Source organism: Rosa chinensis, chromosome 5 (assembly GCF_002994745.2).
Source record: "Rosa chinensis cultivar Old Blush chromosome 5, RchiOBHm-V2, whole genome shotgun sequence".
In the NCBI taxonomy this organism is placed as follows: Eukaryota; Viridiplantae; Streptophyta; class Magnoliopsida; order Rosales; family Rosaceae; genus Rosa; species Rosa chinensis.
The window spans coordinates 14919554-14974973 of NC_037092.1; the positions used below are offsets into that span (position 1 = coordinate 14919554).

A 55420-nucleotide genomic window follows, 5' to 3' on the forward strand; every position below is an offset into this window, starting at 1 on the left:
GGATGCGAGATGATACATTTGTAGAAAATTTTAAATTGTTATTGTTTTCTATTAAAGTCCCATGTTTTGAAGTTTTTTTTTTTTTTTTTTTTGAATAAGGGATTAGGCGATATTAGCTCCTCGGAGGCAAACGATGTAGGGAACAAATCCCACCCTCAATCCCGAAGGAGAGGGGTTTGCCACACTCTGGGAACCCACCGCCCGTCCCCTATTATTATTTTATTAATAACATAAAAAGAAAATACAACCTAAAGAAGGGGGGGTCATAAACCTTACCCCAAAAGCTAGAAAGAAAGTCAAAAGGAAGTGAAAAAATTGAAGCAGAACCTCAAATTTACCCAACTTCCAATTGTTAAAAGAAGCCCAACACCAACCCATGCAAGAAAGAGAGTTAAACATGGCGAAGGTAAGGGAATCCCAGATCATCCATACGAAGATAAGGAGATATATTAGGCGGAGGAGAAACATGCCATACCAGGGATGGAGAAAGTAAGCCCATGTTTGTCATTCTATCAGCCACAGTATTTCCTTCCCGAAGATGGAATTAGATAAGTTTGGCCTTTATACTTGTAAACAAAACTACTACTCCTTTGTTTCAGCTTTAGGAAGGGATAGATGAATGCAACAGTAACAAAAAATACTTGTAATTTCTCAGTTTGTTCTACTACTTCCCTTAACTTTTTCTTCAAAACTTATATCTTCAATTCTCCATGGCTTACGACACTCCAAAATGTTGGATTGATTTATAGAACCAAGGGAACCAACATCAAAGAATCTCGCTTTTAGGAAAGGCTCTTCTTCGAGTTCGAGGGTTAATACCATGAAGACTCAAGAGCAGCATTAATACCTGAAACTTGACTTATTTGACCAGTCCAAATCTGCAATTTGGTCAATTCATTATGCTTCTTCTTCTCTTAGTTGAATTAATAGAGATAATAAAATAAAAAATAGAACAAAAGATTGTTGAAGAATAAATTTAATTGTTTAAGGATATTTTGGTAAAATTAAGGAGGTGCACTTATTTAAGTATTTAAAAAAGTGAATTAGAGGTCTAATAAGTAGGACATGTCCAAATAGTAAATTTGGAGGTCCAACTAGAACCCCTCCCAATTGAGATCTATGAATACAAAAAAAATAATAAAAATAAAATAAAATTTGAGATTCATGATCTCTCCTATTAAATAATTTCATAATTCAAATTTGATCAATCCGTAAAATCACTAATGTTAGGAAATAGTCCCCCGCCGCACAAGTGCTAGTACAAGGGATGGAAAGAAGAAACAAATAAGCCATGTAGGTAACAAGATTTAACGATATTTGGCCAAAATCTATGTTTACGTCCTCAGAGAGTTTTCATATTTATTGTATGAGAATTACATAAGTACAATATTACATTGCTCAACTTTATGCCCAACCCAATCCCTTTGCATCCAATCAGATACCTTTTCTATCCAATCAGATACTCTTTCTATCAAATTGAAACCTTATCCAGTCGAATATTCTTTGTACATACACCCTCTCTCGATCTTAGAATATCACTCTACTGCAAGAGCTCTATCTACAAATGGTTGATAGACAATTAGACACATCCTTTTGTAGTCAAAGATGGAAGACTCTAGAGTCCTTGATGGGAGAACTAAGAAGTCACATGCGCTAGAATCTCAATATATACCACCCAATGCATCAACTCGACCATGCATGTGTTAAATCTTTATGTCAACTTGACCATGTGTTGGAAATAAATGTATGGTCAAGTTGATGCATTGGGTTGACCATGCATGTATTAGACCTTTCTGTCAACTTGAAGGTCTAAGTTGACAGAAAGGTCTAACACGCTTCCTTCATGAATCTTCCACATTCATGAGTCTTTTAAGAAACCTTTTGTCTAGGAATGTGTAGAGACATTTCTCTTTTAACATGAAGCGAAAAGCAAAAGTCATACGGGCTAGAATCTTAACATCACCCAATGTATCAAATTGACCATGTACTTATTCCTAAGGCATAGTCAAGTTGACAAAAATATCTAAAATACATTTATTCCACATCAACTGGACCATGCAAGAATAAATGCATGGTCAAGTTAACAAAAAGATCTAACATATTTTTACTCGGCATCAACTTGACCATGCAATTTTCCTTGCATAAACAAATACATAAATTTGATACATACAAATAATATCATGCATTCACTCTATGGCTCTATGCAAATTATCTCCATCATAGAGTGGAGAGGATTGTATGCACCGACGGTTATTTTAATCTCTAAAAAAATAACAGTCATTCATCTAATCCACTCATTTATATATTTTAATATCAAAAAAATTACATCCATTCATATTGCAAGTACCCATACACTGACAGTGCATGTAATACACTCCCATCATAGAGGGATAAGTTTCAAACCTAACAACTAATTCATTACATCTAAGCTCACTAATTGCATTATACACTAGTACGTGGATTAAAGATTACTACCATTCCCAATACTACTTAGTCTAGTGACAACAGTGATCTAAAAGCACCCGAGTTCAATTCACGGATCAGTTGTTAGAGCAAGTCCACCGGAGGTCATAGTCATAGTCATAGTCAAGAAAAATCTGATGTGGTGACCTTGCTCTCAATTTCCCTACTTGCACCGTTGGTTTTTTGACTGGGCAAAACCCACCCCTTCTTGACTACAGCCAAGAAAATAGTCATACCCATGACATTTTCCTTGCCCAGCCAAGGCTTGTGCCAGCTCGACCCACACCCAAACGTGGGTGACAGGAGGAGGAGAGAGAAGAGGTCAGGCAACCTCGGGGGCAGCAGCAGCAGACACTGAAGCAGCAACAGCAAGCATGCCCGCCTGGGGTTGCTTCGATCTCCACCTGGAGGCAGCGTCTGGGCGGGCTGAGGCGACGAAGCGGCCGGACGAGGTGAGGCGACCTCGGGGGGGGCCGGGTCCTTGGCCGGAGAACGCCGGAGGACGGAGAAAAATCCGGGTCGGGTCGGACCTTCGTCTGGTGCAGCTGCGAGAGAGAGAACTGGAGGGGGGAAATGAAAAACTGAAAATTTAAGATCCTTTTAAACAAAATAGAATATTTTTTTTTTTTTGCTATTTATGGAAAATTTTCAGATTTCAAAAATTCATAATAAATTCATACGAACTCCGAATATTGCGTTCCACGTATGCACGAGATCGTATCAACGATCTCTATAACTTTCATGAAGGAAGTTTTCCAAATTATGTATGTGTAAAAAGTCGATTTTCGAGACCCCTTAAAATTATATAATAATGAACAGTGTTGACCGGGCAAGAAAAACAACGGGTGTAAACCCATGTCCAGTGGCAGTGAATAGTAACTTGACTGGTCGAATTCTTGACTTCTCGAATTTGTCTTTTCTTAACTACGGGTGCACTTGCTCTCATACATTCTTAATCTTTCACTCTCTCGGCTATTCAAGTATTCAACCAAATGCTTGAATGGCTGAAAACTACTTTTAATGAAAAATGAAAATGAAATTTACAATTACTGTTGGAGTGGGGTCCATGGAACCCACTACCCATCTGCTCTTCTGGGAAAGGAGCTACTCTGTCGTCTGTGCTTCCTCAACCACCATGGTTTCTTAGATTAAGAGCTAGCTACTGCTTCCTCTGCCATGCTGCCTAAGCTATCATCATACCTTTACAAACATTTTGGTTGGTCAAAACCGTTGCCGAGAACGAAATCTAGTTTAGAAAATTATGAAACTTCTTTCTTCCTTTGGCTTTGCTGCTTCCCAAGTTCCCAACGAATTTCTCTGGGTCGATCATTATGAATTTTTCCATTGACTCATCTCTTTGACGAAATACCACACCAACCAACTTACCAACATAATCTTGTGATTATAAGAGCAAGTCCATCCGTTGGGTCACCGGGTCACTTATTATTAATTATTTTTTATGTTTATTTCCATCCTCTAGGTCACGGGCACAGTTTTTAAACTGACCTGAGTCATTTTCTGAGTCAATTTCGTGACCTGCAAACTGACTCAGTGACCCAGGTCAGTTTGAAAACTGTACCCATGACCCAAATGGTGAAAATAAACACTAAAAAATAGTGAATAGTAATTGATCCGGTAACCCAATGGTTGAATTTGCTCTAAGCATTTGTTTCATACAATAGTACAATACAACACCACAAATGTACGATAAATGCTGATTTTAACTTTCTTTCTACTAAATTTCTAGAGAGTGTTTAAACTATAACCTCTTAAGAGGGACTAAAATCAAACTATAATCTCTTGAGGGGGATTATAATCAAGTTGGTCAACTTAACTACTAATTCTAGTTGGGAGACACTTAAACTATAATCTTGAGAAACATCCAAAGATTTGAAATCTTGAAATCTATACTAATATTAATAGAACAGACTTTGTTAGCCAAAACTAAAAAAATATACTAAAATACCCTTAAAATATTAAAAAACAAAGCACAATTTTCATTATACAGGACATAATCGTCAAAACACTAAAACAATAAAAATATATATTAACTACCCATTTTTAAACTGATAACCACCCACTTTTCCACACCCAGAGGGTGTGAGCAGTTTCTAGTTAACTGCAAATGCATGATGAATGTTGATCTTAAATTCCGAACTTATTTTAGCCAAAAAAAAAAAAACAAACTATTTTTAGTCTCACTCTTCTTATTTAGTGGATGATATTCTTTTTTGTTCATTTACCGTTTTGTCTCATTGTGTTTTGTTTTAATGATGCTCCAATATATTGTAATCCTTTGACAGGTGATGGTTGTAGTTTTAGACTTTTAGTTTACGTTTCTTTTGAAAAATAGTTGAGTTATCTTTTCATGTATTCTAACTTGATTATGAATGTATTAAATAAAATTAATTTGATATACGGAGACAGGTTAGTTCAATACATAAGTAAAATAATGTCAAACTAATCTACTTGATATACCGTAGACTAACCCGATGTTTCATATATCTTCATGACTTCGATAGACAACAAACCCAACTGGTAAAAAAAGTGAAATCGTTTTGGCATTCGACATAGGTTTTGGACGAAAGTACTCAAGTTCTTGCACTTATCCATGAGCTTAATAAAGGTTCTATACATTTTGGCTGAAGCCAAAAAAAAAAAAAAGTTGCAGAGTTGCATCCAAACTCGCTGCAAACAAAAACAAAAATGAATGGGGATCAATTTGACCGGTCCAGCACAAACAGTAGAAGAATGTTGATAGCTTAATTACTCCAAGCAAATAAACTTATAGTATATACCAGCAAGGTCCATTGCGTCAGCTTACATACAAAATTGGTAGGGCTGAGAGCCTGAAAACCCTTCAGATAATCAGACAATATCTAGCTCTCTGCAGCCACCTAAAGCCAAGCAATGGAAATGCTCCCATGCACATTACTCCGTAATTAACACTCACTAATACAAACAATAACATTACAGAAATTAAAGCTATATTAACCCCGGACCAACCTTAGAATTAGTACCTAGTTAATAACATATTTCATAGGATGGTGCCAATAATTAAAAGCCCTAAAACCATTTATTATTATTACTGCTTCCGTAGTCTGTTCACTTAAGAAAGAGGAGCCCTCTGAGGAGCACCCTTTCTCCTGCTGCTGAGGGAGAGCATAATCCCTGGGAGGATCCCTTTCTTCTTCTTCTTCTTGTCGACGACCTCCGGTTCACGTGACATTACCGAATCGCTGTTGTTGGAGCATGATGAGCCTCTGTACTGCATTTCAGGGTCCTCTAGGATAGAGCTAGACATCATTTGGCCATCGTCATCGATCACCTCCGAGCCATCCATCCGTAGTCCTTCGAATTGAGAAATTGTGAAGTCGGATTCATCAAAACGGTAGAGTATACCGCATAAATCTTCCTCTTGGAGCACCAAGTGATCAACCTGTTCATAGGATTCCATTTTCAATCCATACTAGTGAACCACATTATGTGACAGTTGATATGTCAATTATCAAACCAAATCTTACAAGGATCGCAAATTAATCATAAAAATACTACACTAGCGAACCACATTATGTGCAGAGATGTGTCAATTATCTACTAGCAAAGAATCTTCTGAGCATTTAGCTATGATTGTAGAACACGTGTGTCAGAAAATGTGAAAAATCCTTGATATAGGCAATTGGACAATGAGAATTGAAATGGACCTTGCATGAGAGAGAACAAAAGCGGAATGGCTCTTGGAGAATCCTGTCACAGGTGAAACAGATATTGGCAGCAAAGCCTTTGTTACAATTAGTCCTCGCCAGTGGCCTTGACTGTGGCCTCTGATTCAGGAATATCACTTTGGCACCGTTATTGGAATAGGGCTGCATCCAAACAATGAATACAATAACATAATGGTTAACAGAATTGAGAAACAAAAAAAAAAGCAACTTGTGACTTGGCGAGCGACCCAATTCATACTTCTTTCACCATCATGAACACAAAACAAGAAGACAAGCCACAGCTGACATAAACTAATGTTTTTTCTTTTCAATTTTTAGAATTTTTGCCATGCTCCAAAATATGTGATATTCTAGATTTTTTAACCGTTAGATCTACTTATACCAAGTTTTAACACTTCGAAACCTTAAAAACATGTGATGAAAGGGAACATGATAGAATTTTTGCTTTTCTTCTGAGTTTGTTTGATTGTTCGATATTGAACCAAAACCTCATTATACCTGAATATAAGAACAGTCGATGAGCTTTTCAAGATCACCCAATCTAACCACATCATGGTACACATATCTTCTAACCTGTCATATGGAGTCAAAAGTAAAAAGGTCAATTGGACTTGTTTGGCCAGAAAAATAGTGATTTGAGGACAACCGATTTGGGATTTACTAGAGTTAAGTCAGTTAACTGAATTGCACATATATGTACATGAAAGAAAATCTTGAGGTAATTTTCTAACCCAAATGGGATTTATCCCACACAATTGAATTAAGCATATGACATCAAATTAAGATGATTAACAAAGTAGAATTAGGTAACTTCGAAGTTCAAAATCTTCCTTTCCAAACATATAGCAACTCATCAGAGAAAACTGAAGTCTTCACTCCAGGAAACTAGTTTGAAATTTAGGTGAAATTGGTAGAGGCAACCAACCTTTCATGAAAGAAAAAATAAATGTAATGGGGTGAATTCAATTATGAAATTGGGGAAATCTAGTCAAAGTTTCACTTTCATTGAAAGCAACAGCTGAGAGGAACTTTTGCAGGGTGCCAATGGATAAAAAGGAAATCTTCAATTAATATGGGGGAAAAAAAAACAAATCAGAAAAGTGGGATACAGAGAAGTCATAATGAAACCTTTTTGGAACATCACTATATCAAAATTAAAAGAAATTGCATGGAAGCAGAGCAGTAAATGAGACATAATTGAAGGATTCAAAAGTTCAACAAGAATTTCTTCTTCTTCTTTTTGTTTCTTTGGCAAAAATCAAGATCATCAGAAAGCAAAGAAAGTTTCTGAAAAAGTAGAGAGGAGAAGATTCAACAAAAGTTGGGAAAAATGGTATAATTTCAGTGTGGAGTGTGAATTACAACATTTCAGGAAAAAATTGCCAAAAGGTTTCATAGAGAACTACACAAAGTACTAATCAAGACTGAAGTTAGGAGGATCAGAACTAATCCAATTCCTAGAGATTAAGAAAGAAAATGAGAGAAAGATCCCTAACAATGAAGTTCATGGGTAGAATTAACAAGCAAATGAACTCTTCGTGAAAAATTCACCCTGATTGTGCAAGTACTCAAAGAAACAAAGAAAAAACAAAAATCCAGAACTTTTTCTTCCCAAACAAAGAAGTGCAACAAAATTTGAAAGCCAAAGTTGCAGAGCTGCACATGAATTTACCAAGTAGCAGAGGGACAGAGAATTCTACAGTGGAATTGCAAAAGAATTTTCGACTACACCCAGAAAAAGTACACACCAGAAAAATCCAAAAGCAAATTATCCAGACACTCACCAAGAATCAAGTTGAAACCAGCAAGAACCGTATAGAAGAAAGATGGAATCTTTGGATATAAAATCGTGTGAATTGAAAAGGGTAGCAAGAATTGAACAATCATCGATGAAAACAAGCTTCAATTGTTGATAAGAGTGATGATGATAATATTTACTGTACCTGAAGTAGAGGATGAGAACGGTGAGAATGAAGGCAGTGTGGGCAAATAGAGAGGCAACAGTGCAAACAGAAGACGTTCTTCTCGTTCTTCCTGCGGTTCTCGTGGACCCCACAACCACCAAAGAATGTCTCCCCCATCAAACCTTGTAGCCATGCAGGCTTCATGTGATTCATTTCATCCTCCATACATGCTGTGGATGATGAAGAGACCTCTCTCTGATGATGATGATGTCTCACCATAATTCAATTGAGATTCTCTCACTGTCTTCAAAGAAAGACTCAAAGAGTAAGTGGTGTTGGTGTGTGAGCTCAAAAGGGGTATTTAAGCTATGGCCACCCAATAACAAATTTGATTTCTGTTTTTTTGTTTTCCCAAGTGGTTTTGAAAAACCCTAATCAAAACTTGGTCTTTTATAGCAGGGGAGGTTCCAGAACTGTTGTCTTTTAGAGAGCTGAGAGAGAGTTCTATTTGAGAAATAATGAAAATCCAGAGAGAGAAAACATTTTTTCCTTAGAGAGAGAGAGAGAGAGAGAGGTGCTGTAGTGTAGTGTAGTGTAGTTTAGTGTAGGGTGGGGATAGTGGAGTAAATGGCGGGAAGACAGTCCACCAATACGTGCTTCTTCTACAGTACTACAAACACAGTCACTGCATTTGCATACTACAAAATTCAATTCCTGCTCTTTGATGCGTAATTCCTGCTTATTGCTACTAACTGCAATACACCCTTTGGTTTGCTTTGTTTGATCGGTGAACTGTGTTTTCTTTTTCGCCAATGAAATGTGTTAAATAAGCTTTCAGACAAAAAAAAATGGTGTTAAACGAGCTTCATTAGATCATTAGTCATTACTCGTTATGCATGTGTCAAACACTGGCTGTCTATCAAGTCAAGTCAGGGTTATGTCCAAGCTTAAGCAGTAAGGTTCATTTTCCAACAGTAAAAGCACACTGTTATTGCCACTCTTCACTTGGTTATCCACTTACCTGCAGGTCTCCTTATCTGCATTCCCTAGCTAGAGTGAGTTATGTCAAGTTTATGCAGCAAATTATTTTTATTTTTTTGTTTTGCCTGAATTTTTCAGACCAAACAAATTGAAAATAAGTAGATCTTGTGCGGTGAGTTTTATCATGCAGTAAGCACCTAATAGCAATAGTTCTCAAGTCACCCATCAAATGTGAATAGACTTCTGGTGTAGAGTAATAACAATCATAGAAGCAAAGCTATAATTACATTTTTTTTCTTTTTCTTTTTGTCTGACAGATGCATTACGTTGGAACCATGAAGTTTGTTCTATTAGGTTTAATTAGGTTGCATTATTTATTGCTGGGGTTCCCTTTTTTCTTCAACAGAAACCAGAAAAACACACAAATCTTTCTTTGACCATAAAAAAGATGCATGCAATTTCTGTAAGTGTTTGTGTAGTTTCAGTTTACTAACACTATCATTGAGAAAGAGCATATAACCTTAATCCCCTGTTAATGAAACTAATATAGGAGATTAACAAATAACAAGAAGAAAAAGAAAAAAAAACTTCAAAATTTAGGAGTGCCCGTAATCCCGTATATTATATGCATAGTCTAATGAAGAGGCCAGAGAAAAAAGAAAAGGAAAAAAAAACCGTACTCTTTTTTATTATTAATAATAAGATGGCCCTGGGTTGTTTGTCTCTTTTAGCTGTAGGTACAATCGCACTACCTCGGTTAAAAAGCTTTGGCATATGACCTACAGGTCCTTTACTTGTATTTATGCGCACTTGGTGTGTCCTTTTTTCTCATTTTTATTTTCATGCAATAATTTTATGAATTATATGTTGAAGGAAAATCAAGTTTAGTGTGCCTTATCAAACTAGGAATAGGAATAGGAGAGAAGGTTCTAGATTTCCCAATCCTACACGGATTGGTATTCCTTGTAACATTAGATTATGCACTTTGTAATCCCTATATATAGGGCTCCTATTCTCTATAATGAAATACACTTCTCTCATCAATCTCTCTCAATACCAATATACTTAAACACGTTATCAGCACGAGCCCTAAACCACAAAAGCTAAAACCCAAAAACCCGAAAAGAATTTCTTCTCCTCAAAAATCTGCGCAAGCTCCTAGCCCTCGATAGCCTCGCTGCGCACCTGCCCCTGCAGCGCACCTCCGCAGCCCCTGCTGCCCCGCAGCCCCCGCTGCGCACCTGCCCCTGCAGCGCACCTCCGCAGCCCCTGCTGCCCCGCAGCCCCTGCAGCGCATCTGCTCCTACCGCGCACACCTGCGCACGCTGCTGCGCTACTGCCTCTGCAGCTCCTCTTTTCTTCTGCTGCAACTCGCTGCCACTGCAGCATCTCTGCAGCCCCTGCTACCCCACGTCGCTGCAAACTTCTACACAACTTGCTTCGCTCCATCACGCCTGCATCGACACGCGCGTGATCCAAATACAAGTAGGTATTCAAAAGAGTAAGTTTTAAAGTTCCTATAATTCGAAGTTAAATATTTCTTCTTTTTCTCGGGGACTTAAAAACCTCCCTTCTTCTTCATCCCACCTTTCATAGAACGTGGGTTCGATTCAATGCGGAATCGTGGGGATTCACGCAATTAACGAACTAAGAGCGTTCGTAAGACTTCGGACTAAGAGCGTCCGCAAGCATCGATTTATGACCTTATAAACATCATTGTTTCGGTCTAATCCAATTTTCTTGGAAATCGATTTCTTGGTAGCATAGCTCGGAAATCTTAAATATTTAGTTGTCGTGGAAGTTTTAACTCCGAAACTAATATATTTCTTCTTCTTATTTCAGGATGTCGAAACTTGACTTCCCTGCACTTACCTCAACTGGCTCGGAATATCATAGTTGGGCCACGGATGTTGAGCACCATCTCACTTCAAAAGGGATCCTACCCTTAATTCAAGCTCCTAATCCTACTCTCATATTTGAGCGTACGGCTACGAACAATGCCACCGCCCTCATCTTGATGAGGCGCCACATGGATAAATCACTCCGACTGGAGTACATGGCAATCAAGGATGCTAGAGAATTATGGGTCGCGCTAGAAGAGCGATTTGGTAATATCAAGGATACCCTCCTCCCTGACTTGAAAGTTCAATGGGGCAATCTACGATTCGCCGACTTCAAGTCTGTAGCTGAATATAATTCAGAAGTTCTACGCCTCAAAACCATGTTGGGGTTCTGTGGACAACCTGTCACAGAGCAAGAACTAATTGAGAAAACTCTCTCCACCTTCCCCGTCTCAGCAATTTTGCTCTCAAAGCAATATCGAACGGAATTCGATACTAGACGGATCACGAGATTTCATCAGCTCATTACTATTATGTCTGTAGCTGAAAAGCATGATAATATCCTCGTGAAGAATTATAATTCAAGGCCTATCGGAACTAAGAGCGTTCAGGAGGCGAATTATAATCATGCACCCAAAGGAGGGCGCAAGGAGCGGAACCCTAACAATAAGGGACATAACGGACGTTTTGGTCCATATAACCGCCCTACAAAGGAAGGAAACCGCCACAATGGAGCGGGAACACGTGGCAACAAAAGCCAACGTGGGAGAGGGGGACACAAGGCCGCCGGCCATAGGGGTGGCGCCAATGTCCAACACGGACGCCAATCTCGTCCTCATGCACAAGATGCATCTCAATTCAAGGGAGGAAATCGTAATGATGCATGCCATAGATGTGGATCTATTGAACATTGGTTCAAGCAATGCAATGCAAGCAAACAATTAGCTGCACATTACAAGGCATATAGGGAATTTCGAGAACATGAGACCTATCTTGCCGAAGATGTAGAAGAAGAAGGTGATGATGCACACGCCAATCTCACCATAGCGGACTTTAAATCTGACAAAGAATTGCACAAGGATGCTGCAGATTTTGATTAGTATAGTCCTTTATTTTTTCCAAGAATCATGTAATGGCAATTATGCCTTAAATCAATAACATGACTTATTGTATTAACTTTTTCCCTCTAGGCGTACTCAAGAGTACTTGTGATGTCTAGGCAAGGTTTGATCTGAGAGAACGGTTTTAAAAGTGAGCAACGCTCCACCAAAATCTCACCTTACCTTACCTGGTCACAACAAAATTGAAATTACCGAACGGATTAAGTGACTACGATTTGTCTACTATTTGATTTTATATTGGATTAGATTTTAGTCAAGAAACTTTGATGTAATCATTGGCTATCATTAATAAAGTATCGACTTATTTTATTCAAATGTCTTGGACATATTCTAAATTCGAACTTTATTATTTTTCAGTATGTTTCCCGGAGAGCTCGAATGCCTCGTGGATAGTGCCACTACACATACCATCCTTCGAAACAGGCAGCTATTCCTATGGATGGCGCCTACTCGATCTTCTGTGACTACGATGGCTGGACCATCTCAATTGATTCATGGTCGAGGACCAGCTCAATTTATGTTGCCTAATGGCACTACTTTGAATGTCACCGAAGCTCTTTATGCTCCTAGGGCAGGAAGAACCCTATTGAGCTTCAAAGATATAAGAGCCAATGGTTTTCATGTGGAAACACATTGTGAGAATGGACAAGAGTTCCTTTGCATCACCTCTAATGACTACGGACATAAACGAGTCTTAGAGAAACTTATGTGTCGCTCTAGTGGGTTGTATGCAACCACTATTCGAGTCATTGAATCCAACCATGTCATGAGAGATGATTTATGGGATTCCGACACATATAGGCTTTGGCACGACCGTTTGGGACACCCAGGTCGTGACATGATGATCCGTATATTAAAGACTTCACACGGACATCCCTTTTTCAGAACGAAAGGAAGTAAAACTCGAAATTTGGATCAAGGAGGAGCACCTACGCCTCACGGCGCCTTCCCCCTTCAAGTCCGGCCACCACTAGCCGGCGCCGCCATCCCCCTGCGGCTCCAGGGTGGCTTTGACGCCACCCCTGCTCCCCTGACTCCAATTTCTGCTTCTAAAGTCAAAAGTGACTTCATGGCTCAACCAAAATCCTCATTGGTTATTTCTAAAGCCCATTATTCGTTCTGCAAAGCCTGCTCTTTAGCAAAGTTAGGATCGAGACCATCCTATGCAAAGGACACCAAAGAAAATATACCATTCTTGCAAAGAATCCAAGGTGATATTTGTGGACCTATTCAACCACCATGCGGACCATTTAGATATTTTATGGTGTTGGTTGATGCATCGACACGCTGGTCACATGTCATGCTATTGTCCACAAGGAACGCTGCATTTGCTAAACTCCTAGCACAAATAATTAAGTTACGGGCTCACCACCCTGATCATCCCATTAAGTCTATAAGATTAGACAATGCTGGGGAGTTTACATCAAAGACTTTTGATGATTATTGCATGTCCATTGGGATTGATGTTGAACATCCTGTTCCTCATGTTCATACCCAAAATGGTCTCGCAGAAGCCACCATTAAACGACTACAAATGGTTGCTCGAGCATTGGTGATGCGCACCAATCTCCCTATTTCTGCTTGGGGCTATGCAATATTGCATGCAGCTGTGCTTATTCGTCTGAGGCCCACTGCCACCCAACCCTTCTCTGCGTCCCAGATGGTTACTGGGTATGAGCCTGATGTCTCACACTTACGCATATTTGGGTGTGCAGTCTATGTGCCTATTGCGCCGCCACAGCGCACCAAAATGGGTCCTCAAAGACGATTAGGCCTTTATGTTGGATATGATTCTCCAACGATTATCCGCTACATAGAACCCTTGACAGGCGATCTCTTTACCGCTAGATTTGCGGATTGTCACTTCGATGAGACAGTCTTCCCATCGTTAGGGGGAGATAAGAACATCAATGTTCAACAGGAACGACCGGAATTGTCGTGGTCTGTCCCCACTCTGTCTCATCTTGATCCCCGAACCGCACAGTCTGAAATTGAAGTGCGGAGAATTCTCGATCTTCAGAACGTAGCAGAATCGATGCCTGATGCGTTTTCTGATATCGCTAAAGTGACGAGATCACACATACCTGCTGCAAACGTGCCTGCAAGGATTGATGTCCCTAAAACTAGAGGACATGACGCTAACTCAAGAGGATTTGAGCATGGCGCCAACGTCCCCTCTCACAGTGATGGTGACGTTGTGGCTAGGCCCATGGCTCCTGCCAGGAAGCGCGGGAGGCCTATAGGTTCGATGGATTCTCGCCCAAGAAAGAAAGCGAGTTTGGCACAGAATAATCCATTAATCATCGATATAAATAATCCATCTCATGAGAATATTCCGGATTATGGTTATGTCCAAGAGACATCATTGGGGGACGCTCCAATGTCAGAACCAACTCCAGAGAATAGAGAGATCTCCATAAATTACACTAGTGTACATGAGATGATGGATAGAAATTCTATGGCGATTGATGATGCATTTGCATATCATATTGCAAAAGGAATTATAGAATATGATGATATCGAACCTCGCTCTGTTGAAGAATGTCAACGAAGAGCAGATTGGCCTAAATGGAAAGATGCGATCCAGGTTGAATTGGATTCACTAACAAAGAGACAGGTATTTGGGCCTGTAACGCAGACACCCCCAAGTGTAAAGCCTGTTGGCCATAAATGGGTCTTTGTTAGAAAGCGTAATGAGAAAAATGAGGTGGTAAGATATAAAGCCCGCCTTGTGGCGCAAGGTTTCTCACAACGCCCTGGAATCGACTACGAGGAGACATATTCTCCCGTAATGGACGTTATAACGTTCCGCTACCTTGTCAGTTTGGTAGTTTCCGAAAAACTTGACATGCAGCTTATGGATGTGGTTACAGCATATCTCTATGGGGATCTAGATTCAGAGATATATATGAAGGTTCCAGATGGACTTCAATTACCCAAATCAAGTGGCTCTAAACCACGGAGCGCGTTTTCAATAAGATTAAAACGCTCACTATATGGATTAAAACAATCCGGACGGATGTGGTATAATCGTCTAAGTGACTACTTGATTGGGAAGGGATATATTAACAATGAAATATGCCCATGCGTGTTCATTAAAAGGACAAGTTCCGGATTTGCAATCGTAGCAGTTTATGTCGATGACATGAACCTAATTGGAACTCTAGATGAGTTGAAGGAAACTGCTAAATACTTGAAATCCGAATTTGAGATGAAAGATCTTGGGAAAACACGGTTTTGTCTCGGTTTAGAACTCGAGCACCGTAGTGATGGAATCTTGATCCATCAGTCTGCATATACTCAGAAAATCCTAAGGCGCTTTAATGAAGATAAAGCAAAGCCTGCAAGTACTCCCATGATCGGCCGTAGTCTTGAGCCCGGAAAAGATCCGTTTCGTCCAAGGGATGAGGACGAAGAACCCCTAGAGGCCGAAGTGCCCTATTTAAGTGCAATAGGCGCATTATTGTACTTAGCTCAATGCACAAGACCGGATATCTCATTCGCAGTGAACTTGTTAGCTCGACACAGCTCTGCGCCAACACGCCGCCATTGGATTGGTGTAAAGACCATCTTTCGATACCTAAGAGGTACGATTGATATGGGCCTATTCTATCCCTACAGAGAGAAAAAGAATGACGGAAAATTGGGATCGGACCCAAAAAGGCAAAACGCCCCCGTCCATGGAATGGCCGCCGGCCATGTTGCCGGCGCCGGCGCCGCCGCCGCTCATGGTGGCCGGCGTCCTCCTATCTCCCTCCATCAAAACGACAATGATGTCTTGATGGGCTTTGCTGATGCAGGGTACCTCTCTGACCCTCACAAAGGTCGCTCCCAAACAGGTTATGTCTTTACCATGGGAAGCACTGCGATATCTTGGAGGTCTACGAAACAGACCCTTGTTGCTACTTCCTCAAATCATGCAGAGATTATTGCTCTACATGAAGCTGTACGTGAATGTGTATGGTTAAGGTCTGTAATTCGACACATTCAAGGAAGTTGTGGTTTGAAGTCTACCACAGATGACCCTACATGCATTTATGAGGATAATGCAGCTTGTATTGAACAAATGAAGTTAGGTTTCATCAAGGGCGACAACACCAAGCATATATCGCCTAAGTTCTTTTATAATCAGCAACAACAATCACTTCTAAAGATTGAAGTGAATCAAATCCGATCAGAGGATAATGTAGCGGACTTATTCACTAAGTCGTTACCTAAATCCACCTTCGAGAAACATGTGAAGAGCATCGGATTGAGAAAGTTATCCGAACTCCCACGATTGTAGCAATCAGGGGGAGATATCGACATCAGGGGGAGTTATGATGTCTACATGTTCGATCTCGAAGAGTGAAGGACGTGTTGTGCTCTTTTTGTCCTTCGACCAGGATTATTTTTTGTCCCACAGGGTTTTTGTTACCTGGCAAGGTTTTTAACGAGGCAACGGATGAAGCGTCACTACCAAGTTTGAGCGGCACAAGGGGGAGTGTTGAAGGAAAATCAAGTTTAGTGTGCCTTATCAAACTAGGAATAGGAATAGGAGAGAAGGTTCTAGATTTCCCAATCCTACACGGATTGGTATTCCTTGTAACATTAGATTATGCACTTTGTAATCCCTATATATAGGGCTCCTATTCTCTATAATGAAATACACTTCTCTCATCAATCTCTCTCAATACCAATATACTTAAACATTATACTATTTTTCATGCATAAGGAGATATACTTCAATACTTCATACTTGGTCTGTCTATTTTCTGGTTTTAAAAAATTCATCGAATTACTCAAAGAAATATTTTGTATGGTATTGGATGACTCAAAAACACCTAATTGTAGTCATGTTTGTCTACTAATTTGGGGAGGGGCGTCCTATTTTGGAACTTACCCAAATGCTCTTAATCATGCTGTGTTCGATTGTTACTAACTACGCCTGCTAGCAGTGATTCAGGTGGGAAGGTCTCATTGAGGGAGAAGTGGAGAACAGTCAGTTAATTGGAAGCTAACCACTATAAACTCTGATTCAATTAAGAAACTATGATAATTTGATTAGTTTCAAAAATCCATTCAAGATCAAAGTTCGAATCTTTTCATCCTGTTTAATGTTTTTATACCCAAAAAATGTTAAAATCGGTTTGATTTAGTTATCAACTTATCATGAGAAGAAATCGGAGCATTTTATAGTTGATAGGGAATGTGCCCTCATTCTGTAATTCATTTGGTGTAAAATTAAGCAGAGATGCACGTGGAAATGCAACGGACAATTAGCTTTCCAAAATATTCCCTAAAATAGTTAGGTTAGAGATTTGAGAACAACACTGTTTAGGTAAGTATAAAATAATTTGGAATAACTAGGTTCATTCTCCTTCAACAATATTATTTCATGGTAACTTAGGGATGTCGTGGTGGCTTAGGATTCCAATTGTTGTCATTTAATATCGAAACCTAGATCACTACGTGTCTCTATGTGTTTCCAAAGTTATTGTTTTATACATCTTGAATTCTTTAATATGAAATTTTCATTAGATACGTAACTCATTATTTTATAGACTAAATTTAGTTTAGTCCCTCGAACTTTAGAGCTAAAATCACTTTAATCTCTGACTTTTTTTTTTAATCACGATGATCCCTACACTTCCAAGTTACATCAACTTAGTCCAAAATTTGACTTTGACTAGAAACATGACGTCATACGCTGATGTGGAACCGACATGGAGTCCCACTTTGCAAATTTTAAACTCCAACGAAGGGTAAAATAGACATTTCTAATTTAATATAATTTTTTTTCTTTTTTCCAAAATTTATTCTAATTTCTAATTTTCTTTCTTTTTCTCCCTTCTAACTTTACCTCTCTCTCAGATCTCCCAAGCCTAAAAGCCAAATCGATCCAACACACGCCCTCCTCCACCGCATCCGAACTCCAACGCCGATACCATCATCTTTCATGATCAAACCATGCACCTGCCTGCCAAATTAGAGATACAAAACACTAGCACAAGCAGAAAGAACCGAAACCAATGTCACTGAATTCGGATTTTCACCTCTACATGCTCTCATTTTCTTAAGCACATCCAACACCACACTTGGAACCCCATTCTGCAAAAACCCTGTTATAAAAGCATCATAGCTCACCACATTCTTGACAAGCATATGTTCAAACAACTTTGCAGCAGAAACCAACTCCCCATAGCTGAGGTAGCAACATAAACATCACTCTCAACCCCGAGCTTCATCGCCACGCAATCCATTCCCATCCCCTGCTTCACATTGTCACACGCCGAAAACACACTAGCTATAGTAACCAAATTCAATCTGAGCCCTCCAAAACCAACGCTCTTGCACACCTTTAAAGCCTCTCTGCGATGTCCATTATGCAACAACCCTGAAATCACAGTGTTTACGGGAGCCAAGTTTCGGTGAGGCATTTCGTCGAACACCTTGAGTGCATTGTCCATGAGGTTGAGCTTCATGGAAGCGTCCATGAGAATGGTGGCTGCGTAGACGTCGGAGAAGAACCCAGTTTTGAGGAGATGCGTGTGGACCATTTGGACATGAGCGGCTGATCAGAGCTTGGCATATGAGGAAATGTGAATTTGTGAGGGGGGAAAGAAGTGAAGTGGTCTTGGCATAAGGTCTCAATTCCTACAACGCCTCCTATGAATGCCCACTAAGAATCAAGCTTCACATCAAACACCGTCTTCTATTTCAAGCAGTCCATTGCCACCACCAACAAAGTTAAAATTGAGAAGAAAGTCTGAGCTCTGACGCAAAAATCACAACCCAAACTAAGTACACATGAACTCAACTCATTCAATTCAAAAGATCACACCTTTGATTGAGCTAGGGCCCGAAGTCAAACCTGGGTTCCGGGTTGCATGTAGGGCTGGTCAAAGTCCGACCCCGGCAGTTGTGGGTCATGTGCCTCCGGGTAAAACTGAGCCTCGGAGCTGGTGGGCAGGGAAGAAGGCAACTCCTTTAAGTCCTGATTATTCAACACAACAAAAACGACGCCGTTCTCCTCCGCCTTCCCAATGCCACATCGCTGCCCTTATTAGCGCCCCAGATCCCGTCGATTCCCATCCCCGGCATGATCATCATTATTGTCGGCTTCATCCCTAATTCCACTCTCAAGACCTCTGTTAGGTTTGAGACCTCGAGCAGAGTAAGCCCTGATCTCGTCCGTGATCGCTAAGACCTTCTACTTGGGGCTGGTCTTTTCTCCAACGCAGCGACGGTGTGACTAGCAGTGAAATAGGAGGAAACATAGTATCTTGATTGGAGATTAGGTTCTGGAGGAGAATTTTGAATTGAGAAGAAGAAGAAATCGGAGTAGGAAGAGGGTTGGAAGAAAGGAAGAAGACCGAAAGGGAATAGAATCGGGGAAAGGAAGAAAGAAAAAAAAATCTAAAGAAGTAGGGGCAGTTTGGACTTTTCGTTCAAACTAAGGGCCAGAGTCTGAAAAATGGGACCCCATGTTGATTCTACATCAGCGTATGACGTCATGTTTGGAGTCAAAGTCAAATTTTGGACTAGGTTGATGTAATTTGGAAGTGCAGGGACCATCGTGATTAAAAAAAAAAGTCAGGGACTAAAGTGATTTTAGCCCTAAAGTTTGAGGGACTAAACTGAATTTAGTCCTTATTTTATTTATTTTTAAAGTAGGTAACTCATTAATTTTTATTTTAAAAAAATATTGAACTTCTTATTTGTCCACTTGCTAACTCACTTCCTCACTGATAACTCTACACTTATGCTACTCCAAATTCAAATTACAGTTTGTAAATCAGCTAGATACATTTTGAGTTTGAAGTGTGTTCATAAGAGAAATGAGCTACTTAATTAGCTTGAACTCATTATTAAGCTCAACAAGAATGACGCGCCGAGCTTGAATTTTAGCATGTTTAACTCGTAAAACTTATGAACATCTCATATACTTTAAGAACCAACTAAAGCTCCTAAAATATTAAAATAAATAATATATTTTTCCTTAAAAATAGTTAAGTGTTATTGCTTATTTCGAGTATGTAATATTAAATATTGGTTTGATTTGGCGTCTGTGGGGAGAAAGGTTATGATCGACTTGAGGTCGAGCGAGTCGGGGCATATCGGTGTTCAAGTCGGAGCAAGGTTTGATTAGCCGAGGTTTGACATGTTTGTGCGTGTTGTGGTAATGGACAGCCTCGGTGCACCATAGGCAGATGAGCCTCCAGCGGCAATCGTAGGCTAGCAGCCAGGGTGCTCTTGCCATCCTCTTAGCTTGAGCTTGGGCCATGTGGGTTCAGTCTCTTATGGGCCCGTTTTAGTGGATTTGGTTTTCTTCATAATTGAGTCAGGCTAAAGGGTGCCTTGCCACCCTAATTCATTACTTAGTATTTTTGGGCTAGCATGGCCTGAGAGTTTGACCTCCTTGAGCGATGTTGGGTCTTACGGTCTCTAAAGTGCCGGTTGTAATTTGGATCATGATTATATGGAATTGGTAATTATCTTGAATTGAACTGGAGAAAACGGTTTATGGATAAGCACTTGGCTCTTATTTGTTTGCAAGGAAGTAGCATTTTGTTTTATATCACAATTGCATGTAGGCGAATAGAGGGCTAGTTGATGATTATGCCCTAGATGACACGAAGTTTTTACAGGTTCGCTTTAAAAAACCAGCTCAATTTGTCTTGTAATGAGTTGCGGTGTTTAGATAGGAACAACCGGTTGCCCCACCTTTTCTCTATCTTTTAAGTGCTTGTAGTCTTTAGCATTTTGTTTAGTCTAACACTCTAAGAGCAACTCCAACAGATTCTCTATATTTTTATTTTTCTCTACTTTAGGGAAAAATAAGTCTCTTTTGCTCCAACAGATTCCCTATAACTATCCTTATTTTAGGAAAAGTGAGGAAAGAGAAAACTAAATTCCTTATATTTACAGCAAACTCTAAAATTTAAGGAAGAATATGAAGATTTTAGAGATTGTTGTAAAATACGGAATCTGTTGGAGTTGGAGAAGAAAAAGAGGCTAAAGTTTTGACTTTTGCTTCCCTATAATACAGAAATTATAAGGAAACTGTTGGAGTTGCTCCATGCAATCAACTTCTATTTTTTTTTTTAAATAAATAAAAAATTATTAACATCTCTTATGTGGTTTCTCATAATTTTGCAATATCTTTCTTACATTGAGCCAAGTTAAACTTCATTAAAGTTTGAGTTTGTTCCATAATTGAGCTCAGCCGAGCCAAATTCAAGCTTGAGCTCGCAAAATATAGTTCTAGCTTGATAATCTTGACATTCACCTCCACTCGACTCGTTTACACCCCTATTTTAAATGCATGTTTTGTCAACCATTCAGCATCAAATTTAATTTATTTTTTCTTATTTTGAAATAAAAGAAGTGAAACAATGAAAAAGCATTAAAATAAAATATTTGCGAGTAACATTGGCAAGAGCACATATTAGTGACATATAAGATTCCATTATGCTTGCTGCTTGCAGGCTCTGAGTTCTGATTGCCTACAACAAATCATCAATAATGAGAAAGGGCCCAAGCAGACAATTGTATTTTGAACTAAACATTTTATTTAAAACTTCATCCATTGTACAGGTTCAGAATTCATATGGTTTTAAGATTTAACACGCTAAGACCTAGTGGGTCAACAAAAGACAAGCCAGTGTGGAGAAGAGAAAGCTTATAATCAGCTTCTTGTACAATGGTTTCATATTACATCTTTTGCTGGCAGCTCCACTTAGACTCGCCTTGTTTTGCTTCTCTCTTTGTTCACAAGTCCGGCCTGCAACATAACAGCCATAATCAAATGATACAACTGAAGGTAAAAACTATACGGTCATGTCTTAGATTATGTGTCTAGCAGGAGGGAGAGCGGAAAACAGCATGAATGCCTCTATTACCACACTTCAGTAATTCAAGTGAAAATGACCTGCAGATTCACAAACATGTCCCAAGTATCCAAATGTTTGGCATTTCAATGGAAACTAGTTAAACAAGTTAAGCAATAAAACATGAGTCACCTGATTTAATGCCATTAAGATTCCTAACAGTATATACACCACATCAAATGTTTTCCTTTCTATTATTTCTTTTGCATAATATTTCTTCAAGTATGCAGTAAATTAAAAGGAGAAACAAAATGCACCAAGAAATGAAGTTACGACCGCATTGAAAATATGTAAAATGCAGACATTTAAAGTAGCCTTTTTGTTGGTCCAAATGTAAAGGCACGAAAATGTAAAATATCTGGGTAAAGATTTACTTGTAGAGTTTTCCAAAAATATCTTTCAAGCGTGCAGCATCGGCACCAACAACTTCAGCTGCCATTTTCCCATTTTGAAAGAACTGGAATGTTGGCTGCAGCAAAATGCACATATCAGCAAAGTAATCTTCTCTTTTCTTGACAAAAAAAAAAGAAAAAAGGATTAAATATTATATATACTTGCTTGAACAAGTGTTTAGCATCTTCTCTAAACATTAACTGATAAGTAACTGCTCTAAATTCACAATGGCATGTCATATATGGCACAGCTAAACTCTACTTGCAGGGAAATCGAGAAGAAACGATACAATTAAAGTAGTACATACAATGATACAATATTCAACAGAGCGTCCCTATTATCGGAATAAGGAATCGGAGCATTGGAGTACTGGTGAAGAATTTATTCAACAGCCCAGCGCAAAAAGAGCTGTCTTTGCAGTACATATTAAACATTTGATCACGGAACAAAATATAGACATTTCATTCAAACACATAAGAGGATCAAGCCATTTACCACAGAGGAAATATTCAACTTGCCCAATGCACTTCCAAGGCCCTCCTATAGAGAGAAGAAACAATGTTAGTTTTACAGAATTTGACGCATACGAAGAAATAATATCATAATTCTTCTATAAGAATCTGCACGTCGGACAATAATTTTCTTAAAAAAAGTAACTACATGAGCAGGACATCAATGCATAGCCAATGAAATTCAATAAGAAGTTATCATTTACCAAGATATAGCTCAGATAAGCAGACAAGCATAGAAGAAACCTCCATGCCTTCCAAATAAATGAAATTAAGTGTAAATGAAATTAAATGTAGATGCAAATGCAAACATAGGTCACATATTATGTCAACAAGTTTATGGGGTTTATTTTTAAGCTAAACCTACATTGTATTAAGAAGTTAGAGGTTTAAAATTAATCATTCAAAAGTCTGCAGTAAGATTTTTATGGGATCTATGGGATAGAACGATGCCCTGGTTGCGCTAAATATACTAATGTCTTTACAACTCTCCTAGATAACTTTCTCAGGCTCATAAGCTGTTAGGTCTGTCTATTCAGAAATATTTTGCTTTATCATTACTGAAGTAAAGGCAATTTGCTTTTGTGCTGTCACTTCTAAAAGAACTTCAAAGCATCCAATCGATACAGTCTCCTCTTCACATTCTTATCAGCTTATGTATATGATCTCAAGTACATGATTGCACCCAGCCAAGATAGTCTCCTCTTCAGTATATGACCCCATATCAGTATATATATTAAACCACCATGGCCTATTAAATTAATGATTCATATATTCTCCATTTTCTTATGTAACTTGTGCACTATTTTGTAAAACCACAAAACCCAAACTTCAAGTTCCTCCATACGCTAACCTATAAACCCAAAGCATTCTGAACTCAGTTTTGTTATTTCTAAGAGGCAATAAATGTTTGACATGAGTACTATCACATGAAATTAAATACTGTTTTTCCTCCTTCACACCTACACATCACAATCCTATAATCAAAATTGTTCTTGCAACCAGAAAAAAAGAAACAAGAGTGCAAGCTAGTTAGCCATGGCCGCAAGCCCTAAACTTCAAAACGAACTAAACACAGTAAACTTATCATTCTTAAGAACCATAACAAGATACTACCTTTCATAATCTACCAACAAATTCAGTTCTTTCGACCTTAAATCATAATTCAAACAATACACAACTACACACACCTCGTCAATGTCAATCTTAAATGTCGTCACATGTGGGTACTTCTCACTCAATTCTCCAATAACTGGAGCTATGAACCTGCCTGCAAAGTACATCAAAGTTGCAAACACATCAATAACCCAAGTTTCGTCCTCATTTGGTAAAAAAGTAAAACTCTTTAACAACTTACACGGCCCGCACCACACTGCAGTGAAGTAAAAAATCGCCGGCAGAGACCCATCTATCACAGAACAAAGAAAAGATCAAAACTTTGGATCAAAGTTACATGCTTTCCTCAAAACCCAATTCAAAAAAAGCAATATATATATATATACCTTTAGCTTTGCTCAGGGCGCTCTTCAACTCATCCTCAGACTTAACGAGTACAATGTTGGAGGGAGCACCTGAGGATGAAGAGAGGGATCGAAAGGTTGAGAAATTGGAGAAGGGTTTTGGATTGGGAGGAGGTGAAGATTGGGTCTTTGAGAATGAAGTTAGGGTTGGGATTGAATAAGAAGGGAGGTTGTGGTGAGGAAGAAGAGCAGCGCAGAGGTTGCGGCGATTGGAAAGCAATTGGCGCACCAGGAGAAGCCCTGAGTTTCTTGTCGCCATTTTTGTGTCGAGCTCTGCTGCTTCCATGTGTAGGGAGGGTTTAAGGCGAAGAAGAAAGCGGGCCTTTAAAACCAAGAAGAAGAGCCCACAAGTAATATGGGCCATCAATAAATTTGGGCTTAATTGCGAATTTGCTCCCCTAACTTTGTCAATTTGCTGTTTTAGAATTTATTTCTGCCAATTTGCTATCCTTGAATTCCCAAATTAACCAATTTGCTACCCAACCATCAATTAGCTAGTTTCTGTTAATTTTTTCGTCCAGACATCAACACATGCATTGAGGGTTCTTTTGTATTTTTTTAATTAGGTTTTCTCTGAACCCTTACTTCAAACACGACTCCTCCATTCATTCTAAAAAAATACTCCTTCAATTTCATTTGACGCTCCTTCAACAAAAATGGGTTCTTCTTACCGGAGCATATCGATGAGAGATTCAAATAGAAGTTGAAAACCTAGCAAGACATAAATAGTTAGGAAATGTCTTGGGTACTACATCATGTAAGATCAAATTCTGAAAAGATTTTGGAAGTCTAGGTTTCAATTTCGGAAAACCACAGGTATAGACAATGCTTCTTTCATGTTTGATTGGTGCTTTTAGTTTGTTTTTTGTATGAACAATGTGACAAATGCGTTGTTTCGTTTTCATTGCTATTTATATGGATTATTGAACTTCTAGGTAAATCAAGGAGCCCATGTGAGGCAAATGCCAAGGCAATCTACAGTTCCAGTAAGCACACAAACAACTGAAAATTGGCGAGGCAAGTGTCAAGACAATTTGCTTCTGCAACAACCACACACTCTTCGGTTATTACGAAGAGGGCAAGTCCTTGGAGGCCATAGAATAGATAAAGCATCAGGCTTTAGGAATAGGGTGTCAACTTTTTATGATATCCAAGTTAGGATTAAGTCATCAGACCATATTTTGTTTGGGTTAAGTCATCTAATAAAATGTCATTCTCATACATTTGAGAAAAAACCATGTGATGTTTTGATGATCAGATCACCTTTTATGGTTTGTGAAAAATTGAACTTGTTTTTATTCATTTATTATTATTATTATTATTATTATTATGGTATAATTCATTTGATTTGTGTCTAATGCTAATGCTTTGTGTGTTTTTTTTTTCTTCTTTCAGATGCATTGGTTGGTTTTGAAAAACTAATGAATTGTCATATTTTTTTTTTAAATTATGAATATAACCTCACGTGTTGACGTCTGGACGAAAAAATTAATAGAAGAGAGTTTCTATTGAGACCTTTAAATTTGCTCATTTGACCTCTCATACTCTTTACACCTCCTTTGTGCTTTTAAGTACAAATATTTGCTCACTAAACCTCCTTTTGAATACCTCAAATAACCTTAGTTATATTATTCACATACAAAAAAATAAAATATACTCATTATATCTCTAATTCACTAACTACACCTCCATTCATTTTTTTTTTTTTTGTTCTTTTTTGCATGCAAACCTAAAAAATGCCCAAAATAAATTTCTATAACTTTAAATCATGAATCAAACGGTCATAACACATAAATTGATCAAGCAGTCATAAATCAAATGGTTAGACATGATTCCTATGTTTCTAACCCTTATAGAAAAAATGAAAGGTTACAAAAATTGATATAAATAAAAAAACCCGGAACAAACACAAAAAAAAAAAAAAAACTAAAAACCACCTTCTCCCACCCAAAGCTCATCCTCCAACCAAACCTTGAACGAAGTCTAGTTGATTATAATTCATTGTCTATAATTGTCATTTTACAAGAGGATATATATGTAATTCATTCATTCAAAAAATATAGAGGTCAAATGAGCAAATTTGGAGGTCCCAATAGAAATATTCTTAATAGAAACTAGCTAATTTGATGGTTGGGTAGCAAATTGACACCATAGTGAAAGCTAAGGGAGCAAACTGGCAATTAAGCCATAAATTTGTTTTTCTTTTGGTTTGGTGAGCTAGTTATTGTAAACTGATAATCGAAAAAAACCTAAATCGAAAAATGAATTTACACTTATCATTTGTCAAAAAATGGCTATGGTGTGTTGTTTTGCAGGTTACTGTATTCTCACTCGATATCTCAATCTACAGTTGTTGATCACTTCTTGCTTTATACCAGTTTGGGTTACTCACCAGACCTTATAAAATATTGCAGTAACATATGGTTTGCTCAACACTTACAAATATCATAGTGAAAGCACACTTCTCTTTTTTAGTTTTATGTGAAAATGATATATATATATATATATATATATATTTTTTTTTTTTTGAATAAAAGAATTATCTTCATAAATTGGAACTCAAAAGGAGTTGGTTACAATCTTGTTATAGCACATCCAGAAAACATTCTTGGAGTGTTTTCAAATTACAAATAATTTTTGCTAGCCTCAAGCCAGAATGACCGTTACATAACCTTCCGCTGTCATCTGATGACAGAACAAGAAGATGTGGTAGTATCCATGGTGGTATATAGAGATAGGTCCACTCATTAGACATCCAATGCTCACTTATTTCACAATAACTTGAATCCTTCTTTGGTATTACTCCAGAAGATTCACTAGTACTGCAGGTTTCACACAAGAACAAAGCTTGTTGGATTAAACCACCAGGATCTCAAATACGAAACCCCAATGGACTCGATCCCATAGATTTGGTCCATTGTTGGGCCCAAATCCAAACCTCATAAGTTGATTTGGGTATCCAAAGTGATTTGGGCACCCAAAGTGGTCGGGGCCTCCTTACTGACTTGGCCACCCCTCTATCATCGGTGGCGCCGCTTGTTGACAAACCACACACCGTCGTCTCACCTGCAAACTGTTCAATCAAGCCTTTCGCCGCCGCGCCATGGAGATTGCCACCCCTCGACATCGCTTCAACAGAACATAGAACAAAGCTCCTCCCCACTTTTTGATGGGTTCTGAACATGTGGTGTTACCTTGATCGATGGACTAGTTTTTCCATTAGCCACAGACAGCCAGATTTAAGCCTCAACTGCAAATCAAGGTTGTCTCTCCAATCACCCAAAAACTTCAATCGTCATCTGCTTGGTCGGACTCGACCGGGATCTACAAAACATGCCTTCCTTGCTAGTGTATTTTGGAGGGCTACATTGCCCACTAACACCTTCCAACGCTGGATGCTGGCCTGAGCATTTAACGTTCCCAACTTAGAGAGCAAATTTGTTGTGAACCAATCACAGCGAACATGTTCGATGGGTGTGATCGCGGGCAAAGGTCAACATTGGCAAGCTGGTATCAGGCAGCATAGGATGGAGAGGGGAACTCCACTTAGAAGGGAACATGGCTCTGGTTGTCGTGATTGAAAAAACCAGCCATGGCGGCTATGTTTCAGGAGGAGCCTAAGAGACGTCCTCATCAATAATAGAATCGTGCGGAAATGATATTAGTTGTTAATAACATTAACAACCTTAAGCGGCTGCCTCATGCCACCAAATTCTGGGAGTCTCAGAGGATTCATTTTTCGTATATAACTTTTATTAGTTTATAACATGTATATATAGAGGGTCCTTCCACTAAGAGTTTTTTTTTTTTTTGCCATTTTAAGAATCCCTTGTGGGACCTACTTTTCGATTACATTTCGGCATCTCAACCGTTCAGGTTTTAGGTCTTAATGTATAGATCACTTCTGCAAATTTTCAGCCAAATTGATGACTGTTAAGATATTGAACTAGATTAAATCAATGGACGAACCGAATCTGTCCAACCTAAACCGTTAGTGTTCATAATTGTAAATCGCATTTATAATGCAGGGTTAGCCTTGAGGGGTGCCAACCTTAAATGGCTGCCTCATGCCACCAAATTCTGGGAGTCTTGGAAGATTCATTTTCCGTATATAACTTTTATTAGTTTATAGCATATATATATATATAGAGGCCCGTTCTGAAGCGGACGGCGATGCAGCGGAGGCGTTCCAGGCGGCGACGGTGGCGCGCGGCTTGCAGGAGGGAGGCCGGAGGCATCTTGGACTGTTCTGGGCAGTGTTCACGGTCGGAGGAGGTCGGGGTTGCAGGTTCTGGGCAGCAACCCGACCTGCAACTGCAGGTTTTCTGGGCAGCCCTCCAACAACATCGCCGGCGACTCCACCTACTGCAGACGGCTCCGCCCGACCCCTGGCGTCCTTCCGGCAACCCTCGCAGCTCCGTCGCGCCCCGAGCCGAGCTGCAGCAGCGCCGTCCGCACTTTAACGAAAGTGCGGACGTCCTCTTTGGAACGCCTCCGTGTGTGTGTGTGTGTGTATATATATATATATATATATCAAGGACCAAAATTTCGAGTTTCGAGGAAATTTCGATGGTCCCGGAAACGGAAATTTCGACGGAAATATCGAGGATATATCGATTTCGGTAAATAATCAAGAAAAATGATGGAAATTTGAAGAAAAACATGGAAATTTTAAGTGAAACTTTAAGAAATGTTTATTCAACTATATTATCTACTCTATTTGAAAAGAATATATTGAACAAGCTTCATTTCATAGTGATTTGTAGTGATTAAGGGTTGAATTGGTATATATAGAATCACTGACAAACAACAATTATAGAATTTGACTTAATACAACCTATATATTTATTATTAATTATGAAAATAAATTATAAAAAGCAAATACTTAGTAACCTTGAGTAACTAATTTTTTATTCGAAAACAAAAAAATGTGAGTGATGAAGTAGAAATAGAAAGAGTGACATGAATATGTTGAAAATTTTTATATTTATAGAGTTAGAATTTCAAAAGGTAAGTTGAAAAATATTGGAGTGAAGTAAAGTGAATTTTGATGGTTGAATTAAAAATTTGCAACTCTTGATATTGTGTTTTATAACAAAAAAAGAAGAAGGATAATTCATCAATTTTATATGTCCAGAACAGACTATATTAATAAAAAGATGTTAAGATTGAGGACATGCAAGAGCATCCCAGCAGAGTTGGTTTTGGTGCTGGGTCTCTTCCAAGAAGACAGAGGTTCGAAACCATCATCCGCACAACTGTTGAGAATTTTTTGTTTGAGAGCAACTCATGAAAATTTCAAAATGTCGCGATATTTTCTATAATATCGAATATATCGCAAAATATCGAGATATTTCGAAATTTTCGGACGAAATAATCACGGTATGTGGAGAAAATATCTCGCAGGTTCAAAAAAACGATAATTTCAGTATCACTGATTTTATCGAATTTTTAGTCTTTGATATATATAGAGGGCCCTTCCATTAAGAGAACCTTTTTTTTTTTTAAGGGATCCCTTGTGGGACCTAATTTTCAATTGCATTTCTGCAACTCAAACGTTCAGGTTTTATGTTCTAATGTATAAATCACTTCTACAAATTTTCAGCCAAATTGATGATCGTTAAGATATTAAACTAGATTAAATCAATGGACAAACAGAATCTATCCAACCGTTAGTGTTCATAATTGTAAATCGCATTAATGATTATCAATTTGGTTGAAAATTTGCGAAGATGATATACTCATACGCATCTAAAAACTGAACGGTTGAAATGTGGATATGTGAGGGCCTATGATAAGAGCATATTTATGCGATGTTAATAGCGTTAATCTCCATACTTTCTTTGTTAGTTTAGTGTATTTTCTAGTTATTTACTTTGTTTATTTGTTTTATAGGTATCTTGGAGTAAAGAATAAGAAAAGAAGTAAAAGAGGGATTGAAAAGCAAAATCGGGAAATCTGCCTGTGCAGATCAGTTAACTTCGACAGAGCACTGAGACCAACTCAGAACGATCCAGACGATGATCTTTATATTGATGGATAGCCTCGGATGTCTAGTTTCCGAATCTTTTTACGGCTCATCAATATCATTTTTCTAGAGGAAGTTATGGCCGATTTAGTACAAGAGGTCAGGCTGAGCGTGAATCTGAGGTTGGACGGGAATTTATGTTTCGAGGCCCAAATCACACCAAGAAGCCCAAGGACGAGTTTGTGCTTCATATTCCGACTTATGATGGACAAATGGCATGATGTGAATGGTTAGAATAAGTCATCAAGTTCAAGAGCCAATAGGAAAACTCCACCTAAGCACGTGAACCCTAATTCTTTTAAGTTTTGGATTTCCTAACCTCCAAGCATATACAAAGGGGATCAATCTGCAGTAGCTCTCTCTCTCTTCTTCTTCCTCCCTTTTTCATTATTTTGTGTTTTTGATTCCATTATGTGTAACTAAATTTCCAGTAGTTAGGGGGCAGTTGAAACCCCTAGACATGATCCATAACATGCTTTGACATTCAATTTGTTTTCCAATTAATAAAGTTGAGGTTTTGTTTACCGATTTCTCATTGATGAATTCTATGTTTGTGTGCTTTGGAGGCCTACTTAGTATGCATGCTAGGGTTCTAATACTTTGATTGTTTGATGCCTGGATCAATAGCTGGATTCCTCAAATTGTCTGGAGAAGTAATTGGTAGTTTTCACTAGCAAGTAAACAAAACCCTAGGTTTAGCAAGGCTCTAAGTTAATTGCGATGCCTAGTGATTGCTCAAACTCTTTTCAAACTTAATGATCTCTGCATGTTTAATCTAATAAGCGTACCTTTAGGTTGCATTGCTTGGGAATAGTCTAGGTGTAGAGCACTTCCTGCCTAGCGTACAAAGTAAGAAAGAGTAATAGGTTGTGTTCAAGCGTACCGAGCCAATCTGAGTGTCTTCAACTAAGTTAATTGGTAGTAAATTGGACAAAGTGTATTGTGTGTGATTGTTGGGGGTGGATACTTCCTTCCTAGCTAGTTTCATTATATTGATATCAACCAGTCTCAAATCTGTTCCAGTTTCGTTTTTCTTTCTGTTCTCTGTTTTGACGTATTTTATTCTCATAGTAAACGAACTCCAAAAATTCCCAAATTTTGTGTGATGGACGCCTTGTGTGTCTAGTACGTCTCTGTAAATTTTCATATTTTTCTGGGTTGTTTTGGTTAGGATTTTAGTTTGTTTTTCGACTGCTGTTCAGTAGGAACTGCAGTCACGTTTTGTGACTTTTGTTGAAGCTTTTAGTTTAACTTAATCCTCTGCGGGAGACCCTTATTTCCCTATATTACAATTGACATATTTGCAGGAGAATAAGGAAAATCAATAGCTTATAAATTTAGCTATCAGCTTAATAAGCGATCCCTTAAATAGCAAAAAAAAAAAAAAGATCTCTCACTAGAAAGGGTGTGTATTTGCATTGTACTCCAGTACAGCTACGACTTGCCGTCATGTCACCAAGGTTGACAAGCATGACAAGACGCAGTTGTACTGCTGGAGTACAATTACAAACATGTTGTTGAAAGCATTTGAAACGCGTGATTACCAAACTTAACCTATAATTACAGCCGGATAAGTAACATTACATTTGGAACGTCTTTGATGTAGCATTGTTCGAACAAGAGTAAAATCTAATTTTGGTCTATCTGTTGTAAAAAATATGGGACGGAATTCCTGTAAAATCAAAACACAGAATAATATAATAATATCTTGGGAAATAAGAATAATGATATAGATGAGAAAATAAAATAAAGTAAGAAAATAATATAATATATAGATTTTATATAGGAAAACTTATCGAGTAGAGGTGTGCAAGCGTACTGTCCTAAGAGAAGATTCGTCCCCTACTGCACAGGGTTGAATGACAAACTTCCCCCAAGATACAACAACTCTTCGAGCTCCGTCGTGCAGTTAAGAAGCCCCATTGAACCTTAATCACCCGTGCACTCAAAACGGTGTATAAGTAAAGTATGTATATGTATAGTTTGTAAGAATATCTTTGGTAGAGGTATTTGGCTAGAGTGGTTGCATTATGATGGATTATACCGTCATGTATACCCTCATTATCCGACAATCTAAACTCCCACACATGTGCATGTTTCATGTCTCACCATATGTCTTCCAACCATAGCCACGTACCCTTATATGGGCCACATTACCATACCATCAATAACCTCATTAACCATATAACGGTTAAATAATAATCATATATTTAAAACATAAAACTGTTAAACCATAAATAGAGTAATAAACACAAAAAGAAAATAACCCCCAAAATAAATAAAGAAATAAATAAAATATATTTTAATTTTAAATCATAAAATTTCCAACACTATCTTTGACGGAAGCTAATCTACCATTACAGTTTGATGCACTGTAAAGTTGCAGTACTCTCAAGATACGTTAATATGTAGTAGGCTTGTAATGGAAACAGTGGAAACATAGCCTAAACAGAATAGAAATATAAGTTTTTACATGAGCCAAAAGCATTTTTCGTAGGACCGAATTCTCTTCCATGTCAAATCCCAGTCTCCTAGCAAAACGGTTCTGACAATAGCCATGGAAACAGAGCTCAACCTATGCCGGACCACAAAGAAGCAACTGCATGCCTCACCCATTTATACAAAGAAAGTAACTGAACAAAGTCTTGGTTCTTCTTCTCCAATAGATGATAATGGTTTTTTGTTTAGTCATGCAACCGAGCATATTAAAGTTGTATTATCTAAATTCAATCACATAAAGAGAATTGCGTAAATACTTATGCAGTACATGTAATCCGTAAATATTGCTAGTTTAACAAGATAATTACGAGTAAGATAGGAAGACATGCGTTCGACTCTTCCTCTTTATTAGCATAGTTGTCTACGTTCATCTGCAAGTAGCAAATTAAAGCAGCATGCCATATAGTCCGTAGATTTTAAATCTGCGAATGACCTAATTAAGTTTAGTCTTGCAACAACTCGTAACTAATATTGGTCATAGCTAGACGTTGCACCAACCAGTAAGTTTTAGCTCACCTGCTTCGCCTATTCCCCAAGAAATATCAATATCAAGACCTTACTTAACCCCTTATCTCAGATAAGGACATCCCCAGTTTATGCGTCTCAATCTCATCCAGTTATGGACTTAACTTGAAGCAATTGGGGTGGATGGGTTTGATAGTATTTAATCAAACTTGGGATTGATCACCTAATACATTGCCTAAATGACTATATCACCCTAGTACCACAAAGTACAAGATGATATCATAATTCTCAAATCATGTTTGCCATATTGGGTTGGACTGTTGGAGGACACGGATGCCTCTTGGTGGAGGATGAAGGGACTCCCATTGTCTTTGCATGGGTTGTTTTTATTGTCTTGGTTAGTGCTTTTAGTGGAATATCATTCAATAAACTTTGTTTCTCCAATATAGTTAGTGCCTTGGTGGAAACAATGTCATCTTTCCAACCAAAATCGGTACTCTAGCTCATGGAAAAAAAAAAGTAAAATTGAATTCAATCAAACATTCTAACAAATTGAATTCAATCACTCTTAAATCTCAATTATTAGTGAAAATTTATACAACTCACACACGTAAACCACCTGTTTGTGACTTTGATTTAACATTTCTCATTCACTTGTTTGGCAAACTTCACATCAAGAGAGCCCATTTCACTAAAAGAAAAAGGTTAATTATTTAGAGGACACGTGTCACCAAGTTCGTTAGTTTATTTTCAGCAAGAAGATATTTAAAAAGAAAGCAGGGGGAGAAGAAGCAATAGCATGTAGCGATGGGAAAGTCATCTGCGTAAGCACTTCAGTCACCGTAGAATTAGAAGCCTGGTCAAACCCATTCGACGGCTGCCGTCTCCTCTGTTACGTTCAGAACAAGACGTTGACGATTTTCCGTTACACCCAACACAAGTCACCTGTAATTCCGAAACTACCCTCGTACAAGTCCCTCATTTCTTTTGCTTTGAATTTTTGGTAGGTTTTGGACCCAAGTGGACACTTTTTTGATTAATTCTTTTCTTGCCAGAAAAAACACGGTTTTTTTTTATACGACAAATTCAACTTTAATTTCACGTTTTCTCACTCTTTCCCAGATAAAATATAAAAATATGACTGCAAGTAAAAAACTGACAAGAAATAATTTATAAAAGGACGAAAAGGCACATGGCCGGGTTAGACCAAACTTAACAGTGATGTGCCCGCTAATATAATCCAATAATCTTTATCAACTGGATTCTTTTAAGGATCTTCGACTCAAAGCATCAAAATAAGTAAAAATTATCCTACTTACCTCAGTAACAGATTTTTATTCCTACATACACAATTTAATGTCAAATGACTATTTTACCCTCGACCCAATTAAAAAATGACAACCATTGCCACTTAACATCAATCTCTCTTATCCCACACTGACTCACTCAGCTCGTCGAAAATCTCCGGTAAGCTTATCCTCTCTCTCTCTCTCTCTCTCTCCCCCCCCCGGTGAAGGATCTCGGCAATTGGAGTCGTTTGCTGCTTCACCGGATTTGATGTACCGGGTAAAGTTCGACCCGGCCACATTGGAGCTGGTTCCGTAGCTGGATGTCGTCGTACCAGAGGTAGAAGACCTTTTGGCAAGTCAGAGCGGTATCCAGGAATCATAATTGAGGACGTCAGGGTCAAAGGGTTCAATTCCGGCAACCGGCACGGGTTAGTTCACTTGGTTCCCTTCTACATCGTTGTCGTGGAGGTTCAATTGGTTGTGAGTTTTCGTTACCTTAGTTGTGGGTCTTGAACTGGAGGTTCACTTGGTTCTCTTCTCTCCATAATGAAGTCCTCATTCAAAATTAAATCAAAGATTAGCTATGCTTTGTAGCTCTGAAGAGGTTAATTAGCTGAACAAAGCATCCATGGAAATAGAGACGAAGCAAGCCAGCAGCCTGGCCAATGTGAGTTTACTATTTGGTGAGATAAACCCTTTTGCACTTGTTGATATATAAAATAGAAAGGAAGGCCATCACGTGCTCTTGTTGATATATAACACAGAAGAAGGCTATCACATTGATATGTGTGAACTAGAAGTTGGAAAATGCAAAATTCTATTCCTATAATATTCTGAATGTTTCTTATTTTGGAGCATTAGTGATTTAATTGCTACTAGCCTTTTCTACTCTTTTGTGAATTTGTTCCGTAGACTTCAAAAGTTTATTGGAGGTTTGTCAAAGGTCTATTGGGGGGGCAATAAGCGTCTATTGGGGGACAATAGATTTTTTGAATTGATATAATTTCTTTCGTATTTTTTTCTTTAATCAAAGTTTTATTTGTCTAACTTTAAGAAGATTAGTTCTCATTCCGGTGACCGAAAGTTCTATTAGGGGGCAATAGACGTCTATTGGGAGGCAATACATGGCTGATAGTCATCTATTGGGGTGCAATAGACGTCTATTGGGGTGCAATAGATGTCTATTGGGGTGCAATAGACGTCTATTGGGGGGCAATAAACGTCTATTGCCCCTCTATTAGGGGGCAATAGATGTCTATTGGGGGCAAAAAAACATTTCCAGTGAGATTTTCAGCAAATTCAGATGGGCGACGGCCAGTGACCGGAATTCGGCGAAAGTTGGCCGGAATCCGGCTACCGATGACGGGAATCCGGGCAAAATTGGCAAGATTCCGGCGACCGGTGACCGGACTCCGGCGAAGTCTCCTATAGTTTCTCTCTCTTCCATTTTCTCTCTCTCTCTAAATAATAAAGGGGTGAGAGTAAAATGGTATTAAAAAAAATCTTAATGGGGTATTAGGGAAGACCTCCTTAGAGTGTTTTAGGTAAGAGAGAATTAAAAAAACTTAATGGGGTAAGTGGGAAAAAAAATCTCTAAAAATGGGGTAAATGGACAAAAACCCTTCTTTTAAAATTCTTTCCTCTATTTTATAGCGGGAAGATTCTGAAAATAGAAATTGAAAATAGAAATACAATGGATAATTTTTTATTTCTCAACACAAAACAAATCTAATTTTAAATTTACAGTATTTATTTTTGAAAGACAGTCAAGGACAAAGGGGGTTAAAACTGTTTTCCGTCCTCCCTATGCAATAGTTATTAGTAAACTTTTTCTTCGATGTTGATCGTTAGTTGTTGGTGAGAAGATAATTTATAAAACGTTTAAAACTATGTGCCTGTTAAAGGAAAAACACGTTATGTGTTTTCATCAAAGTAACTGATGAAGAGGGTAAGGAATTATCGGTTACAGCTCAATCATCCATTATTGTCATTATTGTTTACCATTGTAATCCTCACCCTATATAAAGAGACTATCTAATGAAATGAGTAGATGAATTTCTCCATTTTACTTTTATACGTTATCAGCAGATGAATTTCTCCATTTTACTTTTACACGTTATCAGCACGCTCAGAACCAATAGCCAAGAAAAAAAAGAGAAAAAAAAAAAAAACCCTAGATTTTTTTCTTCTTCTCGTCGAAACAAGAAGAAAAAAAGAAAAAAAAAACCCAAATCTATCAAGTTGAGCCGCGCTGCGTCTTTCCTCGTCAAGCCAAGCCGCACGGTCTAGCTCAGAGCACAGAACCCACCAGATCTATATCGGCTCCTCGGATCGTTACGCATGCTTGCATCAACACCTGCGTGCGCTAGGATCGTTTTGTTTTCTCAAAACCAAGTATGTTCTCTTTTATTTATTTAATTTCATACTCCGGTAAATTTAATTATTTACAATTAGAACTTTTGAGCATGTATGGTTAGATAATATTGATCATTTTAGCATGCCTTGTTATTTTATCTATGTTTTATTATTCGTAGAAATTTGAACATGCTATATTATTGCTGTTATTATGTGTAGCATATATTTTGTTATATATTATTTGTGAAATTTTGAGCATGTCTTGTAATTTATATTACTACCTTCTATAATTGTTTTTAATGTGAAATTCTAAAGCATGTTTTTTTTTAAATAATTGTTTTATTTAGCATGTTATATATAAATTGAGTTTCGCCCTGATAATGAAAAGTCATGCACATTATAAATACATAATTACCGTGATAAAGTATTTTTCACATAGTATCATAAAAATGTGACCATTACGAATCTTAGTCTTGAAATCTAATTCATATCCTTGGAAAATAATTCACGTGGATGTCTTTATGACTGCGTAATTTATATATCTTATATCTTGTCTATGTAGATGGCTAATCCAACTGGACCTGAATTTGACATTTTGGACTCAAAAGTACTTGAGTACCATCGTTGGGTTTCTGATGTGGAAACCGCCTTTGTGCCAAAAGACTACACTGCCACCATCCAAACTCCCACCGACCCTAAAGACGATGAACTGTCTAACAAGGTGAAAGCAAGTGCCATAATGTTTCTAAGACTACATATTGATCCTAGCCTACGCTGGGAGTACCTTCAGTTGAAGGCACCCAAAGAACTGTGGGATGCCCTTAAGGAACGTTTTGGGAACATTCATGACACTTTGCTCTCAGAACTGACCGTTCAGTGGAATGAAAGCCGCTTGCTTGACTACAAAAGGATCAATGACTTCAACAAGGACATGTTGCGCCTAAAGGCACGTCTCAATTTCTGTGAAAAGGAACTTACAGAAGATGATATGATCCAGAAGATTCTTTCCACTTTTCCCACTTCAGCACTTATACTAGTGAACCAGTATAGGCTGGAGTATGACAGCAAAAGAATCACAACCTTCAATAAGCTAGTCAACCTACTGTAAGTGGCTGAGAGGCATAATAAAGTTCTTTTGAACAACAATGTCAGGCCCGTTGGGACAAAGAAAATTCGCGAGGCTAATTATGGTAAAGTGAAAGGTGGAAAGAACCCCAATACAAAGGGGGTTGGACGTGCTGATCCCTACCCACGTGGAAATAATGCACCACGTGGAAAGGGACATGAGGGTCATGGTATAGGCCGTGGAGGCCCTCCTAATGTATGGCGCAGAGATGGTGGTGCTGGCTCTAGTAGTCATGGAAACAAGGTGCAAAAGGCACCTAAGAACCCTTCAGTCAAAAAGGAAAGAGTTGGGAATGAAACATGTTGTAAGTGTGGAATTATTGGGCATTGGTACAAGAACTGCCAAGGAAGCAACAGAGTAGCAACCACTTACAAGAGGTATATGAAGTCTAAAGAATAAGAAGCTCACTATATGGAAGAAGGAGGCCATGACCCAGACGTCAACCTCACAATTGCAGACTTCAATAGCAACAAGGAACTTGCTCAGTCAATGGATCCTCCAGATTATGACTGATCTGCTTTATTTATTTATTTTATTTTCCAAAGACAGTTGTGAATGCCTAATGCCTCTTTTTTTTTTAATTAGACTATTGCTTGGTCTTAAAGTTTATTTAAATAATGGTTTGATGAATTAGGTTTCTGAACATGACCTTGATTTGATTATCGTTGGCTTATTAATAAATTTCAGATTTTATTCTGAAGCATTGAATTTATTCGATTTTATTTACTACTGTGGGACCCAAGCCACAACTACACACATATACTTGGTTCGAAATAGCACTATAAAGACGTAAAGCAATACATCTAGAAAAATCAAGAAAATTATTAGAATGAAAAGATTATCATTATACCTAAATTGAAATACTCTAAAGAATATGAGATGCACAATGTTTAAAGTCACAGACACTCTGTATGCACCAAAAGCTAATCGAACCTTGTTAAGTCTCAAAGATATTTGTGCATACGATTATCATATAGAAATCCACTGTGAGAATGGAACCGAATACCTTTATATTACCTCTAATGAATGTGGAAGGAAACAAATTTTAGAGAAACTAATGAGTCAATCTAGTGGACTGTACCTCACTATTATTCGGATAATTGAATCATATGCTGTCACCAACAATGAAATGTGGGACACAGACTCATACAGGGTTTGGCATGACCACCTAGGGCACCCTGGTCGTGACATGATGATATGTATTTTAAAATACTTACACGGACATCCCTTCTCTCGAGTGAAAAATATAATGAGACAAAAATCCGCCACACTGCAAGGTGTAGGTCCTAGTACTGCTCAAATGCAACCATTGCCTTCTGAAGTACTAGAAGCACTACCTCCCTCCTATTATGCCTCATTGACTATTTCAAATGCACATCACTCATTTTGCAAAGCCTGCTCTTTACTTCTTTAGTAAAAACAGGATCGAGACCTTTCTATGCTAAAGATACAAAACAAAACATTCCATTCTTACAAAGGATACAAAAAGATATCTGTGGACCTATCCATCCAAAATGTGGACCATTCAAGTACTTTATGGTTTTGGTGGATGCTTCAACACACTGGTCAAATATCGCATTATTGTCCATAAGAAATGCTGCATTTGCAAAACTCCTAGCACATATTATATGTTTAAGGGCTCACCACTTTGATCACCCTTTCAAGTCTATAAGGCTTGATAACGCTGGAGAGTTTACATCAAAAGCATTTGATGATTATTGCATGTTTATTGGGATCGATGTAGAGCATCATGTACCCTATGTGTATACACAAAATGGTCTCGCAGAAGCCACCATCAAAAGGCTACAAATGGTGGCTAGGGCACTGATTATGCGCATCAACCTGCCTATATCTGCTCGGGGTTATGCAATATTATACACAGTTTTACTTATTCGTTTCAGACCCACTGCTAGCCAACCATTTTCTGCATACTAGTTGGTAACTGGATATGAGCCTGACATTTCACACTTACTCATATTTGGTTGCGCAGTATATGTGCCTATTGCGCCCTCACAGCACACCAAAATGGGTCCTCAAAGACGATTAGGTATTTATGTTGGATACGAATTTTCAATCATTATCTGCTATTTGGAACCCTTGATAGGCGATCTCTTTACCGCTAAATTTGCGGATTGTTACTTTGATGAGATAGTCTTTCCGTCGTTAGGGAAAGATAGGAAAAAAATTTTCCAAGGGAACGACAGGAATTGTCATGGTTTGTCCCCACTCTGTCTCATTTTGATCCCGCACTTCACAATGTGAAAGTGAAGTGAAAAGAATAATCGATCTTCAGAATATAGCATATTAGATGCTTGATATATTTATTAATATCGCAAAAGTGATGAGATCACATATACCATCTGCAAATATGCCTACAAGGTTAGAAGTCCTCAACAAGGAGCACGGCGTCGTAGATAGAGGCGTTGCAACCACACTTAGTGGAGGTGTGGTTGACGTCGTGGCTCCCTTAAGGAAGAGGGGGAGGCCACTTGGTTTGACTAACACTCACCTCCAAGGTAGAAGAGGGCGAGTAAGGCACAAACCAATCCATTAATCATCAATGTAGAGAATCCCTTTCGTGAGATTATCTCTAATTATAGTTATATCCATGAATCAATACTGGAGGACGCTCTGATGTTTGAAATGATTCCAGAGAACAAAGAAATCTCAATGGATTATGAGAGTGTGTTTGAGTTGATGGAGAGATCTTCCACATACATTGATGATGTATTTGCATACACTGTTGCTCAAGAAATCATAGAGCACGATGATATCGAACTACGCTCTGTTGCAGAATGTCAACAAATAGCATATTGGCCTAAATGGAAAAAAGCAATCTAGGCAGAACTAGATTCTCTGGCAAAGAGACAAGTATTTGGTCCCGTAGTGCTAACCCCACCAAGTGTAAAGCCTGTAGGACATAAATGGGTCTTTGTCAGAAAGCGTAATGAGAAAAATGAAGTCTTGAGGTCCAAGGCTCGTCTTGTGGCACAAGGTTTCTCATAACGCCCTGGAATTGACTACGAGGAGACATATTCTCCCATAATGGACGTTATAACGTTCCGCTACTTAGTTAGCTTGGTAGTTTTCGAAGGTCTGGAAAGGCAGCTCATGGATGTGGTTATTGCATATCTCTATGAGGACTTTGATTCAGATATATATATATATATATATATATATATATATATATATATGAAAATGTCTGATGGCCTTACATTACCCAAGTCAAGTGACTCTAAACCACGGAGTGCGTTTGCAATTAGGTTGAAATACACACTTTACAAATTGAAACAATCCCGGAGGATGTGGTATACCCGTCTAAGTGAGTACTTGATTAGGAAGGGATAAAAGAATGATAAATTATGCCCATGCGTATTCATAAAGAAAACAAGTTCCAGATTTGCAATTGTAGTTGTATATGTCGATGATATGAACATAATAGGTACTCTTGATGAAATAAGAGAAACCGTGAGCTACTTGAAATCCGAATTTGAGATGAAGGATTTTGGAAAAACTCAATTCTGTCTAGGCCTTGAACTAGAACACCGAGTTTGTGGAATACTAATCCACCAGTTTGCGTATGTCCAAAAGATACTCAGGCGATTTAACATGGACAAAGCGCATCCTGCTAGCACTCCCATGATCGGTTGAAGTTTGGATGCAAGGAAAGATCCATTTCGTCCAAAGGAAGATGACGAAAAGGTGTTGGGAGTTGAAATTCCCTATCTAAGTGTAATAGACGCATTATTGTACTTAGTCCAGTGCACTTGACCATATATTACATTCTTAGTGAACTTGTTAACTAAATTTAGCTCAGCGCCAACGCAGCTTAGAATGGTATCAAGAACATTTTTTGATACCTAAAAGAAACTATTGACTCGGGCCTGTTCTTTCCCTACAGAGAGACAAGAGGGACTGCAGATGGAACTGCAATCCCTGAAGGAAATGTTGATAGCAAAAGCGCCACTCACTACACCGAAACCCCAAAAAATTTTTTGGTTGGTTTTGTAGATGCTGGGCACCTCTCTGACCCACATAAAGGTCATTCCCAAACTGGTTATATATTTACCATTGGCAACACGGCGATATCTTAGAGATCAACTAAGCAAACCCTTGTGGCTACCTCCCTGAACCACTCTGAGATCATTGCTCTACATGAGGCGGCTAGTGAGTGTATATGGTTAAGGGCTATCATAACATATGTTCGAGGGACTAGTGATTTGAGTTTTACCACTGAAGAGCCTACTTGCATTTATGAAGATAATGCAGCTTGCATCGAACAGATGAAGCTAGGATATATCAAGGGTGATAATACAAAACACATATCTCCAAAGTTTTCTACAATAAGCAACAACAGACTCTCCTCAAGATTCAAGTGAATCAAGTAAGATATGAGGAGAATGTAGCAGATTTGTTTACCAAATCATTGCCAAAAGCTAGGATATATCAAGAGTGATAATACAAAACACATATCGCCAAAATTTTCTACAATCAACAACAACAGACTCTTCTCAAGATTCAAGTGAATCAAGTAAGGTTTGAGGAGAATGTAGCAGATTTGTTTACCAAATCATTGCCTAAGGCCATATTTGAGAAACATATGAAAAACATAAGAAAGCGCAGACTTTCCAAGCTCCCTTGACTGATGTAAGGATCAGTGGGAGGTGTAAACTTCAAGGGGGTCTAACACACATGTCATCATCAAATGTAATAAGTGTGTTGTGCTCTTTTCTTTCAACCAAGGTGTATTTTTCCCACAGGGTTTTTATTGTTACTTGGCAAGGTTTTTAGTGAGGCAACAATTCATGCACTATTTCGCCTTTAACTTGGCACAAGGGGGAGTGTTAAAGGAAAAACACGTCATGTGCCTTCGTTAAAGTAAGTGACAAAGAGGAAATTAGGGAATTAGTGGTTACAACTCAATCATCTATTATTGTAATTGCTATTACCGTTGTAATCCTCACACTATATAAATGGACTATCTAATAAAATGAGTAGACAAATTTCCTCATTTTACTTTTACAGTGTCAAGCAACAGGTATCTTAAAAAGTAAGTAGATGATGTTTTTGAGTAAATAAATTTCGGTTTGCGGTTTAGGTTATTAGGAAAGTCAAGTCATTTTTTAACATCTATCTGACTCTATGTTCAATTCAAGAAAATTAATATTTTGTGAAAAACTTTTGCATGTGCAAATGATGATTAAGTGAACCTTCCTAAATTGTCTTCTCTGTATTTTGTTATGTTATCACAATCTAAAATTTCCAAGGACACGTAGAGACTCTAAAATTTCTTCTTTTTGATAGGGTATGATGGATTCCAAGTATAGTACAAGAAATAAGAAAGTTGCACAATTGTCACGCAAAGGTGGTATTTTTAGATAACCCTTGATTAGGTCTATATATTCTCCCTTCAAGAGTCACAAAAGTCAAATCGTTAGTGTTTCCTTACTAAGAAAAGTTAAGCAATCAATATTAAAAAAGTACTAAAACATGCCTTAGCAAAGGAAACTTTTCCATTTCAAAAAAAATAAAAAATAAAACTTTTCAGATTCATGCATTATCATTACCCAAAAAAAGACACCACATTATTAGCAAACAAAACACAAGTAATGATGAAAATATAAGGCCTTCCAAAACAAAAAAATGATGAAAATATAAGGTACTAAAATTCTTTCTAATTCACCACACTATTAAAATCTTATAATTTAATGATATTTTATTACAGCACAGTCTGACATATTATATCGTTAAACTATTAACTTACAAAGTAACTACCAGAGATAATTAGTTATCACCAACTTTCATCTTATAATTTAACGATATTTTATTACAGCACAGTCTAATATAACGATATGTTATATAGTTAAACTATTAACTGGTAAAGTAACTACCAGAGATAACTAATTATCACCGACTTCCCGGCACGTTCAGGACTTCCAGACCGCCAATGTGGTCAAATCGGTAATTTCGGTCACACACGCCAAATTGACAAATCGACCTGCTTTGTGTAGTACAATATCCCCACCCAGTACAAGTACAACTCCAGTAGGGGCCAGTACCTAACCCATCGGTCATTACCGAAAACATACAAGGCTAAAACCGTAAATTCCCCAACCCCCGTTCCTACCAGCTCAGGAACTTCAGTTAAAAAATTGCTGTCTCACCATCTCCCTCGGAAAAGTCTCCGCCTTTCTTAAAATCCTCCCCCCCTCTCTTCTTCTTCCTCTCCAAAAATCAAATTTCCCTTCACAAAATTCGCTCCATTTATAAATCTCTCTTCTTTTCTCCATCGAGAACTCGGTACCTTTCGCAATGGCGCCGAGTCTCAGGGACCTCCAGCTCACGCAGGTCTCCAACTCCGGCCGCGGCGGCGGCGGAGACGGCGGCGGCGCTGAAGACCTCGAGGACGTGAGGCTTTTGGATTCGTATGAGAATTCGGAGGGAGTTGAAGAAGGGATGAGGACGGTTCAGGTCAGAGTTACCGGGATGACGTGTGCTGCTTGCTCTAATTCGGTTGAGGGAGCTCTTCAGAGCGTCAATGGCGTGCTCAGGGCCTCCGTGGCGTTGCTTCAGAATCGGGCTGAAGTGGTTTTTGATCCCAGATTGGTCAAGGTTAGTCAGTTTTTAGCTTTTGGGGTTTTTGCTGAGTGTTTTTTTTTTTTATGGTTTTTGTTTTGGTGAACAAATTTAGTATGGTTATGGTAGAAAGTAGGTTTATTTGAGTGTTGATCTTGAAGTGGATTGGCTCATGGATCAGTGCTGAGCTTCATAAGCGGTTAGTCTTAGTTGCTAAGGGATCATGCTTACTTTTGGATTATGGTGAACTGGATCATGATTAAAGGTTAATTATTCGGAAATTGAGGTTTTGTGTGATGTTTAGAATCTTGAAGCTGAACTGTAGTGGGTTGTAATCATGTTAAAATCCCTGCATTACATTTTCGCTTTATGTATTTGGGTCGGCAATCATGATAGGGATTAGGCTGTAGTGACATATTAGTCCTCCACCACCCTTCTTTAATGATGATGAGGTATCCAACTTGGATCTCTTCCTCTCTCTCTCCCCCCAATTTAATTTTGGTTTGACTGAAAATTACATATCTTCGGTGCGTTATGATCACAAGTCCAGATTTTTTCGTAGGTGGGTGCATTTTCCGTTTACTTTTTTTTCTTCTCCCCTAGGGATGATACAGATCTAACATACTCCCAATTTGTGAGGCTGCTATGCACAACTGGATCAGAGAGCTAGAATTAGACATAGGTAGTAATTGTGTCAATATTAAAAGTAATGTAAGCCTGTTATCATCAAGATAATGTTAGAAAGCTGCCTTGCAATCAGTATTTACAGCAGGAAGCTTGCTTGAAGTTTTCTTATGTGTACTGTATAATGTGCAAACTTACTCTGAAAAGTTCTTGATCCAGTGTAATTTATATTTATATAATTTAGGCTCCCTTCACATGCATAGTCAAAGTTATTGAGTATTCAGACCATATGCCTCTCAAAGGTCCCATTTTGGACTTTCTTAGTTGATGGAAATACTTATCAGGCTCTGTAGCCAAAGGAATACTTCGCTGCTCAAAAAAATTGGATGCTTTGCTTTACATTTTTTTGGCATTACTGTTTTGGTTTAATTGGTTTGCTTTGCTGTATATTTTTGTTGTTGTTGATTGTTTGAGGCTATAACTTTGATTTTGTATCCTTATAAGCTTCTCTCCAATGATTACCCTTATCATTGTATGCTAAAGTAGTTTTTTTTCTTTTTTTCTTGACTGAGATATTGTTAGCTTTCTTCTTTTAGGACGAAGACATCAAAAATGCAATTGAAGATGCTGGGTTTGAGGCAGAGGTTATACCTGAGCCCAGTGCAAACGGAGTAAAGCAGCATGGCAACCTGTCCGGTCAGTTTTCGATAGGAGGTATGACATGTGCAGCTTGCGTGAACTCTGTTGAAGGTATTCTGAAAGGGCTTCCTGGGGTCAAAAGAGCTGTAGTAGCTTTAGCTACTTCACTAGGGGAAGTGGAGTATGATCCTACTGTAATTAGTAAAGATGACATAGTCAATGCCATTGAAGATGCTGGTTTTGAAGCATCTTTTGTACAGAGTAGTGAGCAGGATAAAATTATACTGGGAGTTGCTGGCATATTCAGTGAGATAGATGCACAGGTTTTAGAAGGCATAATCAGCAACTTGAAAGGGGTGAGACATTTTCGTCTTGACAGGATTTCAAGAGAACTTGAAATCCTCTTTGATCCTGAAGTTGTCACTTCTAGATCCTTGGTTGATGGGATTGAGGGGGCTAGCATTGGGAAGTTCAAACTTCAAGTAGCAAACCCTTATACAAGAATGACTTGCAAAGATGTTGATGAAGCCTCAAATATGTTTCGGCTTTTCATTTCCAGCCTGGTTCTCAGTGTGAGTTCTTCGTGGTATCCACTTGGTTATGTGCATCATATTGTTAACCTTGTCTCATCTTTTTGCCTTTGCTTTCACCCATTTTTTCCTGATATTAGTACCGCTTTGATCAAACATGGTAATTGAGCAGTCTTATCATCAAAGACAATGGAGATATTTGTATACTGAGAATATTAAGTTTGAAGTTTGTAATAAGAAAGATTGTTTCTTATATAGTTCATTCAGAATGGATCTAGACTGTTGTAATTTGGACCTTTTTAAATACACTTATTAGTCATAAGTTATAATAGTTTTCATGTTTATATACATGTGTATTACTTCTTGTATTTGTTACTGACATTCAATAATTTTTTTAGGTTCCTGTCTTTCTCATTCGAGTAGTCTGCCCTCACATTCCACTTCTGTATTCATTATTGCTCTGGAGATGTGGGCCTTTCGAAATGGGTGATTGGTTGAAGTGGGCATTGGTGAGTGTTGTTCAATTTGTGATTGGAAAGCGCTTCTACATTGCAGCTGCAAGAGCCCTACGAAATGGTTCAACTAACATGGATGTTCTGGTCGCCTTGGGAACTTCGGCCTCTTACTTCTACTCTGTTTGTGCACTTCTATATGGTGCAGTCACTGGGTTTTGGTCTCCTACATACTTTGAAACAAGTGCCATGCTAATAACATTTGTACTATTGGGGAAGTATCTGGAATGTCTTGCAAAAGGAAAGACATCAGATGCCATCAAAAAGTTGATAGAACTCACTCCAGCTACAGCTTTGTTGCTTGTTAAAGATAAGGGTATTGTTCTCATCTATTTGTTTTCTCCCCAACCTTACCGATCAAAGTTTTCATTTCCTATTTCATATAAGTTAATGATGCAATCTAAAGTAAAGCTGTAATGATAACTGGCTATTCTTGGTTATATTTGCTATTAGGTGGGAGATGTGTTGGAGAGAGGGAAATTGATGCTTTGCTCATTCAGCCTGGAGATACGTTAAAAGTTCTTCCTGGTACAAAAGTTCCTGCTGATGGTATGGTTGTGTGGGGTTCAAGTTATGTAAATGAGAGTATGGTAACTGGGGAAGCTATACCTGTTTCAAAAGAAGTCAACACGTTGGTGATTGGAGGAACAATAAATTTACATGGTGCCCTTCACGTACAAGTTACAAAAGTTGGATCTGATACAGTTTTACATCAAATAATTAATTTGGTCGAGACCGCTCAAATGTCCAAAGCTCCTATTCAGAAATTTGCTGATTTTGTAAGTAAATATAGCTTTTCAATTAATTTGGTTCTGTGCTATATGATTTGAAAACTGTTTTGGAATTTCATAGTAACTTGTTTTCTTCCCTTTAGAAAACATTTGCACATAAGATTGCTTTTTTAGTTCTTATCATTGTTAACTTCGGAAACATCATTAGGTTAGAGGAATGTTTCCACTGCTATATTCAATGTCTTTCATTTCTTGAAATTCATAAATTGTAAACCTATCTTGTTGCTTATTTTATGGTAGACTATCGAAACTCAAGTTATAGTTGATAAGTATCATGAGTGCACAGTTTAAGCCTTTTAGTTTCCACAGAAGTTGATTGTGTATATAGTCTGAAATGGCTATATTGGCCTTGTATAATTTGTTGCTTGTACTTTGTCCTATTTTTCTTTGTGGCTGTTATGTGTTGACTTGGGCAAAAGTCATACTGATCATCACCGTGTCGAGTTGCCTTTTTTCAGCGACTATTTCTCAAGCTCTCTTGTTCGTTTTTTGCCTTTTGATTGTGCTTATGCCAAACTAGAACTAAATCTTAAAGGTGGTCTTAAATTTTGATGAGGATATTTTTCTTTTCAACTACTTATTTATATGTTTGTTTTTTTAACATATTAAGAAACCTGAATCTAATTGATGGGCAAGAAATCCAGTGCCCATGAAAACTTGTGAAGTCCTGTTATATATTTTTGACCCTCCTTAGGATTCAGTGTCTGTTCAAATTTATGATATATGCAGTAAATGTCTTTACTTTTTTAAAAACTGTAGTCTAACTAGTTTTTTGAACATGTCTTTGTGAATGCAGGTTGCAAGCATTTTTGTTCCTACTGTAGTTGTATTGTCATTGTTGACATTTTTGGGTTGGTAAGTTCACAGTTTTTGTTACATTCTTTTCACTTTGTTAGTTCATAAGTAAGGTCTTAGAATTTATTCCTGCCATTGACTTGTATTCATTGATTGTTGTAGGTATGTTGCTGGAGCCTTTGGAGCTTACCCAGAACAGTGGCTCCCTGAAAATGGAAATCACTTTGTTTTTGCCCTTATGTTTTCCATATCAGTTGTGGTCATTGCATGCCCCTGTGCACTTGGCTTGGCAACACCAACAGCTGTCATGGTCGCAACAGGGGTTGGCGCTAATAATGGTGTGCTGATAAAAGGAGGAGATGCTCTGGAAAGAGCTCAAAAGGTTAAGTACGTGATATTTGATAAAACAGGCACCCTAACCCAAGGAAAGGCTACAGTTACTGCTGTAAAAGTTTTCACAGGAATGGATCGTGGAGATTTTCTTAAGTTGGTGGCATCTGCAGAGGTAATTTTCTATTCCTGACTAGTTTCCACAGGCATGATTAATCATGCTCTGATCTTTTGCTATGCTTAAAAAATTGGAGGTGAAATATTAAGCTGCAAAAGATGACAACTGTTGCATGTCTATATATAATTATATATTTATATGTATTGAATTTCCTTCTGCCTTTTCATTATCTCAGGCTAGCAGTGAACACCCACTAGGAAAAGCAATAGTTGAATATGCACGCCATTTCCACTTCTTTGATGAGCCTTCTGCAACCAATGATGCAACAAACCAAAGCAAGGAGCCCCTGATATCTGGATGGCTTTTTGATGTCTCAGATTTCTCTGCTTTGCCAGGTAGAGGCATCCAGTGCTCAATAAATGGAAAACTTATTCTGGTAAGTTCTAAACATATGCCTTATTCTATATGCTTGCTTCACCGACCTAAGGTTGCTGACCAGATGTATTGTGTCCTGAACAGGTTGGTAATAGGAAATTGATGACTGAAAGCGGAATCGACATTCCAACCCATGTTGAGGACTTTGTAGTAGAGCTGGAAGAAAGTGCAAAGACAGGCATACTTGTTGCATATGAAGGCAATTTAGTTGGTGTATTGGGGGTTGCAGACCCACTAAAAAGAGAAGCTGCAATAGTCATAGAGGGACTTGGTAAGATGGGTGTCATACCAGTCATGGTTACAGGAGATAATTGGAGGACAGCACAGGCTGTTGCAAAGGAGGTTTGTATTTATCTGTCTATACCTTCAGTTTTTCACTACGCTGTCGCTGAACTTTAAGACTATGCTCTCTCTTGCAACCATTAGTAGCTTCTTATGGATTTAAGTACAGATGTTTAAACGGTTTTGGTTGCATATTGCTGGGCAGGTTGGCATTAAAGATGTGCGAGCGGAGGTAATGCCGGCTGGAAAAGCTGATGTTGTACGTTCATTCCAAAAAGATGGAAGCATAGTTGCAATGGTTGGTGATGGAATCAACGACTCTCCTGCCCTAGCTGCTTCTGATGTTGGTATGGCAATAGGGGCAGGGACAGATATTGCAATTGAAGCAGCTGACTATGTATTGATGAGAAATAACTTGGAAGATGTGATCACAGCCGTTGATCTCTCGAGAAAGACTTTCACTCGTATCCGATTGAATTATGTGTTTGCCATGGCCTACAATGTGATTGCAATACCTATTGCCGCAGGGGTTTTCTTTCCTTCACTGGGGATCATGCTGCCGCCATGGGTAGCCGGTGCATGCATGGCTATGTCATCTGTTAGTGTTGTATGCTCCTCTTTGCTCCTTAGGAGATACAGAAAACCCCGACTTACCGCCATACTGGAAATAGTTGTAGAGTAGAACTAAAAAATGAAAAAGTAAAAATTGTAGGGTTTGTAGGAACTAAAATGGGATAAAAGAAAGATCCTTAGGTGGAACTTATCCCAGTTTTGTGAAAAATTGTTCTCATCTTTTTATTTTATTCTCTGTATGTGAGCTGATGGGGTGTAATTCGATCTCGTCATTTGTAAATTGCACTTGTATAATAACTACCTCATCATTGTTGTTCCCTGTTCTCTTTTGTTTTGATTGATGTTTTCACTGGATTTGAACTTGCAATCACATTTTCACATTAGCGGCGAACAAATCAGGCATGGGGTTGGGTTCACCGATTGATAAATTTTCAGTGTTTAATTGTGTCAATGATTACTGGATGGAGTAAATTATTGAAAATTTGAGATGGATATATTATACATTCTGATAGATACAATCCGGGGGTTCTGGTTTGTGATATTCCAGATGTTTGTGTTTTAATGTCATGGTTCAGGTGGAAAAGAGGGCTTTTTGTCACTGTTGGTGATTCGGGCATTCTGTGACTTCTAGGTTCAATTGGATATCTTAAGTTGAAGTTGAAGGATGAAAAAATGTTTTGTTTTAATGCATAATCAACAAAATAGGAACAGGATGTTATCCCTGCTAATGACAACTTGACTGTACAAGACGAGAGTATTTTGAGATGTGATGAGGAAGAGAATGTTATACTTCAATGGTGGCTTTTTACAGAGATCTCAAGTGGGACTTGTGCCAATAACAAAAAGTTTAGACAAGTGAGTCCAAATTGATGTAGAGCGTTTCAGCCAGATTGAAGAGCAGATTGATCGAGTAAAGGATAAAATAAGAACATTGTAAATTTGGCTTTCGGTGTCAAAATGTTAATTATTATACATTTTCGAGAAGGGAACGACGCTTGAAACCAATTTGTCACTTTGTCATGACATATGCACTTTTTCGGGTCTCTGAGGTCGTTTCGGGCCTCAAAACTGCATTTTACTATCTTTACAACATTGTAATTAGAAAACTTAATGGGAGCTTCTATTCATACATTCAAAATTGGTATTTAGACCTCCTCACTTAATAGACCTCCAACTTACTTTTACAAATAACCAATTTGCTATGTACACCTCCTTAATTTTCCCACAATGCCCATTGTCCAATAAAATAAATAAAAGTTTTTTTTTTTTTTTTTCAATTCATACCTCAAAAAATCAGTAGTTGGATCTCCTTCCATTTTTGAAGATTTCACAATTCTATTTTACCTTAATACAATTAAGCTGAAAAAAAAAAAAAAAACCCCTTTAGTTGGTAGTCGTCTCTCTCTCCCCCTGCTGCTGCTGCTTCTCTCTCTCTCTCTCTCTCTCTCTCTCTTATTATCATTTGTTATTTTATAGAGGTCGTTTACAGCCTTGTACGTGTGAACTCTTTTCAGAAAATTTTCAACGTTTCATGATCTTATGGAGGTTAGATAGCTTATGTTTCTTTTTGTTGAATCAATGAAATACAATGACTTTTTCTCCCCTTGTCAAATCTTCTTTCCACCATCATTCTTGCTAACAGTTCCACAATTTTTTGTTTCCTTATTTTTATCAGTTTCATAGCTGTAGCTCTTTTTTCATACGAAACCTATTTCCATTGATGGGAGATCAACCACAAAGTTTAGAAAATTTTGACAACAACATAGATAACGTTTACCGATGTATATTTTAAGGTTCACGTTGGAGGAGAAAGTTTTCTCCAATTAAAGATTACTACTATACGTAGAGGTAAGAAATTTTATTTTTCTTCCCTCTTTTATGTCTTTATTGGTAATTTGACATGAGTTGACAAAGTCAACTATTATTTGAAAAAAGAGGGAGGTCTAAATAACAATTTTGGAGGTATGAATAGAAGCTCCCAAACTTAATTTTGGATTTGTTTTGATTTAATCCATAGGCTTTTAGGCTTGATTGTTAGTTGCCCTAGGATTTGTTTTCTAGTATTTAAGCAACCTTAAATGGCTGCAGACAGTTTTCTTATATTTTTGATCAATCAACTTAAGAGTTTTCTCATATTCTCTGACATTTGTCTATTTTAGAATTTATACCTTGTAAACCTAGGCTACTCCATACCTTGTAAACCTAGGCTACTCCGATTGCATCACAAAATTATTTGAATAAGCATGTTGTTTAATAAGACAGTTTAAAGTCAGCAATTAACCAAGATGGGTATATATGTAGAGTACATAGGCGGACGATGAGTAACGTAGGTGAAATTACACCATGCACCTTGTAATCAAATGAACAAAAGTGAATACTTAAGTAGTGAAACTCACGACCTGATGTAAACAAAGTTGCGATAACATGCATGTTAATTAGACAACGTTAAACTTTGAAAACTCAAGTTCTATCCGAATAAGCCAACAATATATGTATTTCAAAGTTATGAGCGAGTGACTAGCACCTAATATCAGATTTAGCCTCTATCTTTTATGCACGTGAATGGCATGGGTTTTCAGTGTGTCACATATCGTTCACACACAAGAAGCAGTCGACTGTGCGCGACAATTGCATCCGAAGTTGCTTGGAACCTTTCAAAGAACAAATTAAAGAAGGCAATTGATTTTCTTCATATACATGAATCTATCCCCTAAAGTGTTATTGTCTTTATGCCAGAGGCAGGAATATATCTGAACCCTGCTCCCTAAGATGTTAATGGGTTTACACTTTACACCACACACTCCAACTTTGGTGGGTTGGTTCAATTATATCTTCAGTCCTTACTCTTCAAACTTTGGTTGTGTAGTCAGCAAGAGAGGTGAAAGAAAGAGATCGATAGGAATAGAAGGTTGTGGCAAACATTCAACTCAGTCTTGATTTCTTGCAGCTTGATTAATCAACCAAGATCCCAGCTCACTGGTGACGCAAAGAGGACATGGTCAAACCTAAGAAAAGAAATACATGTGATGTTGGTCAAAATATCCTTGCTCATGATCTGCAAGGGTTTGAAAGAAAGAGTAAAGATTACTGTTGTTTTCTTGAGGTTAATTATTGCTTCAATTGGAAACTAAAGAAATTGTCCATCTTTGAGACTTTGACCCAATAATAATCAGCCCTTAGTTTAGTTGTCACCATTATCTGATAGTACATGTGCATCTTAGGGAGACTGTACTTTCACACACAACCAGTTCCTAATGTAATAGGACCAACTCGCTCGATACAAAAATAAATTGGCTTCTTGTATTGGTAAACTAACTTAGCTTAATTAAGAGATAGTCTACTACTATAGCTAGTGGTTTACATTTGATGTACCAATACGTTAATGTACGTATAATTTTTCTTAATTTATTCTCATTAATTGATTTAAACATTCTATATTTTAAAGTTTTATTTGAAAATTATCTCTGTAAAAAATCAATGATATTCTAAATCATTTGCACGAATAATGTTCAATCAGTGATTTAGAAAACCAATTATTATATTTATGATTATATATGGCAAGATGAGAAAAACGAAAACCGACAATTATATTAGAGATTACTCTACCTAATTCGTTTTGTGAGTGTTTTGAAACAGCTTGGACTGCGTGTGAACCTAAGAATTTAATACATATATAAAATTTTCGACTTTCCACATTTTTATACTTCCTCATGAAAAGGAGAAACGACGAGAGTCGGTGAAGAAACGAAAACATGCATTTTGTTGGCAACTTCCATAGTGAGTTGGTGAAGAAACTAAATAATACTAGATAGATTAGCCTGATACTGAGTTTTGTAAAGACGTACTATAATTGGCTATTTGGTAGCTATCTGTGTATGTGACAGTTTAATTAGTTTAATGATGAAATTACATCTTAAAACAAAAGAAGAGAGGAGGTGTGCACATTACAGGTATACGCAATGGACTCTTCAACAGTATCATATGGGCAATTGGGCATATACAATCACTCCAAGTGAAAACGATGTGTTGCTAATTTCTTTTCAACGGCAGAAAAGACCTTAAGAAATGTTCAAAGGATCTCAAGTATAATCTTATTTTTTGGTCAAACACCACATGTTTATATATGAGCTTGCTCTACAAGCCATGATTCTTGCTAGTGACTCCATTGGGTGGAAAGGCCCCACTAGTTTTGTTTCACTTGGCTAAAAGATTATGCAATTGTGAATCCAATTTGTTTATTAAAGGAAGTTTGATTGTGTACACCCTTTGAAAGTGAATTAGTTACTGTTAATGTATAACATTTTTCGTATAAGGTTGCTACACTACATTCAGTACATTGTTTCCATTTCAAATATCATACTTGAAAATGAACTCGAGCTTATTTTAAAAAATTGATATAGCTCTTTGATTACTATCATTACCATTTTCGTTACTTTGAATTACAATGATTCAAGAATGAAATTTTTTTGTCGAGAAAACTAATGAAATGAATGGGTAAGTACTACAACTGAATTGTAGTCGTAAAACCAGCAAGCTAGGCAGTTGTTGTGGTGAAAAAGGAGAAAGAGATAAAGAAACCAAGACAGGGGGCTTTGACAACCCTAAGATTGTGGTTCTCGATCGCTTGCTGCCACAAAACTCTGAAAACTCTAGAAACGAGCGCTGATGATGGAAGGGAACCTAGGGTTCCATCCGAGTTCTCTTGAAGACACTCTGTTTACAATAGAAATGTATTAGACAATAAAATAAGAGAAAAATGATGACATTTCTGTTTATCGAATTACTGAAAGTTCGATCAACTGAATTTTTAAATATTTATTCCCAATCATTCATTTTCTAGCTTTCTCTTTTTCTTGCTCTATCTTTGGATTGAACTTGACCATTGACTAACTAATGCATTATACGTGTATTTTCGGAGATATGCTATTGATATGTTATATCATTCTTAATTAATGAGATTGTGATAAGGGAACTTAATGGAAAAGAATGTTGAGCGTGTGGACGAAATAGCATATTGATTGCTGAATTTGATTGAGCTTGGAGTTGAACAAGACTACCCGGTAATATACAATTAATGTTTCTATTCTTGATCGATCACCTATATTCACCAATCAAATGCATAAT

At 37.9% G+C, this 55420-nt stretch overlaps 3 protein-coding genes across 5 annotated transcripts; 1 reads left to right on the top strand and 2 right to left on the bottom strand.

The window, feature by feature from the left end:
* Positions 1-5261: 5261 nt before the first annotated feature.
* On the bottom strand, positions 5262-8562 carry LOC112201628 (protein RGF1 INDUCIBLE TRANSCRIPTION FACTOR 1). The gene is made up of 4 exons (XM_024342531.2): positions 8132-8562; positions 6687-6761; positions 6168-6329; positions 5262-5902 (listed from the first exon to the last, which is right to left on the bottom strand). Exons 1-4 carry the CDS (start codon positions 8369-8371, stop codon positions 5573-5575), a joined length of 807 nt encoding a protein of 268 aa, XP_024198299.1. The 5' UTR covers positions 8372-8562; the 3' UTR covers positions 5262-5572.
* A 13004-nt stretch (positions 8563-21566) lies between these two features.
* Positions 21567-24630, bottom strand: LOC112202052 (thioredoxin O2, mitochondrial). Of its 2 annotated transcripts, none has more exons than XM_024342955.2 (6): positions 24312-24628; positions 24167-24217; positions 24000-24079; positions 22796-22840; positions 22282-22376; positions 21567-21801 (listed from the first exon to the last, which is right to left on the bottom strand). In XM_024342955.2, the coding sequence occupies exons 1-6, from the start codon at positions 24613-24615 to the stop codon at positions 21789-21791; spliced, it is 588 nt and encodes a 195-aa protein (XP_024198723.1). In that variant the 5' UTR covers positions 24616-24628; the 3' UTR covers positions 21567-21788. The 2 variants fall into 2 exon arrangements, with proteins under 2 accessions (XP_024198723.1, XP_040375534.1); XM_040519600.1 differs by lacking the exon at positions 21567-21801 and adding an exon at positions 21861-21985 and having other exon boundaries at positions 24312-24630.
* A 19602-nt stretch (positions 24631-44232) lies between these two features.
* On the top strand, positions 44233-50650 carry LOC112202526 (copper-transporting ATPase RAN1). Of its 2 annotated transcripts, none has more exons than XM_024343534.2 (9): positions 44233-44703; positions 45888-46502; positions 46859-47288; positions 47426-47751; positions 48560-48618; positions 48721-49063; positions 49242-49442; positions 49526-49783; positions 49929-50650. In XM_024343534.2, exons 1-9 carry the CDS (start codon positions 44404-44406, stop codon positions 50403-50405), a joined length of 3009 nt encoding a protein of 1002 aa, XP_024199302.1. In that variant the 5' UTR covers positions 44233-44403; the 3' UTR covers positions 50406-50650. The 2 variants fall into 2 exon arrangements, with proteins under 2 accessions (XP_024199302.1, XP_024199303.1); XM_024343535.2 differs by having other exon boundaries at positions 44582-44703; positions 45874-46502.
* Positions 50651-55420: the final 4770 nt, after the last annotated feature.

Excerpts from the sequence above, each read along its gene's own strand:
- LOC112202052 (XM_040519600.1), bottom strand. The coding sequence starts at position 24,615 with ATGGAAGCAGCAGAGCTCGACACAAAAATGGCGACAAGAAACTCAGGG. Across the intron at positions 22,841-23,999 it reads TTAAGATTGACATTGACGAG|GAGGGCCTTGGAAGTGCATT; the intron begins GTGTGTGTAGTT and ends TTCTCTCTATAG. Across the intron at positions 21,986-22,281 it reads ATTTTTGGAAAACTCTACAA|ACATTTGGATACTTGGGACA; the intron begins GTAAATCTTTAC and ends TTGAAATGCCAA.
- LOC112201628 (XM_024342531.2), bottom strand. The coding sequence starts at position 8,371 with ATGGTGAGACATCATCATCATCAGAGAGAGGTCTCTTCATCATCCACA. Across the intron at positions 6,330-6,686 it reads TCGACTGTTCTTATATTCAG|CCCTATTCCAATAACGGTGC; the intron begins GTATAATGAGGT and ends GTTTGGATGCAG. Across the intron at positions 5,903-6,167 it reads TTTGTTCTCTCTCATGCAAG|GTTGATCACTTGGTGCTCCA; the intron begins GTCCATTTCAAT and ends TCCTATGAACAG.
- LOC112202526 (XM_024343534.2), top strand. The coding sequence starts at position 44,404 with ATGGCGCCGAGTCTCAGGGACCTCCAGCTCACGCAGGTCTCCAACTCC. Across the intron at positions 46,503-46,858 it reads TTTCCAGCCTGGTTCTCAGT|GTTCCTGTCTTTCTCATTCG; the intron begins GTGAGTTCTTCG and ends TAATTTTTTTAG. Across the intron at positions 49,784-49,928 it reads CACAGGCTGTTGCAAAGGAG|GTTGGCATTAAAGATGTGCG; the intron begins GTTTGTATTTAT and ends ATTGCTGGGCAG.